Source organism: Melitaea cinxia, chromosome 21 (assembly GCF_905220565.1).
Source record: "Melitaea cinxia chromosome 21, ilMelCinx1.1, whole genome shotgun sequence".
Classification (NCBI taxonomy): Eukaryota; Metazoa; Arthropoda; class Insecta; order Lepidoptera; family Nymphalidae; genus Melitaea; species Melitaea cinxia.
The window spans coordinates 1284158-1356246 of NC_059414.1; the positions used below are offsets into that span (position 1 = coordinate 1284158).

The 72089-nt window shown below is 36.5% G+C and overlaps 3 protein-coding genes and 1 long non-coding RNA gene across 5 annotated transcripts; 1 reads left to right on the top strand and 3 right to left on the bottom strand.

Moving 5' to 3' along the window:
- Window positions 1–9586: 9586 nt before the first annotated feature.
- Window positions 9587–27729, bottom strand: LOC123664085 (protein krasavietz). Its single transcript, XM_045598700.1, has 12 exons — window positions 27595–27729; window positions 27180–27251; window positions 19041–19217; window positions 18254–18354; window positions 17471–17536; window positions 17121–17193; window positions 15600–15765; window positions 13640–13751; window positions 12919–13050; window positions 11809–11955; window positions 10873–11068; window positions 9587–9909 (listed from the first exon to the last, which is right to left on the bottom strand). Exons 2-12 carry the CDS (start codon window positions 27238–27240, stop codon window positions 9881–9883), a joined length of 1260 nt encoding a protein of 419 aa, XP_045454656.1. The 5' UTR covers window positions 27241–27251; window positions 27595–27729; the 3' UTR covers window positions 9587–9880.
- Window positions 27730–29614: 1885 nt separating this feature from the next.
- Window positions 29615–33563, top strand: LOC123664178 (probable 39S ribosomal protein L45, mitochondrial). 2 transcript variants are annotated; one of them, XM_045598774.1, is made up of 5 exons: window positions 29615–29668; window positions 30500–30580; window positions 30946–31186; window positions 31279–31667; window positions 33250–33563. In XM_045598774.1, exons 2-5 carry the CDS (start codon window positions 30530–30532, stop codon window positions 33529–33531), a joined length of 963 nt encoding a protein of 320 aa, XP_045454730.1. In that variant the 5' UTR covers window positions 29615–29668; window positions 30500–30529; the 3' UTR covers window positions 33532–33563. The 2 variants fall into 2 exon arrangements, with proteins under 2 accessions (XP_045454730.1, XP_045454731.1); XM_045598775.1 differs by lacking the exon at window positions 29615–29668 and having other exon boundaries at window positions 30500–30740.
- Window positions 33564–36058: 2495 nt separating this feature from the next.
- LOC123663829 lies at window positions 36059–39578 on the bottom strand. Its single transcript, XR_006744710.1, has 2 exons — window positions 39541–39578; window positions 36059–36449 (listed from the first exon to the last, which is right to left on the bottom strand). It is a non-coding gene; the product is annotated as an uncharacterized LOC123663829 (long non-coding RNA).
- A 5722-nt stretch (window positions 39579–45300) lies between these two features.
- On the bottom strand, window positions 45301–50586 carry LOC123664197 (regulator of G-protein signaling loco). The gene is made up of 5 exons (XM_045598794.1): window positions 50479–50586; window positions 49650–49781; window positions 48873–48998; window positions 45375–45950; window positions 45301–45309 (listed from the first exon to the last, which is right to left on the bottom strand). The coding sequence occupies exons 1-5, from the start codon at window positions 50584–50586 to the stop codon at window positions 45301–45303; spliced, it is 951 nt and encodes a 316-aa protein (XP_045454750.1).
- Window positions 50587–72089: the final 21503 nt, after the last annotated feature.

The following is a 72089-nucleotide window of genomic DNA, read 5'->3' on the forward strand; positions in this document are numbered from 1 at the left end:
TCAAATTTAAATGGGACCACATGATAAGCACCAGCTTTCGATTAAATAATCATCGAAATTGGTTTACTCATTTAAAAGGTACATAAAAGTGCAGTCGAATTGTAAAACTCCTTCTTTCTGATATCGGTTAATTATTCTTACAATGTGCGCTCATCTTAATTGTCGTTCTTGCCATATTTTATAATACAGTTATCGTTAGTAAATTTATCTTTATAAAGGATATTTTTTGAACACATTAATTTTGTCTTATTGAAATATAATGAGGTATACGAATAAATATAATAAATATAAATAAATATAAATATCACATATATTTAACCGACTTAAAACAGTGGAGGTTCTAAATTCTACTGTTTTTTTTTTTGTGTAGTACCTCATAACCTTTCACTGGGTGTACCGATTTTTATGATTCTTCCATTATTCGAAAGCTAGTGCTTATCATGTTGTCCTATTTAAACTCAATCGTCTCGATCTTGTCTCTCTTCACTCGATCGTGATCTAGCAAGTGATTTTTGAGTTATACTTAATAATACGTATTTTCTAGACTAATTTACTTCACAATTTCGTCTACCTACTTGTCAAAGTAAATTGAAGTTGGGTTTTTTTTTTGTTTGCGAGCAAACAATTATTATCTGTATTGTTCCTTAGGAAAGAGGTAAAGATTTTACATCACCTTGTGAAGTGTTATAAAAAAAGTTAACAAAACTGTCAAAATCCTTTTTTTTTAATTCCTTTTTTTTGTTATTAGTTCCGGGTATTATTCCGGAGTCTAAAGTATTGGGCGTAAGTATTGAGTTATACGAATTACACACTATTCAAATAAGCTTAAGCCCTTTTACATAACTGAATAAATACGTCAAAATCCTAGTCTAGCTTTTAAAATGAAATATTTTTACAATAGCAATTAGGTAAGTTCGACCCTATTTCGCTATTGTAATGTTCCTGTTTAGTCCTCAACTAACAATGGCGGCCATTTTTATTATATTTTATTGTTTGAAATATTTTTAAAATTCAATTCATAGTTTTTAAGTATGTTAAGTTGAAATAATGTTTGTGTTTATGCATTAAAACTAGTAATTATTATTATAACTGATTGTTATTTACACTAGAATTTTTTAATGTAGGTACACAATAATAAACCCAGATCTTAGTTTTTTTTTTTTTCTGCCGGCTGCACTAGAATTTAGGACGTATCGATGATATTACACGTAAACACGTGTTGGCTCGCGAAAATTTAAATATAAAATATTAATTTATTTATTTAAAATTAATTGTAATAAAAAGAAATGGGAAGGTGTTGTGCTGCGGAAAGTGCTACGGAGAGAAAAGCTAAATCTAAAAATTTCGAAATATTTCTAATTTACATTAGCGCTTACTATTAATTAAAAAAAAATCACTTAACATAAATAATAATCCAGTATTTTAGATCACAAGGAAATATTCTGAAAACACGTTCAACTTAAATAATTTAATTTTTAAATATTATACATGTTTTGTTTGTAACTTATACCATTTTAATAAATAATATGTTTGATAATAACTTATTGTTAATAAATTTTCTTCATAAAGTATATTTATCTTAATACTGAAATTAATAGGCATTTGACAATTTTTTAGAATATTTTAACTAGTTTATTTAAAAAAGAAAATTCAGTATTCATTTTTTTTTTTTTTTTGAATTATATGGTATAGTCTCTGCTAATTTTTATATTATTATTTATTAATACCACATGTTTTTAGCTTTGCAGATTATCCCTTGACCATCTCTATATTATTGTTGGGTTTACAGAACTTGAAAAGTTTCTAAGAATTTCCTAAAACTTTTATTTATTCCACGTTTCTCAAAATTTTTTTTCCAGAGCTATCAATAGCAACAAAACTTCCTGCGTAAGGATTAAAAAAAATTAGTACTTCTTGAAAAATGGCGCGCTCTTCTGGCAAAAATTCTGTCAAATTAAAATAATTGTATCACTTGTGCTCGCAAACGGAAAAAAACCGACTTCAATTACATCGACAAATAATACAACGTAGGAAGACGAAAATATAGTGAAGTAAATACGCGTTATCAAACATTACTCAAAGAGTTGTTATCAGATCTCGATAAAATTTAAATATGACCACACAATAAACATCAGCTTTCAATTAAATTAAAAATCATCAAAATCGTTACACCCAGTAAAAAGTTATGCGGTATAATACAACGTAGGTTGACGAAAAAATTGTCAAGTAAAAACGCATTATTAGATATAACTCGAAAAGTTGTTGTTAGATCTCAAATGATTTTAAGTGGGACCAAATGACACACACCACCTATCGATTAAAAAAAAGATTGTCGAAATCGGTCCACCCAGTCAAAAGTTCTGAAGATACATACATAAAAAAAATTCAGTCAAATTGAGAACCTCCTCCTTTTTTGGAAGTCGGTTCAAAAATTGAGACCATTCGTCAACGTTCGGACTCCATATATCTACACTTCGTATCCGAAACCTACCGTACCTACCTATCCGAAATAAAAAATCTTATAATACAGATAATAAAATCTAACAAATAACAGATTATATTAAACAGAATATTAAAAAATAATAAACGTCACGCGGATGTACAACCTCGTTCATAATAACAATCGAGTGTGATGCGAATAGAAAAATCGTTAAACCGTCGATATAATTTCGCACAAACCCGTACATGTAATTTGATGGTAGGGGAGTGTTTCCGGAGCATTCAGGCATTCAGTCAGGACCCGTTTAACGGCCCGCTTTGTATACCGGGCCCCTCGGCTGCGCTCCAAGGCCACGGGAGAGCCAAGGTCACGTCAGGTGTGACATCTTTGGACCATCATCGGTTATAATTATTAAAGATCTAAAAATCTTTTCATATTTTTATTTACGGTAAATTCTAAAACAATAATGAAAACCATAAAATGGACTTATCCCCTTTTTAAAAAATGTATTTATTTAGTGATTATCAAAATATTTTCGAACACTTATAAAAATGTAAATATTTTTTTTATAAAAAATGTAAACATATGACTGGTTCAATACATTCCATGACTCGAAACTCAATATGGAAGCTTTTATCTTCTAAAGGCTTGATGATAAGAAATAAGTATAGATACAAAAAGTAAGTTTGGTTTTGTATTTAGTCGATCAAAATCGAAATCAAAGTTTACTTTTTTCTATATTTAAATGTTAATAATTGTGTTTGCAGACAAACGAAAAAAAAACCGACTTCAATTACATCGACAAGTAAAACAACGTAGATCGACGAAAAAATAGTCAAGTAACTACGCGTTCTCAAAGATTATTCAAAAAGTGGTTATCAGATCTCGATAAAATTTATATGTGACCACATGATAAACATCAGCTTTTCATTAAATTAAAAATTATCAAAATCGAAACACCCAGTAAAAAGTTATTGCGGATTTTCGAGAGTTTCCCTCGATTTCTCTGGGATCCCATCATCAGATCCTGGTTTCCTTATCATGGTACTAAACTAGAGATATCCCCTTTCTAACAAAAAAAGAATTATCCAAATCGGTATATCCAGTAGAAAGTTATGCGGTATAATACAACGTAGGTCGACGAAAAAAGCGTCAAGTAAAAACGCATTATTAGATATAGCTCGAAAAGTAGTAGTTAGATCTAAAATAAATTTAAATGGGACCAATTGGCACACACCATCTTTCGATTAAAACAAAATTTGTCGAAATCGGTCTACCCGGTCAAAAGTTCTGATGTAACATACATAAAAAAAAAAAAAAAAAAAAAAAAAAAATACAGTCGAATTGAGAACCTCCTCCTTTTTTGGAAGTCAGTTAAAAAAAGTTACCACTGATTCGGAATGTAAATTCTGCAGAGAAGAGTAAATGGGAATGTAGAAATCTCCGCAGTTACATAATTAATGTAATTCTTTCTAAACAAATTATCTGTTACGTTATTTATTACCGTATAGCCTTGGTAGTGTAAAATCTTTTCTCTTTACCTCTTCTTAAGGAAGTTTCTTCCGATTCTCCTCTGCAGGATCTACATTCCGAATCGGCGGTAGCTTAAATTTTAGCTTATTAAAAGAAATATAATTTTATTTTGTAAATTTTTTACATAGTATAATCTCAATATTATAAAGGTTTTTTAAACGCGCTAATCTCAGGAACTACTGGTTCGAATTGGAAAATTGTTTTAGCGTTGGGTAGTATATTTACCAAGGAAAGCTATAGGCCATATTATATTTCACTACAAATTATCGCGGATGAAACCGCCGTTTAATTTCTTAGTTACATGTCACTTAGCTTTACGGCACCCGGCGAATGGCCTTAGGGTCGATGTCACCAGTTTGGATAAGTTTGGATTAAGTTTATCCTGCACATAAGCTACGAATAGAATTTAACAGCACGAGGTATAATAGGCCATCAGAACCTATATCTCCTCAATTAATTAACTACAACTTTTAGATTCCTATTTGAGAATAGAAATATGTCATAAATATTAGTGTAGTTCGATCGTAAAAAATAATAACATATCAAAATCTGTTGGATAGTGTTATCCGTTAAATAGCGTTATCCACAACCGGTGAAACAGGCCCTTAGGGAATGAAGACTGTTTAATGTTTAGTATGCTAACAAGTTGTTTTTTTTTTACCTCATACCGGGGTGAATGGAAACATGTAACATTATAGCCTTCTTATTGATAATTTCTTTTGTTATGCTAAATATTATATTCATAACACGCGCTTTGTCATTCGATTTATATTTGCAAGATTAGGGATATTATTGTGTTTAGCCTTGGGAAATATTTCAAACTAGACCTGGCGAGCTTCATACCGCCATGTCTTTTTTTGAGTATATCGATTTTTTTTTTTTTTCTTTTATAAATATTCAATTTACAGCAATCGTTCGGAAGATGTACGAAACACAGATAATTTATAAACTTAGAGCGTCACTCTAAGCATGTTGAAGTTTTAAGACCCAAATTCCTTTACATATAATATCTAATATTTAAAAGACAAAGATTAAATAATTAAATAATTAGACAAAAATTAAATATCTTAATCTAATGTCTAAAATTTATACATTAAAAATTAAGAACGTTTCTCAAATTTAAGAAAAAATCAACAGGTTTTCGTTATTGTTGAACGCAGTTATAATTAAGACGACTCGTTAAATCGTCATTGAACGCAAGCCGAGGGTACAAACGTACAGTAATTGTAATTGGTAAAGCCATGACTGCCCTCGATACGATTTACATGACAAAAGCCCTTAGACCTTGACCATGACATAAGATCCAGCGCCATTCAGGCTTAAACATCCACGTGGATGTACTTACCGACAATTCTTAATATTTTTTAATGTTAGTGAAATAAAATTCGAAGGAATTTTTATAACGAAACTTTTTATGGCGTGAATAGAAATTATTTGTCGACTCTTGACTAGATTTAAAAAAAAATGTTTATGAGAGAAAAACTTCAAAAAAGCTTGTACATTACAGAACTTCAGAAAAAAGTTATATGCATTAGCTTAGTTCATAAATTGAATTGTAAAAAACTTATAAAACTCACGGAAGCTGATATTGATGAGCCGGTGGATAAACGGCTGAATTTTAATCAAAGGTTGGAAGGTTAACGAAAAAGCGCCTTATTATGGGCTATTAGGATCAGTTTCATCTAGAGTTAACTAAGTTTATCTAATGGCTAAGACACATATAGATAGACTTCAACACTAAAAGGTAAAACAAGCCAGTTATTCGTCATCATTAAAAATTATCATTTGTAAAATGACGATGAAGACAAAGGTGCTTTTGAAGCCTATTTGAATAAAGTTGTTATTGAGTTTGATTTTGATTTGGACTAACCAATTACAACAGCTTCTGTATTTACAAGAATAAACGACGAATAAATATATTTAACAGTTAAAATGAAGTTTGATTATTTTATTGTGGGACGTCCTCCGACCCGTTGGACCGACAATCTACGTAAGATTGCCGGTGTAGGCTGGATGAGGATTGCGGAAAACCGGGATGTTTGGCGCGAACTTGGAGAGGTCTATGTCCAGCAGTAGACTGCAATAGGCTGAGCTGACTGACTGACTGACTTGATTATTTTGACAAGCGAATTTCACTTTATAAGTATTTTTATATACAACCTTTAAATTTAAAATTGTAGACTGTTAATGAATCAGGCCCTAATATTCTATTTTACCTCGGTAGATTTAACATAAGGATATTTCTATTCGTAACTTATCAGCAGGATAAACTTTATCCACAAGCGGTGACAAAGGCCTTAAAAAATTAAATTAATAGTTCAAACTATCTATATATTGCTCGATTAACACTAATATAACAGTTTATATTAATAAAAAATAAAATTCTCGCTTGGTTATAACGGTATTTTGCATATTTTCCATAGTTATAAATTTGTTATACATCAATAAAGTATCAAGATATATTGTTCCTTGCGACCTTTGACAAAGCGAAGTAGGTATTTAATTCCTTCGCGGTTTTTTAGTTTTATTATACTAAAAAGAAGCCGCGTAACAAAATCCAGTTTGCTCGTTTTTTATTTATTTATTATTATATTATTTTTACGCATATTAACGCTTTTAGTGCAATTGGTGTTGGCTTTTTCGCGGGTATATTTTGAAAAAGATGAGTTAAATAATATAAGGAAATGAGTCAAATTATAATAATTAAGTAAAATAATAAAAGTACGCGTCAGCGTCAATTGTTTGACACGCTATATTATTTTTCAAGGAATAGGTAAATTGCAAAAAATAAATGTTGCCTCTAGTTCACTTCGTAATTATTATATGTATTTATTGATGTTAAGTTTAGGCAATCTCTTCTTAATATTGAAGTAAAACGTCTTTACGCACGCTTGACCTAAGCAGTAAGCTGGTAAATACGTGACGAAAGCGTTACGAAAAGTGTGATCAGGTGAGGCGAATGGAAGTTGAGAGGGAGATATAAGTTAGTGAAGAGAGATAGAAAAAGAGACAATTACGTTTCATAAGTCCGCCGTTACCTTCTTCTAACTATACAATCAAATAAGGCTTATGAGTCTGTATAGTTTATTGTATTAATCTTGTTTTTCTTTCGCCTATACAAGCACGCGTTTTACAAATTCACCATATTTTATAAATTCATAACGCATGCTTCCCACGATAGCTACCGGAAAATAACGGGTAACCGGTTTCTATGTGTATGTTGAGTCGGTCACAAAATCAGCGCAATTATCGGAACTACGAGTCTCACGCAGGCGAAGACTCAATAAACAGAATTCTTTACTTAAAATTAATTTTTATTGCCAAAGATTTGAGATTAATCTTTAAAATAAATTATTACGCTTTCATATTATTCTCGCTGTACTTGTTTAATTTTACTTCGTTAGCGATAACCCATTGACTTTGAACCCCTTACTAAAAGAAAATGGAATAAGGTTCATAATAAAAAAATCTCCATTGTATATCATAGTTTGAGCATAAATCATACTAATCGTAAGATTAATAAAATTCGAATTCATAGATTGGGCGACACGTAGAGTTAGACGGGGGACGTTCGTTATTTAAAAATAAAATAAAATGTACGCCTTAAGGTTTTTTAAAGCAAGCGTGAGATTAAGCTCTTTTAACAGAAAGGGGACGACATCGACAGTTCAAATGCGAAAAGCTATAAAAGTGAGTAAATTAAAGAACATAAACATTAGAAAAATAAATTAATTTTAATTGCCCTATTAGGTATGGAAAATAAATTAAAGCTTTCTTTTAACGCCCGCGTTTACATTGAAGTTAGTGTAGATGTGATCCTTTGATATGCAAAATATAGTTTTGTAATTCTGTAAATATATTGCTTTTTTGCAACGGCAAGGTAGCAAGGGTAGGAAGAGATTAAGTACGTATTTATTGTTTTACTTGTATGTATTTTATTATTTTTTAGCTGATCTTACCAAATGATTATCCAATTTGGTGCAGTCGTTCAGAAATTATAAGCGTACATACATATCGTCGAATCATTTTTAATTAAGTAAATATATATTTTTCTACACAAAGTATAGTCACATTAATTACTTGATCCAAACGATTTATTATTTCAGGAAAGAAGTAATATTAGCAGTCAATCATCTAGACGCCCCTGAAACCTTGGAAGTAATAAATTGACACTAGGCGAAAAACGGATATCGAGGTAGAATTAAAATTTATTACTCTCTATAATAATAATAAATAAATAAATATCATATAACATACACACACGGTCGTCTGTTCCTATGGTAAGCAACATAATGCTTGTGTTACAGGTAACAGCCGACTGTTATAGCTATTTTTTTAAACGGTTTTATTTAGCTCACCCCGTTTGTTTTTTTATTTTTTCTTTATTTATTCTTGGGTCAAATTTAGTAATTCAAATTTCACCCTCTTCCTGTCAACCGATTAATCTGAAATTTTGTATACACTTTGGATTTTTTTTGGATAAGTATACATAGAAATAATACATATATAAATACAAATATTACACCCAGACTCAGGCGGGAATCGAACCCGCAACCCGCGGAACAGAAAGCAGGGCCACTACAAACTGCGCCAACGGGCTAGTCATCTATCTTATAAAAATAAATTGAGTGACTTATTAGCGAGGAGCATGAAGAAATATTTAGAAAAATTCGTTTTGCCTCCACACCCTCTAGTATCTTGTCTAGGAATTTAATCATCGACCGTACAACGATGATAATTCGATTAGTTGATTTGGTTCTTGCACACATCATAGATCAAGTAAAAAAAGGTTACTTTATCTATGGCACACATATGACCCTGTTTCACAACTTTATTATGGTAGAAACTAAAAATATTTATAGTAAAAATTGAAGAATTTTTCAGCCTTCAAATTCCATAAGCCTCTTGTTTCCTAACATAATTAAAATAAAACAGCTTATTTTGGTCAAGTGGCTCTCGCGTTATTTTGCCATAATCCGTACATCCAATATTGTTTGCTCACGAACGAAAAAACGGACTAAGTAGTTATCAGATCTCCATCAAATTTAAACGGGACCACATGACACGCATCAACTTTCGATAAAAAGAATCATCGATATCAATCCACCCGGTAAAGAGTTCTGAGGTAAACATACGTTAAAATAAAAACAAAATTACAAACAAATATTGGGAACCTCCACTTTTTATTGGAAGTCTGTAAAAAATGCTTAATGTTTTTTTTAAATCGAATCTTTTTACTATAATAAGTATTCAAAACAATGTTCAAATGATGTTTAATACAACTCTTTTGCATTAATATTAGTTTTAAATAATCGTAGTTTAAAGTGAAGCTATCACAGAATCGAAATTTAGATTCTGCAGAGAAGAAACGGCAAGTTTCTCTTTAAGTGTGTTTTATAAAATTGTAAAAATGCTAAGGGGTTATATTTTATCGTACTATCTCTAGGAACATAGTCACTATGTTAATATATTGAATTCATTGATATCACAGAATTTGCAGAGAACAGTAATTGCAGATTTTCAATATAAATTGAAAATTTTGATCTAAGTTTTTAGAATCATTATCAGTTTCAAAAAATTTTTGCTAACCAAATAGAATAAATAAAACAAGACTTCAGTGTTGCCACCATTTATTTGAATTTTACTAAAAAAATTGAATAAAAAATATTGTATTTCATCAACATGTTATTTTAGAAATGAATAATATACAGTTGTAGAAAACGTCCCGCACGTTTGCTATGTCCTAATGGATATTATGTCAGTTATTGGTATTATGATGGGGTTGGCAGCCGTGGCGCGCTCATATGATACTCAAGAGGTCGTAAAGGTCACGGTGTTCGTAATGGTCACGGCTCGGCTGGTGTGGGGGACGGTGCTATGTGTTCAGTCTCACTTGCTGCTCTTAAACTAATCTTCTTCCTCACCACTCTCAGATTCTGTGAAACAAAGGAATGATAGAAATAATGTGTATTGTACCCTAACACGTAATAGTATACCCTAATAGGGCACAACAGGATATATCATGGTACCACAGTTCATCTTAATATATATAAATCTCATGTCACAATGTTTGTCCTCAATGGACTCCTAAACTACTTAACCGATTTTAGTCAAATTTGCACACCGTGTGCAGTTTGATCCAACTTAAAAGATAGGCTATATTTTATTTTGATATATTGTTATTATTATATTTCAGAAAAAAATAAGGTGATACGAAGTTCGCCAGGTCAGCTAGTAATTCATAAGGACTTCAGCATGTACTGAGACTATTTCAGTTATCTACATTTGGTATTGAAACTAAATTGATGATAGATATAATGCCTACCGTGTGATTAAAATAATTTCGTAGTGATGCCCAGTTTGAATTTCCATTTCTTTTTAGTTAAGACATGCCTAGAGTTTAATTATTTAGTTTCACATCACTTATTTAATATTTTATACTGATTTCTATGTTTAAGTCTTATATAAATATATTACAGCCAGTGAATCGAAACACAGTATAGCACATGGTCCAAGGATGAGCTGTAAATTACTTTAGCACTACGTCGACACCATTGCTACCAGTGTAAGTATGCATTGGCTCTAATTGTGTGCACATGAGATAAAGTTGTAGAAATGTAATGTAAAAAAAAGTATAAATCTGGAACACGTCTGGGGAAGTGCCTCGACCATAAGATCACAGCTAAATAATAGTGCTTTCAAACAGTATCGTATTCTAGTGGTGAGTCAGGAGACCTCCTGGAGTTTGGGGGTAGGGTCGGCAGCGCGCTTGCGATGCTTCTGGTGTTGCAGGCATAAGCTACGGCAATCGGTTACCATCAAGTGAGTCGTGCGCTTGTTTGCTGACCTAGTTGTATAAAAAAAGACATGAATATACATCCGCGATAGGCAGTACATACCCTCCTCGGCGCTCTGCAGCCACTCAACAAACTTCTTCATCTGATCGAGGAACATCATCTTGCCCTTGCTGGAGTTGGAATCGCGGTACCACTTGAGGATCACCTCCTCCGAGATAACGTTGGTCTTGTACAGCATCAGCACTAACTTGCTAAACGCTTTCATGAAGCTCATGTTCTCATAGCAGTACTCTTGGACCTGGATATGTGATTGTGATATTTAATTATTTTTTGTGCAACGAACGAAAGAAAGATAAACTATATTTTTTAAAACAAGGCTAGTTTTTCAACAACTTTTAGAGATTATTGAGAATATGTAAAGAGTACATTGTTAGAATAATATCACTTATTTTATCAACTTTGCACTTCTCATAGTTTTGTTGGTTAAGAATAATACTGTTAAATAATACTGTTTTCAAGCAGTATTGTGTTTCTGTTGGTGAGTAAGGTGACCAGAGCTCCTGGGGGGATTGGGGATTGGGTCGGCAACGCGCTTGCGACGCTTCTGGTGTTGCAGGCGTCTATAAGCTACGGTAATCTCTTACCATCCAGGTGAGCCGTACGTTGAAAATATATTACAATTTAATTGAGAACCGCCTGTTTTGATGTCACGAAAATACAAGGATCAAGTCAATTGATATTTAAATTCGCATTTTTTCACGATCTTCAATGATAAATAGTAATGATGTCAATGTCGATCTTTTAAGATTATAAATATAATTTATATTTTTTCTAATGTTTATGCGAATTACACTCCCAATGACAAAACTTTTTCGGATTTTATCGCGGTTTATTAAGTTTTTTTAAATGCCCGACGTTTTGGATACTTTACAGCAACTATGATGGACACAGGTGACTTAGAGTGTAAAGTATCCGAAACGTCAAGCATCTCTAAAACACGAAAAAGTTGTTTCATTATAAATTATATTTGGTACTAACCTTAGCCAATAAAGCAAGCTCGGCCTTTGCCGATTGAGCGAACGCTGCCAAAAGGGGCGTATAATTTCTCAAATGCTTCGCCGCTTGCTCGGCTAACAATTCCTCTTTTTTATTCCATTCACCACGGGACATGACGCACTGCCATATCTGAAAACAATTCTCTATATCCATACTCTACATTATAAACTACACATATATATTTATTGTTTGGTCGGTTAAAGCTCAGATTGCCATGTCGACAGTGCGATGCAAGTAACTAAACGGACATAGGAGCGGCCGAAAGACTCAGCTGAACCAAGCCCGTGAAGTCAGATTTGCATCGCTCCGACTCGTCATCAAGTTTCATCATTGCTAATGCAATTCTTAACTTCTTTGTTAAGTACTTTTTGATTTGCTTACAACCTCATTTAATTTGATACATAAAAGCTCATATTAGTGTTTGTGATCAAACAAGGCGCGACTGACATTAATTTGTAAAACTTGGCAGGTATGAGAAAAGATTGTTATGTATATTTGTAACCAATAAGTAATAAACCCTAATACAGAATTTATTTTCCTAATTAAGTTTCACACATTTGAGTTTTGCGAGAGGAAAGTATTGTTGGGTCACCTATTTGTATTTGTGTATTTTGGTATACCTATTTGTGTATTTCTTTTTTCTATGAATACCATCAATTACATAACATACAGGATAAAACTATAGGTTGTTAGGTAAGTTATAAGTACCTATTATTAGTATTTCGTTGTTTTGGTTGTGGGTTCGATTCCGGTGCGGAGTGGATATTTGAGTTTATACAAATATTTATTTCCAGTCTGGTCGTTAGTCCTTGTAGGTTCTCCCCACCGTGCCTCGGAGAGTACATTAAGTCGTCGGTCGTTATCATGTCCACCTGATCGATCGATCGACCGATCGTTACTTATAGTAGAGAACATATCCGCCAACCCGCAGTGTAGCAGAGTAGTGGATTAAGCTGCAATCCTTCTCCTAAATGGAGAAAGATGCCTATGCCTAGCAGTGGGATATTACAGGCTGAAGCGAGCGAGTTATATTTTTTACCTCCAGGTGCATGTTTTTTTATGGTACGCTGTGTATGTATGTGGTGTACTCACGATGGCGACGACCTCGTGGTCGGGTATGGCGTGCCTCTGCGCCATGTCTCTGGTGTCGGCGATGAGGTCTCGGACAGGCCTTTCGTCCGCTAGCGCCTCCAACAGAGCCGATGTTAGCTCACGCCTCGCCTCCTACGAGAAATTTAATCACATATTGAATATGTACGATTTTATTTTTGTGTTACCCACACATTAGGAAATTCAAAAATGTTCACATATTGAATTATTACCACAAATATCTTCAACAATAGCGTGGTGATGTGGAATAAGCTACCAGAGGAAATCGTGATAGCCAAAAACATCAATTCGAGAACATTCAACAGTCTTTCGATACAGGCAATTATCATTCAACAGTCTGCCTAAAGGTGTAATAATAATAATAAAAAAGAAACAGACTAACCCAAAAAGAAATAACTAACATACAGAACAAATTAATTGCGTAAATGATTTGTGACAGAAGGAGATATCTCAGTATAATCCGATAAGATATACTCCAAGTAAAACTATACAGTAGTTAAGTTGTTTCACTATCCATATTTATAAATCCAGTTTCAATACTCTATCTCTGATTTTGCTTACTGGAGGTACGAGTTTTGATGTAAACTCCATTCAAATTGAGTCACAAACCTATCGATAGTAAAATCAAAAACAGAGATAGATAGATTATTAAAAACGGCAGTTAGTAGTCAGTTGACAACAGTGGGGGGGGGAGGGGCAGTACCTGTGAGGCCTGGGCGCGATGCAGTTTCAGTAGCTCTGCAAGACCGCGAGAGGCGAAAGACGAAGCCAGGACCTCTTCGCTGCGACGGTTCAGAGGCAGGAACTCCAGTAGTCTGCGGAACATTACATGTATTAACATTTACTGCTTCAGCCTGTAATATCTTGGGCATAAGCCTCTTTCCCCATAGAGGAGACGGATCCACCAGGCAGCTCCAATGCAGGTTGGGGGTATATTACTATGAGTAACATTCCCCCCCATCAGGTGTACAAGATAACAACCGAGACCAACAGCTTAACGAGCTCTTCGAGCAGTTAAGAGAACTACGACTAACAACCAGACCGAAAATAAATATTTGTATAAATACAAATATCCACTCTGTGGGAATCGAACCCGCGACAGTCGTTTAGGCGCCGCCGACGCGGCACACGTACCATTCCACCAGAGCGATCGTCAATTAACATTTATAATAAATACATTAATAAATAATTAACGCCTTACACTCAACGTCCCCCACTAGGATTCACTCCTATGTCGGGGGTCCGGAAACATACACAAGCACAAACGCCCAGACCACTACAAAAATCAGTATGACGATTACAAATGTAATAGCATAATATGATGAAACTTCATTTCTAAACGTATTTTTTGTCATATATACTCTGTGACGTGTAAGCGAGATGGTTTAACCTCTTTTTTTGGAGCATACTAACCAAATTTCTTTTTAGTATACTAGATACTTTTATATGGCGTCTTTAAAATACAATAATTAATGGAGTCCAACGCAGACTTTATTTAATACAGGTTAAAAAAAAAGGTGTTTTTATGTGATCACAATAATTATGGGGGTCTTAATTTATGAATGTCAGATTATTGGCAAGCCCTTAATTCTTTGTTAAGTCTATAATCTATAGCAATACAGAGGCTTGCTAACCAAAAAAAGAAAGTAATGAGATCACATACATACAAAAGGTTAAGATAATTCTTATCTAAAGATCTTTTGTATTGATTGCCTTTCTTACATTTCTTTTTTGTTATTATTATTATTTATTCATTTTTTCTTGCTTATTTTTTTTTTTATGTTAATTGTATTGTTTCTGGTTGCACAATAAAGTATATTTGTAATGTATTGTATTGATCTTTAACAAAATTTAAAAATGTTTATAAAATAAATTGTAGCAACATTCATGACAACGTCTCTATGGAAGAGACGAGCCAGTACGTGCCGCGTATTTTTCTACCCATTACATTAACAGTGCTACTTTTATCAAGAAAAATAGTTCTGCAATAATATCTGATGCAATGGGCGTTGGGAAAACTGAATACTAATATGTCTTAACTTAATGTATGTTTTTTTTTTTTGTCACTAGGTCGGCAAACAAGCGTACGGCTCACCTGATGGTAAGCGATTACCGTAGCTTATAGACTCCTGCAACACCAGAAGCATCGCAAGCGCGTTGCCGACCCAATCCCCAATCCCCCCAGGAGCTCTGGTCACCTTACTCACCAACAGGAACACAATACTACTTGAAAACAGTATTATTTTGCTGTGATCTTCTGTAGGGTCAAGGTACTATCCCAGTCGGGCTGCTCCATATTTTGAGCAGTTTATGAGTTAACAGATATAGGAATGAAAGTTTTTATTATAAAGATATGTTCAGATAGAAGCTGTATCTAACTTTTCCATATCTGTGCTCTCATCGTTTGTCATATTCATTCTACCACTAACTTAAAAACTAAAGTTCCACTATCTCTTGTATCTCTATCTCTAGTAAGTTCCAATTTTCTCAACTCTAATTTCCAAATGTCTACATACATTTCTTGTTTCCATTAGTGAGTGGATTAACCACCCCAAGTCACACTTCATGGACCCTCAACTTCCTCTTAACGTCCGACGTAATTGAATGGGCATGTATTAATACATCAAGACGCTAGAGGTGGTCAAATTGAGTAGCGCACTCACCGTCCCTCAAGCTGACCCTTCTTCAGAGCAGTAACAAGCGAGGTGACTCCACGCTCTTGCTTCACGGTGGCGAAGACCTCGAGAACGAAGTCCAGAGCCAGGTTGTCTTTTAAAAGATGCTCGTTCACCAGCACCAACAGCACCGATGGAGGCACACAGCCGTTTCCTGACAACAAATTATATATGAATACCTTGAAACACACAACATTTATTACAGCTGTTATAACAGCACAAAGCGGGTTCATCCTTTAGGGCTCAAGCCTCATTATATACTTATATTCTTAATACTAATGTTTTTGTTTGTCTTTTTGTGAATAGTAAGTTGTTGGTTTCTGTCATGAAACCCTCAGAGTTCATTCTAATAGTCTTAGTACTAACAATACATTAAGTTTATTTTGTCCTCTTGTTAAATCTGCTAGAGAATGTCATGGTACCATGTTCTTATTTCAGTGATCTATGTCACTAGGTCGGCAAACAAGAATACGGCTCACCTGATGGTAAGCGATTACCGTAGCTTATAGACACCTGCAACACCAGAAGCATCGCAAGCGCGTTGCCGACCCAATCCCCAATCCCTCCCAGGAGCTCTGGTCACCTTACTCATCAACAGGAACACAATACTGCTTGAAAACAGTATTATTTTGCTGTGATCTTCTGTAAGGTCGAGGTACTACTCCAGTTGGGCTGCTCCATATTTTGAGCAGGAAATTCCTGCTGTGCCCTACCAAATTAATAATGCCTACAGTGTGATTAACATAATTTCGTAGTGATTCCTAGTTTGAATTTCCATTTTTTTTTAGTTAAGACATGCCTCTTTTATTATTTAGTATAGCATCAATATTTAGAAACTTCATACAGATTTTTATGTGTGTATTACAGCCAGTGAATCGAAACACAGTATAGCACATGGTCCAAGGATGAGCTGTAAATTACTTTAGCACAACGTCGACACCATTGCTACCAGTGTAAGTACGCATTGGCTCTAATTGTGTGCATATGAGATAAAGTTGTTGACAAATAATAAAAAAGAAATGTATAGTGAAATGTTTACAAAGTTGTGAAATAAACTGAGGCAGGGCACAGGAGGAAATATCCTGCACAAAATCAGGAGCCCGTCTGGGAAAGTACCTTGACCAGTGTTGTGTGCTTGTGGTGAATAAGGTGACCAGAGCTTCTGGTGTTGCAGGCGTCAATAAGCTGCAGTAATCGCTTACCTTCAGGTGAGTCGTGCGCTTGTTTGCTGACCCAGTTGTATAAAAATAAAATAAATAATAAGTATAGTATTTGTATTCCTACTAGTCCTAATTGTGAAGAACTTTAAGGTTATTTATAAAGCCTAGCCAAAATGAGTGATTTGATTTATTAATTATATGTATAATTTACAATGTAAAATTATGTTTACTTATTAAAACAATAGCAATATATATCTTTATTAATCACCTGTTACCTAAAACAATCATTAATGTGCCTACTGTAGAAACAGATGGTGTGTGTAATTTGCACATCATATAAATGACTTACCGATCCATAAAGCTGTCATACGCGCCAATTTAATACGTTGTAGCGGTTCAAAGCCTTTCAGGTACACTAGGACCTAAAAAAGAAATGTACAGGTATAAAATTTATTATGTACTGTTTGTTTTCACAAAAATGAACCAAAAAAAAAATTAGATAACACGTAACTAAGGGCCAAGAATGCTTACATAATTGCTGTTTTTCAGAAGACTAAACTTAAAATTTCACAATAAAACATATATATAAACAACTTATAAACAATTTTTTACAATACAAGTGTATTTCACCAATTGCTTTCTTTTCTCGATTCAAATTACGGGGTTTGTAATATTATATTAGTACAGTGTTATTTTTACCTTTTTCATTTCCTCTTCAAACATCTTTTCTAGATATTTGTAGCGACGCATCAACTTCACGAATACCTGTTGAAAAGAACACTTTTTTAGAGACGGCTCCGTGCCTCCTTGCCAATTCTTTATCAACTATTTGTACACTTCCCTACCGCTTCTCATTTTATATGCCCTGTCCTATACCCTAAGGTTGTCTGGAAGAAATCGCTCTTAGCGATAAGACCGCCTTTGTACATCTTTCTTCGTATGTATCCCTTTTTGTAACATTTCTTTGTAGTGTACAATAAAGAGTATTTATTATTATTATTATTATTAAATGTAACTTATATATTTATTTTTTTATGGAATCAGCACTAAAACGAACGAGAATGTGATTATCCACATAATATTTCAGGACTCTAGCCATTTTTATCATCATTTTAGGTTTAAGTTTGAAGACATCTTTATCAAAAGCAAATTAATTACCAAATGCACTAGTCGCCACTACGATTTCCGAAGTTTTCCCTCGATTTCTCTGGGATGCCATAATCAGGTCCTGGTTTACTTATGGTGGTACATACTTTTGGGATATCTCCATTCCAACAACAATAAAGGAATCAGTAAAATCGGTTCATAAACAACGAAGTTATCAGACACAACATAAAAAAATATATGTAGGTACATATGATGGTCAAATTGAGAAACCTCCTCCTTTTTTGAAATCGGTTTAAAACTTACAACTAACAATGAAGTGTCACATGTTGCATCGCAACTTGTCATCGTATGACTTAAAAAATTTCAAATAATGACCTGTTCGAAGTTACGCATTGTATCCATATCTTCGCTGGCGTTGAAGATACAAGTGTTGGTCTTAGGGCTTTCCCCGTCCATCGATACAGAGCCACCGGGAACTGAAACATTTTACTACATTACAACATGAACTTAATACAACAAATTAATTTCTAGTTGTATGCCTATCAGAAATAACGAACGAGATATTTCAACATGAAATTTCAGGACTCTAGCCAAATTTCTCATCATATCAAATGTAGAATATCAATAATTCTATCAAAATTATTAGGCAGTCATATCACATTTAATTATTGCTACAATGAGCTTCTAAACAGCTACGTTCCACTGGCAATGTGCCAGAATGCTATGAAAATGTAATTTAACAAATTGTTAAAAAAGGGACCTAATACAATTGTGTTCATTTGCGACTTTAATACATCATAATTTAAGTGCCAAATTACTACTTGACCGCAATGTAGAAAAAAATAAATAAAACAAAAAAATTCAAGCTTATGCCAACTGAAGACATTTCTTCTAAATTTTAATATTAGTTATTAGTTACTTTAGCACTAGAAAATAACTCTTAAAAGTGCATCTCCCTTACTTTTTTAAATAATTCTTTCATTTATGGTTTAGGACTCACTTTTAAGTCAGTCGTGAGGGGACACTAGAGTTTAGTGGTAATTGGTAATGGTTATGGAGTTGTTTAATGCACGCCGTGGTAGCATCTTTGGGGTGTGGTGGTGGTGGTGGGGTCTCAGGGCAGTATTAGCGACTCAGTGTCGACATAGTAGCATTGACTCACGCAGCAGCCCCCCGGCGATGAGTACGTCGAATATGACCTCGCCATAGCGGCGGTAGTCGAGCTTGGAGCCGGCCGCGTCTAGGAACTTGTAGGCCGCGTCCAGGTCGCCGCCCGCGCGCTCCAGGCCCAGCACGAGCGCGTCGCGGAACCCGTTCGGATCGTACTTCTCTTTCTCATCTGGAACAAACACATACACTATAATCAATAACAGATTTCTTCCAAATCTCAAAAAACTCATAAGATCGATTCAGCCTGTAACATCACACTCCTTGGCATAGACCTCTTTCTCCGTGTAGAAGGATCGGAGCTTAATCGACCAAGCTGCTCCATTGTGGGTGAGCGGATATACTATGACTAAGGTGTCTATTATAACGACCGGGACCGAAAGCTAGTTCTCTCAGACACGATGAGGAGAACCACAAGGACATACATCCAAAGCAGAAAGAAATATTTGTACAAATACAATGGGACCCGCAAACCGTCGGCGTCGGTGTTTAAGCGCCTACATGGCACACGGACCACAAGGCCAAAGCAGTTGTTGTGCCAACCTTCTTTAATTAAGAGATATTTTAACGCCTATAAAGAAATTTAAAATAGGTTCTATTGATCGTGAGATTAATGTGTTCCTACTAACAAACAATTAGGACATTTAGTAATAAGATTTTTTACACAGTGACTGGCTCCACTGACATTATTCTCTAACGAGTTTGAGTTTTACCCATTTTCTGGAAAATTTTCTACATTTTTCAGTGTTTTTACAAATATGAAAATCTACACGTAAGAGAAAATTAATTCGATACTAAATTTCATGTAATTTTTTATGTATAAAGAGCTTTTTACTAGATAGACCGATTTCGATGATTCTTTTTTTTATCCGAAAACTGATCCTTGTCTTGTAGTTCCATTTAAATTAGAACGACATCTAATGAATAATCTTTTAAGTAATCTTTGATAACGCGTATTTACTCGACTATTTTTTTGTCGGTTTTGTTTTTGCTAAGTGTATCGAAATTTATTCAAATTAATTTTCTTTATGATTGACACAACAGGAAGAAGCTAATATTGAAAATATTATATAATACGTTACGTAAGGGACGAAAAGGTTAGCGTATGTATAACGCTTATGTCAGTTGTCCCGAGTGGGCGGTAACCCGCGGGCGATATTCCAGTCATGTTATAGGAATAAGAAATTGGGTTTTTCAATATACTTTAAAAATGTAATATGTACGTCACACTAATTAAATTGTATAAATCGGGCGTCTTTTTAACATAATTGGTGGTTAGTCATGTTATGAACAAACAAAATAACTATCTAGGTACTTCCATTTTTTATTTGTTAGAAGGCCGTGGGGCGAATTCGCATAAGTCGTGATTACGGGTCGTTGACGAAGCATGTAACGGCTTGTTCTATAATAATGTAAATTTATAAAAGAAAAGTCGTATTTTATTTACACAATATTTTTCGCCATTTCAACATTAACTAACAAGATATAAAAGTAAAAAACAGTTTACAAATGTCAAAAGAGAAACATTTAAAAATACTAATTACTCACACTTACGTTATTAGTTACAAATGAACGTTTTATTGACTAAGTTACGAAACGTTCATAATATTTAGATTTTAGCATGTTGCAACAATTAATACTACAGTACATGATCGTTTTACAACACGATCGTCGAGTTTTACGAACAGTACTATTTCATTACTAACTACCATATTATCATGTTATTTATTTTAAAAAAGGTCCCACTTGAATCGGACACAATTAAACGCCTAACGACATCGGACGCCATGTGTGATACACACAGGAACACGGCGGCGCCAACTGCTTAGCGATAGCACATTTATAGCATGAAATTAAACTAATAAAATTAATTATTTACGACGCGTTGGCACAGCGGTCGCAATACTCGCTATTGCACAAGTGGTTGCAAGTTCGATACCCACCCGTTAGTATGTTTTCGGACCTCCGACACGAGTAAATCCTTGCAAAGGCTGTTGAGAGTTAGGCGTCTAACTAGCACTACACTAACCCACCCGGTTTCGCTCTCTTTATTGAATACGATTATTTTTTTAAGTTTTATTTTAAACGAATAACGACTTGTTTAAATTAAACTCTCCCAGAGAGGTCCAAGGTCTAAATAAAAGTTAAATTAAGCCACAGCGTCGGTTGACGAGGACGATGTGGCGAAGTTTTAATTAAGTAGGGTAACCATCAATTTGCGAGCAGATTTTACTACTTTGTTAATGATTATATGTACACAAATTTTAATTAAAAAATAATATGTACACAACATAAAATCAAATCAAAATAACTTTATATTAGAGATGCCACGAATATTCGGCAATTATTCGGTATTCGGCTATTCGGCCTCTTTTTTCGCTATTCGGTATTCGGCCGAATATGGTTAACCATTTGGCCGAATACCGAATAGTAATTTTTTTATTTCCTACGAATTGTTTTTCCGCGACTTCGCGTAAATTATAGCCCATGTCCTTTCTAAGGCTCTAGAGTATCTGTGTACAAATTTTATTAAAATCAGTTCAGCAGTTTGGACGTGAAATCGTGATAAACAGATTTACTTCCTTATTTATGATAAAATACAGTAAGGATTACCAAATAAATTATGAAAAACCTCAAAATATTACTGACAAAGATTTTTATTTAACCAAAAAAGAACTAACAAATTAATATTTAAAATCTACCAGTCGTAAGAAACAAAAACAACAAACAAACTGCCAGTTTATTGTCTTCATTATAAATTTCATAAAAGTTCCAAATAGGCGATTTCTTATAATTGGATTCATTTAACTTTACTCGAATCAACGCTGATATTTCTTATGGTAATCAATAACATTAAATGTTATATTTTAGTAGGTATAGAGTACGTACGATGCACCAACGACCAACAAATAAAGCAGGTTGTAACACGACCGTGAAGTACGTATTACTTCAGCAATGCAAGTTTAAACTCGTACGGTGACGAGTTGTCTTGTCGCCCGCGAAAAGTACTAAGTGTGGCCGAATATTCGGCTGCCGAATGTTCGGCGCTTCGGCCAAGAGCCTCGCCGAACATTCGGTATTCGGTATTCGGCCAAATTACTATTCGTGGCATCTCTAATCTCTATTATTAAAACAGTAGTTTACGGAATGTTTGAAAAGTTTAATCATGTTTTAACAGCCGCAGACATTGACAGTGATAATTTTTTTTGATGAATTACTCACCTTACTGTCTTACATCATATACACACTTATGTAAAACTTGTTTTTATTTATACAGTAGATACTACAATTCAAAACTATATTATTATATCTGTGGTGTTAAGGTCAATAGGTAAAACTGAAAACACAAGTTGCAAGTTCTAAAATATATTAACGTAATGTCAACATTAATTTATTAATCATATTATATAAAGTAGAGATGCCACGAATAGTAATTTGGCCGAATACCGAATACCGAATGTTCGGCGAGGCTCTTGGCCGAAGCGCCGAACATTCGGCAGCCGAATATTCGGCCACACTTAGTACTTTTCGCGGGCGACAAGACAACTCGTCACCGTACGAGTTTAAACTTGCATTGCTGAAGTAATACGTACTTCACGGTCGTGTTACAACCTGCTTTATTTGTTGGTCGTTGGTGCATCGTACGTACTCTATACCTACTAAAATATAACATTTAATGTTATTGATTACCATAAGAAATATCAGCGTTGATTCGAGTAAAGTTAAATGAATCCAATTATAAGAAATCGCCTATTTGGAACTTTTATGAAATTTATAATGAAGACAATAAACTGGCAGTTTGTTTGTTGTTTTTGTTTCTTACGACTGGTAGATTTTAAATATTAATTTGTTAGTTCTTTTTTGGTTAAATAAAAATCTTTGTCAGTAATATTTTGAGTTTTTTCATAATTTATTTGGTAATCCTTACTGTATTTTATCATAAATAAGGAAGTAAATCTGTTTATCACGATTTCACGTCCAAACTGCTGAACTGATTTTAATAAAATATGTACACAGATACTCTAGAGCCTTAGAAAGGACATGGGCTATAATTTACGCGAAGTCGCGGAAAAACAATTCGTAGGAAATAAAAAAATTACTATTCGGTATTCGGCCAAATGGTTAACCATATTCGGCCGAATACCGAATAGCGAAAAAAGAGGCCGAATAGCCGAATACCGAATAATTGCCGAATATTCGTGGCATCTCTAATAGAGATGGATATATTGCCTATAAACATATATTTGCATTAGAGATGCCACGAATAGTAATTTTGCCGAATACCGAATACCGAATGTTCGGCGAGGCTCTTGGCCGAAGCGCCGAACATTCGGCAGCCGAATATTCGGCCACACTTAGTACTTTTCGCGGGCGACAAGACATAACTCGTCACCGTACGAGTTTAAACTTGCATCGCTGAAGTACCTAATACGTTTGGTAGGCGCGGGCGGTTTTGTTTCATATTTTCATGTGTGTACTAAAATATAACATTTAACGTGATTGATTACCATAACAAATATCATCGTTTGTTCGAAAAAAGCAAAATGAATCAATTTAATCAGAAATCGCCTATTTGGAACTATTATAAAATTTATAGTGAAGACAATAAACTGGCAGTTTGTTTGTTGTGTTTGTTTCTTACCACTGGTAGATTTTAAATATTAATTTGTTAGTTTTTTTTTGGTTAAATAAATATCTTTGTGAGTAATATTTTGAGTTTTTTCATAATTTATTAGGTAATCCTTTCTGTATTTTATCATAAATAAGGAAGTAAATCTGTTTATCATGATTTCACGCCCAAACTGCTGAACCGATTTAAATGAAATTTGGTACACAGATACTCTAGAGCCTTAGAAAGGACATGGGCTATAATTTACGCGAAGTCGCGGAAAAACAGTTAGTAAGTAATAAAAAAATTGCTATTCGGTATTCGGCCAAATGGTTAACCATATTCGGCCGAATACCGAATAGCGAAAAAAAGAGGCCGAATAGCCGAATACCGAATAATTGCCGAATATTCGTGGCATCTCTAATTTGCATACTAATAACTACCTGATATAGTCTGAATTCTGATTTTCTTTTTCATCCTAACGTCGAATTCCATTCCTTTAGAATTGTTAAAACATATCCGTCCTCTTTTTTTTTATCGGAATTAAATCGGAAATCTTGACATTTCCTTTTGCAGATATTACAATAAGAAATGAAAGTGTAGCCATCTTTTAACCTGGTTGCTATGTCCTTAGTTTTTATACCACCGTGTTATCAAAGCCGAGGTGTTTATAAGGAAGCGTCAATGAAACTAGTCAATGTCATTGCTAAGCCTCAACCCAGTAAAATAATGATTATTTTGAAATACGATATTCTTTTACTGTATCTGTTATGGTTAAACTTCATTACGTTTAAAACATTTTGTATTTGTAGTTTAGGAAAAGGCTTAATTTTATAAATTGCAATTTGAAGATATTATTTAACATCATACTTAGGAATAAAAAAGAAATTGTTTTACACCCGATAAGAGATTACAGCATTACACATTAAAACAACCAGCAACAAAAACCTACACACTTATGGTCATTCAGAATCATACCAAATCATAAAAATTACTGTTTCTAATTTTAATACAAAAAAGTGTTAATACTCTGTTAAAATATGTACAAATTAAGTTTTCGAGCAAAAACAAAACATTTATTGACAAAATTAATAGCAAAGTGAGAACACTTGTAGGAGGAAAACAAACAATTTACAACAACACTAGTCTAATAAGATTGGCGGTATTGAATTGTAGGAAAATACCACAACCGCAGAATACATAACAATATTAAATATAACAATGTTACGCTAATAAGACTGAAGTGCAAACTGTGAAAAACCTATTATGTACATAAAAAGTTATATAAATAACAGATAAATGGATTTTATTTTGTAACTAAAAGTGACGCATATCTTCCTTGTCTTTATGTCAAAAAATAATTTTATTAATGTTCAATTAAGAGCATAGTAATAGGTTTATGTTGTCAAAAACAGAATCTTAATCAGCATCATAAAACAAATTTATATGGGTTGTCTGGAAGAAATGGCTAATTAGCCATAAGTCCGCCCATTGTACTTCACTGTCTGTAACTATCTTTATGCTTTGTTTGTAATATATTTGTGGTGTACAATAAAGTATAAAATAAATAATAAATTTAATTTATTCTCCTTCTAAAAGACTAAGAAAAAAATACATTATGAAATATTCAATGTCAAATATTTTAAAAGCAATAATTATTCGAATTGGTCCATCACCATACAATGTATTTTTTTGTTACTAAAATTTTTTAAAATGATGCAAAAAATTAGCAACGTCCATAATATAAAAACATAGAATGTGTTATTTCATGAACATCTGTTACATTCTGTATTTTGCACCTGTTTGTAACACATTCTGTAACATATAAGGCTTCTTTAAATAAAAACAACAACCTGTAGTAATACTATGAAGAAAAACAATAGCTAGGACTATTTTTATAATAATTTTAACTTTACCATAAAATTTCTACATATTTTTCACTTTTTCTTTCAACAATATACCAACTATCATTTAGATAAATTTTCCTAATTTAAATTTAATAGAGAAAATTCTAGATTTTGATAGCATTGTCTCACTTGCCTCGCCTAAAAACCTTGAAAAAGGTTTATAAAAATTAAATTACAAAATAATTGTAGATCTTCAAAAACTCTTAGTCTGCATTATCATCACACTTCTACCTCTCAAGGTCGACTTACGGTAGATATTGTTATCTTTAACTCATTTCATAAAAAGTATTTTTTGAGGATATTATCTTCTAATACAGATTTAACACTTATTCACAAAATTTTATTTGTCAAAAATGAGTATTTAGCGAAGCGATGAATATTAGTATTAATCAATATGTGTAAATAATTATCATTTACACATATTACTATCAATTAATAAAATATCACTAAAATTATCTTTTCTCAATTTTTTTTTTACAATTAGGTCAGCAAACAAGCATATGGGTTACCTGATAGTAGTGATTACCGCAGCTTACAGACACTGGCAGCACAAACCATTGCAAGCTAGTTGCTGACATTACCCTTAATCCCCCAGGAGCTCTGATCACCTTACTCACCACAAGAACACAGCACTGCTTGAAACCAGGATTATTTAGCTGTGATGTTCTGTGATGTCAAATTACTTCCCCAGTTGGGCTGCTCCATATTTAAGAGCAGAAATTTCTTGCTGTGCCCTACTTCGTAATGAAAGCTTTTTATGCTGCCAAAAGTTAATTAAAAATTAATTTTAAATAAAATTTGTTTGCTAATTACAATGTTATGATATTTTTCTTATTATTTCATAAAGTTGAATTATATTTTAATACTATATGGTTCTTGAGTATTAGAAGTCTTCAAACTGCTATTATGAAATGTTTTTCATTTAGTACTAATGCAAAAATTATACACGATATAATCCTTTACAATGTTTGTATATTTTAAGTTTTTTTTTTTCTTGGTATTAGTTTTTTAGTAACAACTTAATAATTTTATTTTTATTTGTTTAATTTAGTACTGAAGCAAAGTCTACAAGTTGTAATCCTATGTTTATTCGCATTTTTCGGTTGATTTTTTAATATTATTATATAAAAGAGTAACTATTTTATTTATATTAAATAGATAAAAATACTAATTAAAATATTTTAAGCTTTAAAGTTATAGGTCATTGAACTGTCACGACAGATTACTATTAATATCAATTAATAATAAACAATTATTTCAAATTAACATTCTTGAGAGAATGTGAATGTCATTAAAAACTTTCTTAAACAACAATGCAATAACAACGATCGAACGTGACCTACTTCATATGAATAATTGCCAGCTATGGAGATTTCTGTTACACTAAGCACATTTCCTTGCCAAATATCTGCGACCAAGGTTGGTAAAATCTAGAATGTTTTTTTCACATTGAACGAAACATGACTAATAATTGTATGCGAAGACAATAATTATTCGATGTTAAAAAATGCTAAGATCATCGTAGATGACTAATTCGTAAGCACTTGGCAAGCCGTTTTTCAGGAAGGATCGTTACAAAAAAAATCCGTTTCAAGGAAGGGTTTTTACGTTAACTCACCTCTTTTTCTGGTCTTGATCCGTTGACCCGATAACACTGGTTTTTCTATTTTCTGACTCATACAATATATTGCTGAAACAAATACACGTGGCAGTTAGGATAATGTTAGGGGTCCGTTATATGCGCGACAAGGGTCATCGGCCGCGCCGCCTGAACATCACGTTATACATCAATAGTAGATTTTAAACCCTTATTATATGACGCCTACTCACTGAAGAGGCGATTTAACCACCCCAAAGAACAGCGACGGTGCCTCCTTTTATTGCAACTTGATAAAACCTTTGCGAACTGTCTATGACTCAGCAAGGACTAATATATATGAATATCGCGTGATTCTAGCTAAATCAGCGCAAAAAGAACAAAGATCGACTTATAACGTATACAAGATACTTATGTGATATGCATTGATACTCACATAGTTACAGGTTATGTAGGAGCCTTTTACTCCTTTTGCGAGTTCTCTCGGACTGCGCCTGTTCAGAAAAGAAAGAAACGCTGCTACGGTCTCTATTCCTTTGAGAGCTAGAGACAACGTGTATGGAGGCACCGGATATCCGGTTATGTAGGTCACAAATATCGATTTAAATCTTCTGCCTTAAATTTTCTTCAATTTATTTATCCTCGTTTGATAAGATGGTAAAGCAAATGGAATATTTATACTATATTAACGAAAAATGAAACTGTTAAACAGTAAAATTTGGTAAATAATAACAAGGATAGTACTCTGAAATAATGACTCGCAAAAAAGTATATGACACGCTATTCCCAATAAAATATACCTTGAATTTGATAATAGTATTTTACAAGTACGACACGATAATTTGATAAAATTTATGACGCTTTAATGAAAAATCTTAATTTGAAAGGAAAACATATGACTAAAAATGGCAGTGAAATTGATTTCCATAGACAAGTTTGTATATATTTTTTGCTTATTCTTAATAGGCAACGGCATAAATTTTTAACCATGTTTATGATTTTTACTAATAATCATAACTTTAGAAATATACATTAATATATGGACTTATTCGGCGTAACTCACAAGAGCATTTAAAATTTGCAAATTTTAAGAAACAAGTATATAAATATTCTCTGTACTGCTCATAGCCTCATAATGGCCTCATACTTAATCACGGTCTTATACACATGCACATTATACAGGTTGTACAAGTACAGTAGTGGAACTGTGAAAGGTTGAAAGGTGAAAGGTACGTCAGCGCAATGGTTTACGGCCGCCAGAGGCATGACGATCAATGAGTGTGCTGTACAACGAAGAAAGAATAAAATTCTGTCACTTTTTTTATTACACGTAACGCATTTATGTTTTAAAATATAACCAATTACAATAAAGCGTTACTCAATATAACCAATTGTTATAAAATATTGTTAATTAACTGCTGTTATTAAAATTTATATATACAGAATGACTGGTGAATTACTATCAATATTTAAGAACGTGATATTTGACGATTATATATGACAAAATAATAATATATAAAACATAAATATTAATAAATTTCTATGTAAAGTTAACCAACAGTTATTTCCTTAATTACGCGTCGTCTGAACGCCCTAGTTGCGCTGATGACACAAAACAGGTGTATGGGTAAGTTATCGCGCGGTCGTTTACCTACATACGTCCAAACGTCACCACGTGTTAACAGGGTAGCAGGCTACTTTTGGTAGATCAGTATAATCCAGGCCTCCTTTATTCAATAATCTTGGCTTAGGACAGGTAAAAATACCAAGATAAGAATAGGTTGACCCCCTTCCCCTTGATTAATATTTATTATGTAAGAATCTAAAGGAAAAAAATAAATACACTTTTGGTTTGTTTTAATGTTTATTTTTATTTGTACTTACAAAGGTAGGTAAAGTAATAAACTTTGGTTTAATTATTTATATATATATATCCAACTAGCTGCCCGGACAGATCCTCTGTCAAATACACATATCGCAGTCCACTGCTGGATATAGACCTCAACAAGTTCGCGCCAAAAATGGCATGAACTCATGTGTTTTGCCCATAGTCACCACGCTGGGCAAATAAATAAATTCGCTGGATTGGTCAAGCCATTCTCGAGTTATGCGCTTAGCAACATTCATTTTTATTCATATACATTATAATGAAGCGTCATTCAACCGGCGTGCGCAGTACGCACCGCACCACGTGACTGCAAACATCGATAGTAGTGACCTACAGCGGCGTTGACGCGAACAAAAAGTTATGACAATATGACATCGTACTAATCTTTCAACATTGCAATTTTTTTGTATTGGAATAACAATAGTTTATTTTTATTAATTTTTATTATTTTTATTTTTACATTGAAATTGGGTTTAGTTTCATGACCTGTATATAAGACCGTGTATTTAATTGACACTGACAGACAAAGAGTTGGACAAAGAGTACCTATATAACCGTGGCTCCACACATGGCTATTTGTGTTTGCGTATTTGCCATATTTGACAAATAACTTCCATGTGTGGAGAGTGTATTTGTCAAATTTATTGCCGTATTTACCTATTTGGCAAATATGGCCAATAACAAATACGGCTTACCGAACTTCTGTCGGTTTTGCAAGGCACATCAAAGGCCAATATCAAAAAATATGTTTAATTTTTTGATATTTGGCTCCATGTGTAGACGGTCGTATTGTCTATTTGCCCGTACGTCAAATATTTTGTCAAAAACAACAAATACTGAACAGCAAACACAAATAGCCATGTGTGAACCACCTTAACCGTGGCTCCACACATGGCTATTTGTGTTTGCGTATTTGCCATATTTGACAAATAGTTTCCTTGTGTGGAGAGTGTATTTGCCAAATTTATTGCCGTATTTACCTATTTGGCAAATATGGCCAATAACAAATACGGCTTACCGAACTTCTGTCGGTTTTGCAAGGCACATCAAAGGCCAATATCAAAAAATATGTTTAATTTTTTGATATTTAGCTCCATGTGTAGACGGTAGTATCGTCTATTTGCTCGTACGTCAAATATTTTGTCAAAAACAACAAATACTGAACAGCAAACACAAATAGCCATATTTGACAAATAACTTCCATATGTGGAGAGTGTATTTGCCAAATTTATTGCCGTATTTACCTATTTGGCAAATATGGCCAATAACAAATACGGCTTACCGAACTTCTGTCGGTTTTGCAAGGCACATCAAAGGCCAATATCAAAAAATATGTTTAATTTTTTGATATTTGGCTCCATGTGTAGACGGTCGTATCGTCTATTTGCCCGTACGTCAAATATTTTGTCAAAAACAACAAATACTGAACAGCAAACACAAATAGCCATGTGTAGAGCCACCTTTAAGAATTATAAGATCAAAGATGACACTTGACAGAAAAAGAATATTCTGTTTAGGTTATAGGTTATATTGGGTACAGTTTTTCTATAATTTATTAATTATAATATATACATAAATATCAAATAAATATTAATGTAATGCTTAAACGTCTAAGTTCTAATTAATGTAAAGCAATTTAATTTTTAATAAAACCTACAAGAATATTTGTAATGGCCAATTCCATATTATCGAAAGTAAGTTTTATATTTAATTTCTATTTTGCAAAATTGTTAAGAAGTCGTTCTAACTTAAATTATATCAGGTACATTTAAATTTTTATATTTCAACCGATATAAAAGTGTCTATTTAACCAAAGAAAAAAAAATTGATCATATTTTTGTTAGTTAATCCTATTTTACAAGGTTCGGAATTATAGTTACTTACCTATTTATGTTTTAGATAAATCCAATATGGAAACTAGCGCCATCGACATTGATTCCGCTCCGCACGACTACCAGCAAACATTTTAACCCAAAATACAAGAAACATCGTAAAATGAAGTATATGAGACTAGACCTGCCAGATATGAATGAGGATGACAGCAAAATAAGTCCAGAAAAACAGAGGCAAAAAATGAAGGAACGAGGTGTGATGCCCCCGCGACCGTGGATGGAACGTCCATTTTATATATCTGCAACAGGTTTGAATTTTTTTATTTATTTGAACATGTTGCTGTTTTAATTCTACTAACGGCGACTACAAATAATATGTTAAAAAAATATATTTTGCCAGGTGGAGTCTTTGAAGGATACGTTCCACCGGAAGGAGATGGCAAAGCTTCAATTGTGTCAACCACTCGAGCCAAACAAACCGTAGAATTACTGGAGAAAAAATCAAAGTCCATGATGGCAATTCGTAAGATTAAATCTTTTGATGAGGACTATGACACCAAAGAATTTGTTCAGGAAGCTCAACGCATCTATATTAATGCTCACGAGAGTTTAGCTAACAATGATAAATATGCCTTAAGGAAATATGTCACTGAAAAGGCTTATCCGGAGTTTAGGCATAATAGTCATTTAAAGACAATCAGATGGAAGTTCTTGGACTCCTTGGAGCCACCGCGTGTAGTGCATGCGAGATGCACTGATATTATTAGCAAAGACAATATCTTTGCTCAGGTATGGTTTTCCCCTAATTAAATTATAACTTGGCCATTTGGTAGCCTAAAAAAATAAATACAGTTTTTTTTTTAAGAGCCATTTCACAATTTTACGCTCTGCAAGTTTAGGTAAATTTGGTCGCATCGCGCGAATCGTACGAGCCGCGCGATCTTTGTGCTAGTACGTATAGTGTGACAACCAAAAGACCATCGTGATCATTTTCTGATGTATAATAAAAATTATAACTATGGTATAAAATGTTTTTTACATAATTAATTTGTTAAAAATTTCAAGTATGTTATATAACAACAGTTAATAAATTTAAAATAAAATTTAAAAAATCAATTTTATGAAACAATTTTTTTAAATTGATTTAGTTTTTTCAGTTTACGAATGAATCTAATATTTACGATATGAATAAAAAAGCATTTAATGACATCGACACCGACAAACATATTAATTAACAAATAACAAGACAAACAGATTGAAATGCCTATTTGTATTGATAGTGTGAGAAAAGAAAATTAAATTATACATTTGTTTACAGAAATTATCATTATATTATTTTACAGTCATTTTCGTAATATGTTTATTTTATTTATATTTTATTATGAAAGTATCAAATGCGTTTTATCCGCTATAACAACAGGCGCTTGGCGCGTGTGAGCGAAAGAGACGGCTGCGCAGAATTTGGCGTGGACCTTACCTCTAAGAGCGCTAGCGCTCGACTGATTTACCGGGCTTGATGCGTGGCAATATATACTATCTTTTTATTATTTAATATAAAATGTATTAAAAATAATTACATCTTTTAATTATTTTTTTTGTATTCCTTAATGATGTAAGTTTACTTTGATGAAGATAGTTCGTTAAAATTTCTTAGTTTTCTAAGAGAAATATCGCTTTTAAAATTGTACTTATTTGGAAAATATTCGTAACTTTAAATTTTTTTTATCGTTTAATAGAGATACAAATGGAATAAAAATCTATGATAGTGGACAACAAAATTATATTCCACATATTATGATATTTTTTTAAAATGGTTTCAACGTAGAGGTTATTGAAAAGTAGGACTTCAAAGTATGCATTGCGACCGTTTACCCAGGGAGGAGGCTGATGAAAAGGTTAATAATTTTATACACATAATATAAATCAAAATTCTGATCTGACTATGGACTACAACAAAGGTTGCTCTATTATATTTCAAGAATATAAATTACATTATTGCATCCAACACTGAGATTAACGACGTCATAATATTACAATTTCGCGGATTGTTACCGATTTTTGTGAAATGGCTCTTAAATAGTTTTCCAAGGTTTTGGCGTTCTACAATTGTTTGAGAATATTTGCAATATAATGTCTTAATTAATAATTTAAATTTAAATGAATCTGACTCATTTTTAAAGTTTGTAGAGTACTTCAATGTTTCTCTCAATGTTCTTACAGTGATTAAAAATAAAAGGTACACGTTTACAAAACAAAGCTCTTAAAGGAATAATTCCCCAATCAACAAAACCAACAGCTCGGAATTAATAGTTTTCTGCGTTTATCTATATCAATTATTCTAATATCTAGCCTTAATTCTCTCACATTTCAGGTGACAGTACGCTTCCATACTCGTCAACAACTTGCCGTGTACGACAGATTCGGTCGCTTGATCCACGGCAGTGAGATCATCGCTAAGGATGTTTTAGAGTACATAGTCTTCGAGAAACATCTATCTAATTTATATGGTGTTTGGCGTATTCACGACAAGATAATACCGGACTGGGCCCCTCCTAAAGACCCCTCAAAGCTGACCAAGGTCCGCCCTCCTCCGGAGCCAGTCGTAGTACAAGTAGAAGAGGAGGCGGTACAACCAGCAATAGCGGATAAATGATTTGTATATGAATAAATAGTATAGTGATGTTAGCTGTGTTTTATTTTGTTAAACACTTTTGATGAAGAGATTCCTTAATTTGTAACAGAAAGAATGAACTTATCGTAATAAATTAATAACAGTTATGTTGATATTAGTCTACAATAATGTGTTCTATATTCCACATAATTATGTTGAATAGAATGTTAATGTTAAACTATTTCCCATCCATGGATATGGTTTTCGAGTTTTGCACTTAACAACGCATTTAGTCATTTATTTTTACGGCTAGAATAACTAAAGATCTATAACTAATGAGTACAGTTATTATAGTTTCCCTTTAAAAAAAATTATATGCCAACTAAGCGCGACAAATTGATTAACTTCACTTCTTTTTTTATTTATTTTTACTGAGTGTCGGCTATAGTTATTTTATTAAAACTTCATTGTAGCGCATTTTTCAATAATTTATATGTATTCGCTTTATATTCGGGTTGCGAAAATTTGACCATATTTCTCAACATCAACATTTGGGTTGCCTACCAATTAGACAGCGTCGAAATATACATGCTCTTTCTTTATTGTTCAATATCCTTTATCACCCTCACACACCCCCTTATCTTAAGGTATTAATTTTTTAAAATATGACACTAAATGCTACTTGCGTTCCCGTAGCAATAACTTGCTTGTATTGCCCCTTTGTCGCTCAAGTGCGTATAGTAATTCCTTCATCTCTAAAGTGATCCTACTTTGGAATTCCCTGCCCATTAATATAAGTCAAGCAGTCTATAAATATTTTTAAAAATCGTTTGTACAAATACTACTTCTATTACATTATCTTAGATATGTGATCTATTGTTTTGTATGTATTTATGTATGTGTATGTGTATGTATGTATGTGTATGTATTTGTATGAATTGTTTGATACTTTGTTTAGTATTTTAAGCTGTCTTTAGTATGTATAATAAGTTGCATTTTTGTTTGCGCACCCTTCCTGACATATTTTTACTATACTACTTTCATTAAAGGTTGCCTGGAAGACATCGCTATAGGCGATAAGTCCGCCTTTACATACTTATTTGTATTTTTGTTTTTGTTATCTTTCTTTTTGTGTGCAATAGTTTTAATACATAAATTAATAAATAGTTTTCTAATCTTTTGAAAAGTATAAGCTAAGATTGTACCAATTGATATAATCATGAATGTGTAACTTAAAAGTATTCTTTGTCATCTAATTTTTCAAATAACAAAAATTATGGCGAATATTTAGTGATTAAAAAAAAAAATTTTAAAATCATAAATGTTTATTCTACATAATCTGTAACTATGAGCTTCAATGTTGTCACACTTTATATTACAATAAATTAATTTCAATTTACGTAACAACTAACAATACGAAAATCATATACAATCAATAGATGCCTTTAACTTACGAGCTAAGCACTGTTTACTAAAAGTTAGGTATAAAAAGCTCTGGAGAATATACAAAGCTATATTAAGATGAATGAATAGACATAGAATGTTGCAATATTATTAAAGAGCCGTATTTACAATCTATTTACATATATGTATTTGTACAAAATTTATTTTACAGAGATTATCAAAAGTAGGGTCCACTTTTTATCATAATGTGATTCAAATATCGAATTAGTAATGAGTTTTTAGTAAATCACTACAAAAAGAATTATAAGTTTAAAATCTTTTTGGTGTATGAAATTAAATTCTTTTTTTAAAATAGCATTTATTTCAAAATTATTATTCAGCCAGTGATAAAGAAAATATACAATTAATACAACAATGTACTCAAACTTATGTATTTTGTGACATGTATGACTGAAAGATGATTTTACTTCCCAAGCATTTGTCTAATTAGGTACTATGTGTCAGTATCGAGAAAATTAACTGATTTAATTTTTTTTTTAATTCAAAATAACATTTTACGTATATTACAAGTATTTACTTTTTTATATAGATTTGTTATTTATATAAAAATACTTTCAGAATTAATTTACAGTTTTATACAAGAATACATTTTATAAAACATAAGTACTACAAATATAACTTCTTAATACCCTCTTATAACTTCGTAACAATCATAATCACTTATTTAAAATAATACTTTAGAAAATGTCTTCAATATTAATTTGACTTAAAATATTTCTAATTTTACAAAATAAATTTTCTTTTCATATTTACATACAGCTCCAGTACAGATAAATGAGACTTCAATCAAACATTATTATTTACATAATTGAGATTTTTATATACATAGGTATAACGAATATTTTGAAATGTTTTAAAATTCCGTTATTTTTTCGCCCCGCGTTTTCTCGTGGGTTGATGTTCCAACAGTACTAATCCACATGGTTTTATGTAAAGTAGTTAGGAATATAAATGTCGATGTATCAGTTAGATTTGTCTGGTTCTCTTCGGACACTATTCAAGTTTTATGTAGGATGTAGACAGGGCCGGATTTAGAGGTCTTGAGGCCTTGCAAAAGGAATGGAGGCACCCCGCTCAAATTGTTTTCTAAATAAAATGAACAATCTTTTTCACACGAGTTTCTTTATTAAAAGATGTTTCTTTTTTATATTTAAAAACAATATTATTGTTCGTAGTTGTACTCGTCGAAAGTTGAAAGTTTTTGTTTTCTGAAGTTTGTTATGGTAGTCCTTCTTTTGTCGAGGCCCCGGGGCATTGGCATCGGATGCCCCTCCCTAAATCCGACCCTGCATATAGAGTACATTCCTCTTGGCTACGAGGCCAGCTCCTAAGCTGTCCGTTTCCCACGGTGTGTGTATCCCACGCCCACAGCTGGGCGGTCGCTGGGGCTCAGACGACTGTGGGCGCGGTGCGTTGCGCCGGTTTGGGGGGTAATGGGGGTGGAGTGCGCGGCTGGAGCCTCTGGCGTTGAGTCTCACGGAGGTTCTCTAGGAAATCTGTGAAAAGAAAATGTTATTGATAAAAACGCGTGTGGTAAAACTCAACTAGCTTAACTTTCGAAGCGAATTTAGTGAAAAATTATGTACGCAGTGTGTATAAGTATCATTACAGCCTATACGTCCACTGCTGGATATAGGCCTCCACCAGTTTACGTCAAAAATAACGTGAACTCATGTGTTTTGCCCATAGTCACCACGCTGGGCAGGCGGGTTGGTGACCGCAGTACTGGCTTTGTCGCACCAAAGACGCTGCTGCCCGTCTTCGACCTGTGTATTTCAAAGCCAGCAGTTGGATGGTTATCCCGCCATCGGTCGCCTTCTTAAGTTCCAAGATGGTTGTGGAACCTTGTTATCCCTTAGTCGCCTCTTACGACACCCACGGGAAGAGAGGGGGTGGCTAATTTCTTTAGGGGGTGGCTAAATTCTTATTCTTTGCTGTGTGGCTACGGCACTAAAGTGTATAAGTATATTAAACTATAAAATATTGCGCTAGAGGCTTTAAGGGTAAAGGCACCCTGCGCAACTAGCTAGGCGTGCTGGACAACCTTAAAAAATTGATATGCTTAATGTTCTAGATACGCTGCATGTGTTTGACATACTGAACATTATCAGCGCACTAGATGTACCCGATAAGCATGCCATAAGCGTGCTCGACACACTAGGCGTGCTCAATACACTAAATGCGTTATACGTTTTTAGTATGCTAAGCATGCTATGTGTGTCTGACACGTTGATCGTGCTCGACCCGGTCGATGTGTCCGATACATTTGATACTCTTGACACACTAGGCGTGTCACAATATTTCAATTTTATTGTGGTATATAGGAAATATCCTGCTCATATTTTGGAGCAGCCCGACCGGAGAAGTACTTTGACTAGTATCGTATTCCTGTGGTGAGTAAGGTGGAAATCTCCTGAGAGGGGGGGAGGGTTGGGGGCAGGTTTAGTAACGCGCTAGTGATACTTCTGGGGTTGAAGACGTGTATAAGCTATCAGGTGAGCCCTAAGCTTGTTTGTCGACCTAGCGGTATAGAATTTACAGTTAAAAATGAGTTATTAGACATCTTTGCAGATAACTTAGCTACATTTAAAACGAAACTTAAAAAGAAAGTAATTCGATTCATCAATGATATGTATATAAATACTTAGGCATATAGCTCATTGTACGTTTTTCACATGTAATTCTGGTGGTTCTTAATGAGTAGATAAACAAGAAACGCAACAAGGCACGCGGTCGCCGTCCGACACGCTGGCCACGCTCGGCCGCCGTCCGACACGTCATATATCTCTATTTTTTTTTTTTTATGTCACTAGGTCGGCAAACAAGCGTACGGCTCACCTGATGGTAAGCGATTACCGTAGCTTATAGACGCCTGCAACACCAGAAGCATCGCAAGCGCGTTGCCGACCCAATCCCCCCAGGAGCGCTGGTCACCTTACTCACCAACAGGAACACAATACTGCTTGAGAACAGTATTATTTAGCTGTGATCTTCTGTAAGGTACTACCCCAGCCGGGCTGCAACAATATACGAACAAGAGCCGCTCACCGGGCGGGTGGTGGTGCAGCGGCGGGCCCGCCCGCAGCGCGGCCGCCGTCCGACACGTCATATATCTATATGTAAACAAGAGCCGCTCACCGGGCGGGTGGTGGTGCAGCGGCGGGCCCGCCCGCAGCGCGGCCGCCGTCCGACACGTCATATATCTATATGTAAACAAGAGCCGCTCACCGGGCGGGTGGTGGTGCAGCGGCGGGCCCGCCCGCAGCGCGGCGCGCACGCGGCCGCCGTCCGACACGTCATATATCTATATGTAAACAAGAGCCGCTCACCGGGCGGGTGGTGGTGCAGCGGCGGGCCCGCCCGCAGCGCGGCGCGCACGCGGCCGCCGTCCGACACGTCATATATCTATATGTAAACAAGAGCCGCTCACCGGGCGGGTGGTGGTGCAGCGGCGGGCCCGCCCGCAGCGCGGCGCGCACGCGGCCGCCGTCCGACACGTCATATATCTATATGTAAACAAGAGCCGCTCACCGGGCGGGTGGTGGTGCAGCGGCGGGCCCGCCCGCAGCGCGGCGCGCACGCGGCCGCCGTCCGACACGTCATATATCTATATGTAAACAAGAGCCGCTCACCGGGCGGGTGGTGGTGCAGCGGCGGGCCCGCCCGCAGCGCGGCCGCCGTCCGACACGTCATATATCTATATGTAAACAAGAGCCGCTCACCGGGCGGGTGGTGGTGCAGCGGCGGGCCCGCCCGCAGCGCGGCCGCCGTCCGACACGTCATATATCTATATGTAAACAAGAGCCGCTCACCGGGCGGGTGGTGGTGCAGCGGCGGGCCCGCCCGCAGCGCGGCGCGCACGCGGCCGCCGTCCGACACGTCATATATCTATATGTAAACAAGAGCCGCTCACCGGGCGGGTGGTGGTGCAGCGGCGGGCCCGCCCGCAGCGCGGCGCGCACGCGGCCGCCGTCCGACACGTCATATATCTATATGTAAACAAGAGCCGCTCACCGGGCGGGTGGTGGTGCAGCGGCGGGCCCGCCCGCAGCGCGGCCGCCGTCCGACACGTCATATATCTATATGTAAACAAGAGCCGCTCACCGGGCGGGTGGTGGTGCAGCGGCGGGCCCGCCCGCAGCGCGGCCGCCGTCCGACACGTCATATATCTATATGTAAACAAGAGCCGCTCACCGGGCGGGTGGTGGTGCAGCGGCGGGCCCGCCCGCAGCGCGGCGCGCACGCGGCCGCCGTCCGACACGTCATATATCTATATGTAAACAAGAGCCGCTCACCGGGCGGGTGGTGGTGCAGCGGCGGGCCCGCCCGCAGCGCGGCGCGCACGCGGCCGCCGTCCGACACGTCATATATCTATATGTAAACAAGAGCCGCTCACCGGGCGGGTGGTGGTGCAGCGGCGGGCCCGCCCGCAGCGCGGCCGCCGTCCGACACGTCATATATCTATATGTAAACAAGAGCCGCTCACCGGGCGGGTGGTGGTGCAGCGGCGGGCCCGCCCGCAGCGCGGCGCGCACGCGGCCGCCGTCCGACACGTCATATATCTATATGTAAACAAGAGCCGCTCACCGGGCGGGTGGTGGTGCAGCGGCGGGCCCGCCCGCAGCGCGGCGCGCACGCGGCCGCCGTCCGACACGTCATATATCTATATGTAAACAAGAGCCGCTCACCGGGCGGGTGGTGGTGCAGCGGCGGGCCCGCCCGCAGCGCGGCCGCCGTCCGACACGTCATATATCTATATGTAAACAAGAGCCGCTCACCGGGCGGGTGGTGGTGCAGCGGCGGGCCCGCCCGCAGCGCGGCGCGCACGCGGCCGCCGTCCGACACGTCATATATCTATATGTAAACAAGAGCCGCTCACCGGGCGGGTGGTGGTGCAGCGGCGGGCCCGCCCGCAGCGCGGCGCGCACGCGGCCGCCGTCCGACACGTCATATATCTATATGTAAACAAGAGCCGCTCACCGGGCGGGTGGTGGTGCAGCGGCGGGCCCGCCCGCAGCGCGGCCGCCGTCCGACACGTCATATATCTATATGTAAACAAGAGCCGCTCACCGGGCGGGTGGTGGTGCAGCGGCGGGCCCGCCCGCAGCGCGGCCGCCGTCCGACACGTCATATATCTATATGTAAACAAGAGCCGCTCACCGGGCGGGTGGTGGTGCAGCGGCGGGCCCGCCCGCAGCGCGGCGCGCACGCGGCCGCCGTCCGACACGTCATATATCTATATGTAAACAAGAGCCGCTCACCGGGCGGGTGGTGGTGCAGCGGCGGGCCCGCCCGCAGCGCGGCCGCCGTCCGACACGTCATATATCTATATGTAAACAAGAGCCGCTCACCGGGCGGGTGGTGGTGCAGCGGCGGGCCCGCCCGCAGCGCGGCGCGCACGCGGCCGCCGTCCGACACGTCATATATCTATATGTAAACAAGAGCCGCTCACCGGGCGGGTGGTGGTGCAGCGGCGGGCCCGCCCGCAGCGCGGCCGCCGTCCGACACGTCATATATCTATATGTAAACAAGAGCCGCTCACCGGGCGGGTGGTGGTGCAGCGGCGGGCCCGCCCGCAGCGCGGCGCGCACGCGGCCGCCGTCCGACACGTCATATATCTATATGTAAACAAGAGCCGCTCACCGGGCGGGTGGTGGTGCAGCGGCGGGCCCGCCCGCAGCGCGGCGCGCACGCGGCCGCCGTCCGACACGTCATATATCTATATGTAAACAAGAGCCGCTCACCGGGCGGGTGGTGGTGCAGCGGCGGGCCCGCCCGCAGCGCGGCCGCCGTCCGACACGTCATATATCTATATGTAAACAAGAGCCGCTCACCGGGCGGGTGGTGGTGCAGCGGCGGGCCCGCCCGCAGCGCGGCCGCCGTCCGACACGTCATATATCTATATGTAAACAAGAGCCGCTCACCGGGCGGGTGGTGGTGCAGCGGCGGGCCCGCCCGCAGCGCGGCGCGCACGCGGCCGCCGTCCGACACGTCATATATCTATATGTAAACAAGAGCCGCTCACCGGGCGGGTGGTGGTGCAGCGGCGGGCCCGCCCGCAGCGCGGCCGCCGTCCGACACGTCATATATCTATATGTAAACAAGAGCCGCTCACCGGGCGGGTGGTGGTGCAGCGGCGGGCCCGCCCGCAGCGCGGCGCGCACGCGGCCGCCGTCCGACACGTCATATATCTATATGTAAACAAGAGCCGCTCACCGGGCGGGTGGTGGTGCAGCGGCGGGCCCGCCCGCAGCGCGGCCGCCGTCCGACACGTCATATATCTATATGTAAACAAGAGCCGCTCACCGGGCGGGTGGTGGTGCAGCGGCGGGCCCGCCCGCAGCGCGGCGCGCACGCGGCCGCCGTCCGACACGTCATATATCTATATGTAAACAAGAGCCGCTCACCGGGCGGGTGGTGGTGCAGCGGCGGGCCCGCCCGCAGCGCGGCCGCCGTCCGACACGTCATATATCTATATGTAAACAAGAGCCGCTCACCGGGCGGGTGGTGGTGCAGCGGCGGGCCCGCCCGCAGCGCGGCGCGCACGCGGCCGCCGTCCGACACGTCATATATCTATATGTAAACAAGAGCCGCTCACCGGGCGGGTGGTGGTGCAGCGGCGGGCCCGCCCGCAGCGCGGCCGCCGTCCGACACGTCATATATCTATATGTAAACAAGAGCCGCTCACCGGGCGGGTGGTGGTGCAGCGGCGGGCCCGCCCGCAGCGCGGCGCGCACGCGGCCGCCGTCCGACACGTCATATATCTATATGTAAACAAGAGCCGCTCACCGGGCGGGTGGTGGTGCAGCGGCGGGCCCGCCCGCAGCGCGGCGCGCACGCGGCCGCCGTCCGACACGTCATATATCTATATGTAAACAAGAGCCGCTCACCGGGCGGGTGGTGGTGCAGCGGCGGGCCCGCCCGCAGCGCGGCCGCCGTCCGACACGTCATATATCTATATGTAAACAAGAGCCGCTCACCGGGCGGGTGGTGGTGCAGCGGCGGGCCCGCCCGCAGCGCGGCGCGCACGCGGCCGCCGTCCGACACGTCATATATCTATATGTAAACAAGAGCCGCTCACCGGGCGGGTGGTGGTGCAGCGGCGGGCCCGCCCGCAGCGCGGCGCGCACGCGGCCGCCGTCCGACACGTCATATATCTATATGTAAACAAGAGCCGCTCACCGGGCGGGTGGTGGTGCAGCGGCGGGCCCGCCCGCAGCGCGGCGCGCACGCGGCCGCCGTCCGACACGTCATATATCTATATGTAAACAAGAGCCGCTCACCGGGCGGGTGGTGGTGCAGCGGCGGGCCCGCCCGCAGCGCGGCCGCCGTCCGACACGTCATATATCTATATGTAAACAAGAGCCGCTCACCGGGCGGGTGGTGGTGCAGCGGCGGGCCCGCCCGCAGCGCGGCCGCCGTCCGACACGTCATATATCTATATGTAAACAAGAGCCGCTCACCGGGCGGGTGGTGGTGCAGCGGCGGGCCCGCCCGCAGCGCGGCCGCCGTCCGACACGTCATATATCTATATGTAAACAAGAGCCGCTCACCGGGCGGGTGGTGGTGCAGCGGCGGGCCCGCCCGCAGCGCGGCGCGCACGCGGCCGCCGTCCGACACGTCATATATCTATATGTAAACAAGAGCCGCTCACCGGGCGGGTGGTGGTGCAGCGGCGGGCCCGCCCGCAGCGCGGCGCGCACGCGGCCGCCGTCCGACACGTCATATATCTATATGTAAACAAGAGCCGCTCACCGGGCGGGTGGTGGTGCAGCGGCGGGCCCGCCCGCAGCGCGGCGCGCACGCGGCCGCCGTCCGACACGTCATATATCTATATGTAAACAAGAGCCGCTCACCGGGCGGGTGGTGGTGCAGCGGCGGGCCCGCCCGCAGCGCGGCGCGCACGCGGCCGCCGTCCGACACGTCATATATCTATATGTAAACAAGAGCCGCTCACCGGGCGGGTGGTGGTGCAGCGGCGGGCCCGCCCGCAGCGCGGCCGCCGTCCGACACGTCATATATCTATATGTAAACAAGAGCCGCTCACCGGGCGGGTGGTGGTGCAGCGGCGGGCCCGCCCGCAGCGCGGCGCGCACGCGGCCGCCGTCCGACACGTCATATATCTATATGTAAACAAGAGCCGCTCACCGGGCGGGTGGTGGTGCAGCGGCGGGCCCGCCCGCAGCGCGGCGCGCACGCGGCCGCCGTCCGACACGTCATATATCTATATGTAAACAAGAGCCGCTCACCGGGCGGGTGGTGGTGCAGCGGCGGGCCCGCCCGCAGCGCGGCGCGCACGCGGCCGCCGTCCGACACGTCATATATCTATATGTAAACAAGAGCCGCTCACCGGGCGGGTGGTGGTGCAGCGGCGGGCCCGCCCGCAGCGCGGCGCGCACGCGGCCGCCGTCCGACACGTCATATATCTATATGTAAACAAGAGCCGCTCACCGGGCGGGTGGTGGTGCAGCGGCGGGCCCGCCCGCAGCGCGGCCGCCGTCCGACACGTCATATATCTATATGTAAACAAGAGCCGCTCACCGGGCGGGTGGTGGTGCAGCGGCGGGCCCGCCCGCAGCGCGGCGCGCACGCGGCCGCCGTCCGACACGTCATATATCTATATGTAAACAAGAGCCGCTCACCGGGCGGGTGGTGGTGCAGCGGCGGGCCCGCCCGCAGCGCGGCCGCCGTCCGACACGTCATATATCTATATGTAAACAAGAGCCGCTCACCGGGCGGGTGGTGGTGCAGCGGCGGGCCCGCCCGCAGCGCGGCGCGCACGCGGCCGCCGTCCGACACGCTGGACGCGCTCGACACGCTGCTGCGGCCGCCGCTCTGGAACAACGTCGAACATCAATTAATACGGGTGGCGAAAATTTTCTACCCCTTTTTACGCACTACAAATTTCGTACATTTATACTTTATACAGAGGAGTGCAGTATATATATATTTATATATTAAACTAGCTGACCCGGCGAACTTCGTATCGCCTAACAGTCGATTCTAATTTTATTAATTTTTTTTTTAGACTTTTTCTCTCCGTAAGAACCATCCTCGTACTTCAAGGAACATTTTAAAAAAAGAATTAGCGAAATCGGTCCAACCGTTCTCGAGTTTTGAGCTTAGCAACACATTCAGCGACTCATTTTTATATTATAGATTATGCATAAAAATTACATTAAATCAATAAAAACTGAACATTTCACACGTTACCATGTATTTGACACACTCATATATACTCTTTGTCTAACGTTCAAACTTATAATTTAAATTAATTATGGTCGAATTTCGAGAACTGGGCAAAAACTAGTTTAATTAAATAAACAAACGTTTACCGACGTTACCGGCTATACACAATCGATTTTTGGGGGGCTATGCTTTAGATTAAGTAAAACCGAATTATGGGGTTTTTGGGTGTGGAGGGCGGAGGGTGTAGGGGAAACTATACAAGGTAACACACTTCGAAACCCCATGGTTGTGGGGATATCCAAGGTTAAAATTTTGAAATTAGAGGAAGAATTTAAAGCTATTATAATACCTTTGAGCTCCGCGTCTGACTTCAACTTAGCTCCGGCGCTATGGGGAGTGCCACCCATGCGCCGTTTCACAACTTTATAAGTTATTTTCGAACAGGAGTACGTAAAAACGATCTCGATTCCAAGATCAACAAACGATACAACTTGCGGTAACCATGCTTAATTCCGTAGCTTTCAGATGTTATATTCACATTTCGCACTTGATTTTAACATTTCACACGTTAATTTAACGTTTTCACACGGTTTTCTAACAAACGATACAACTAATGTTTAACAACTGAGAAATAGATGTTTTAATAAAAAATGACAAGCCACTTATCGTTTCGCTCCAAAGCAATGTAAGCATAAATTCATTGTTTTTGTTTAAATAACTGTAAAGGCAACGGTCTAAGACCATACAGCCTTGTTTCATGTTACCTATGTTTTTTACTTAAATATATTTTATTTTTATTTATTTACTGTTATATACGAAAAATACTCAATATTTTAGTTCATTTTATTTGACAATAAATAAATAAATAAAAAAATATAATGAAGTGAAAAACATGACATGAATAAAAAAAATACCATAATCTATCTGACTTCAGAAAGGGGCCGTTTATAGGCATAATTCCGTTACAAAAAAAACCCTAACCTATCTAATTAAAAAATGTCACCGTTTATAGACATAGTTTTATTACTTAAAAAAAATAACCCTAACCTATCTAATTTAAAAATTACACTATATATATATATATATATATATATATATATATATATATATATATATATATTCATCTATCTAGTAATAGACAATTTCTTACCACCAATTCTACCAATTCTATCACAAAAAAGAGAACGTTATTAGGACTGATATTACGTCTATAATAACAGAAGTGTCCTTACCTGTGTATCCTCACAGTCGTCCTGCAGCCTCAGCGCCACATCACTTAGAGAATCGACTTCATCATCAGCCACCTCCAAGGCCATCTCCGACGACGTCTCCACTATCCTGATCCTGGCTCCGTCCAGATCCTGAACTAATGTATCTGGATGTAATTGCATCCCAGGGGATAAAGTCGTGGAGGGGTGTTGAGGTGCTCCTGCTAATACAGCCGCGTGGTTTCCAGACCCTGGCAAGTATCTCTGGAGTACTGGACGTAGGATGTGTCGGAGACGTCTGGCTGGGCGACAACGTACAAGAACCGCTCGGTTCCCTATCAGAACCCTCAGGACCACTCGTCTCTCAACCCTGGCCTCTCTGCCTCCGAGGGCGGAGGAGGGTGCCTCACAGTCTACAGGTGTGGCCCGTACTAAGACATCATAGCTACTGCAAGGTAGGTTTCTTCTTTGTAGAAGGCGATCCACTAGACGTTTCACTGTGACCGCGTCATCCACCCCCACTACAGATGTGGCTCCATCTGGTAACACCACGCGACATAACGAGCAGGAACCGTTGCCTGTTTGACTCGATTTTACAACCTGAGGACAAGAAGAAAAGTTAATTAATAAAAAAAATACAACTACCCACCATACGGACTGTTAATATTAATTAGTATTTATTACAATCAGATAAATTAAAACATGAATATTCTTTAAAAAAAAGGTAATTGAAGTTGTGACGAAAGAAAAACCCACCAAAAATAATCACTATACGCTTTGTTGATTAGTAGTAACTATAAAATATTCTAATTTTTTAATTAAAAAAAAAGTTAAAATTAATAACAGTTAGTTAAAACGCGTTTTTTATAATTTTAAAATAAGAAATATACGGTGTTGTATTCTTATAAACGGATGGATTCTTATAATGGATATATTCACTCGTTTTCTGGTTTTTTATTGTTACTCAAATACTTCATGTGACGTAGCGTTACATGTACATATATTTTTTTTAAGTTAACAAATCACACACAAAAATTGCTCCCATTCATTTTTATTACATTATTAAAAACAATAAATAGTTATATAATTATTTATTGAACTGATATTAGTATTTTATATTTTTCATACAAATTACATTTATAATTATTATGAAAACGCATACACCTACCACAAATACTTAAGATAAAGTAATAACTTCAATTTACTCAAAGCTCTAAAAATAAAAATTGTTGTATACGTCTATTTATAAATAATTATTATATTTTAATCACGACAGTATGCATCATCATCACTTGTTCGAGGAAATAAAACGATATCTGAATCGCGAGCAAATATTAAATTAGCAATACGTCTGCTTTACAACTCTTAAAATAGACCACAGTGTATTAATTGTACGGAGATATTATTAAGTTGATAACCGATATAATTCCTACATTAAACAATTAAAATTATAGCCTATAACTAGATGAGCACAGTTAAAGAACTATTATTTTGTAATGTTTGAGTATAAATTACTCATTCTAATATGTCACTCATTGTCAATCCTTTCAAATTAATTATATTAGATTTAAATAAATATTACTTGCTAAACAATATTAAGTTTTGTTTTTAATGTAATATTTTATTATTATTTTTGTGAGGGTAAGATAATAATGACATTTCATTAGGGACAAATATGACTTCATGCAATCTCAATTTATCTTGTAATATTACTACTTTTTAAGCTCAGTTCTAAGGCTAAAATTTCTTTATTGTAATTCCAGAACTATTCTCATTCTGTAATATTAGGAGATTATCTCTAATCCATTAAATAGACGACGGATATTTTATTATCATTTGTATTATGACTAACAAAAACACCAATAAAAAATCAAAAATAATAAAAGCAAACTGTCAAACAAAATAGACCTGCATGCATACACGCATATTTACGCACACAACTATACGCATATCCATGTAAAACAGCCTCTTGATAATTTATTTTCGTACAATAAATACACCAATTATCTTTAGCGCCGCGTTAACAAACATTTGTTTAAGTTATCGAGATTTTCCATTATAATGCAAACTTGATAACATTTCACAAACACATTTCACAAGACTAACAACGAACGGAGCGATTCTAGACAATTTACAGTCACGATGACTTCACTATAATTATTATTATATTTACATAGATTCTACAATTGAATTGAAATTAAAACATTTATTTCGCCATAAGGTTATACACACACTTACAGAAAATCAAAAATAATATCATTTACAAAAAAAACTCAACAATAATAAAAGAAAGCAAAGAAAATATCATATTTACATTCTTAAATAGATTTCACAATTGATTTGAATTGAAATGAAATGAAAACATTTATTTCGCCATAAGGTGATAACGAAAATCAAAAATAATATCATTTACAAAAAAAAATATAACAACAATAATAAATGAAAGCTAACGTAGCTAAATATCGAGCAATAAAATAAAAATTCACATCTTAACATTAGGTACATTACAAACTTAGGTAATGTACCCAGTGTTATAAGCAACCTTAACTTAGACAAAATAGTCAAAATACTAAGTAAATAGTAATTGTTCTATTATGTACTGTATTGTTAGTTTTAATTCGTCTTAATACACAAGCGATTAACTGTTAAGCTTGTTTAAACTTTATTAATAATGTTTGTCAAAGATTAATCGAATTTTTGTCGTTTTTTTTTTTGTTTTAATATGTAATGTGTTTATTGTAGTTTATAAATTAATCATGATAGCGAGTTATTTACTTCATGGAGTGCGTTTGTTTCGTTTACCATAATCTTATCTCTGGTTGATTTTCTTTTTTCAATATTAATTCTGTTCTTTGCAATTTATTATATTAAAAATACATTTTGTATATATTTTTTCAATATTTTTAAAGTAAGTTTTAGTAAATCTCTTGAGCTGCTGCTGTGACATTATATACTGGCTCCGTAGGCGTCTATAGGCTACAGTAATCGCTTACCACCACGTGAGTCGTGCGCTGTTTGTCGACCTAGTTGTATATACAAAAAAAAAAAACAAGTGTGTTTTAGACCACACGACTGAAGAAAAACTTTCTATCTTCACTAACTTATATTTCCCTCGCAACTTCCGCTCACTTCGCTCGATTACACTTTCCGTAACGCTCTCACTCATCAGCTTACTCCCCAAGGCAAGATTAAAGAAGTTTTACTTCAAAAAAAAAAAGTTTGTTTTTTATTTTTTTATGTCACTAGGTCGGCAAATAAGCGTACGGCTCACCTGATGGTAAGCGACTACCGTAGCTTATAGACATCTGCAACACCAGAAGCATCGCAAGCGCGTTGCCGACCCAATCCCCAATCCCCCCAGGAGCTCTGGTCACCTTACTCACCAACAGGAACACAATACTGCTTGAAAACAGTATTATTTAGCTGTGGTCTTCTGTAAGGTCGAGGTACTACCCCAGTCGGACTGCTCCATATTTTGAGCAGGGAAGTCCTGCTGTGGAAAAGTAAGTACAGAGTACTCACGTCGGTGAGGCCGGTGTCCTCTTGAGTGGAGGCGGCGCTACGATCGCGGGAAGCGGCGCGCGCCTTCCATGGCAATAGAGAGCCGCTACGACGGCGTTCCGACGCGTTCGACGCCGACTTCTTCAGCTGAAAGATTGCGTTATCTACGTATTACTACGCTTCAGCTTGTAACTTGTAACATTCCATAACTGGGCCTCTATAGGCCTCTTTTAGATTAGGGAATGCAGGAAAAGGATCGGAGCTGTTCGACTGCGGGTTGGCGGGTAGCTCACTTCCCCTACTATGAGTAACGATACTATGAGTAATTTGGGTATCTTTAAATCAAGAGTGAATGGGCATCTTCTAAGCGCGCACCACCTTAGGCTGCATCTTCACTTGCCATCAGGTGAGATCGCAGTCAAGCGCTAGTCTATATATTTAAAAAAAAACGAAGTGTACTGTGTGGCTGCGGTACTAAAGAATATAGCCACCCCCTCTCTTCCCATGGGTGTCGTAAGAGGCGACTGACGGATAACACAGTTCCGCCACCACCTTGGAACTTAAAAAGCCGACCGGTGGCCGGATAACCATCCAACTGCTGGCTTTGAAACACACAGGCCGAAGACCGGCAGCAGCGTCTTCGGTGCGACAAAGCCAGCCCTGCGGTCACCGACCCGCCTGCCCAGCGTGGTGACTATGGGCAACACACATGAGTTCACGCATTTTTGGCGCGAACTCGTAGAGGCCTATGTCCAGCAGTGAAGTGTATGAGCAGTGATGATGAGATATGTGGCGCACCTTGGCGTCGGGCGGCGCGTAGGGCGGCGGCAGGCCGCGCAGGTCGGCGCGCGCGCACTCCGCGTGCACGCCGGAGCGCAGGAAGCGCGGGTAGCTGTCGAACTTCATCACGTTGAAGATCTGCTTCTGCGCCTACGGCAACCGCGCTCTCGTTATACTACTAGTCGGCAAACATAGCTCACCAGCTGGTCAGCCATTACCGGAGCTTATAAACGTCTGCGACACCATAAGCATCGCAAAAGCGTTGCCAACTTATACCATTCCCCCCCCCCCCCCGGAGCTGGTGAGTCATTACCGGAGCTTATATACGTCTGCGACACCATTAACATCGCAAACTTATACCATCCCCCTCCCCCCAGGAGCTCTGGTCACCTTACTCACCAACAGGAACACAATACTGCTTGAAAGCATTATTATTTAACTGTGATCTTCTGTAAGGTCGAGGTACTACCCCAGTCGGGCTGCTTCATATTTTGAGCAGGAAATTTCCTGCTGTGCCCTAACTCAATTGCAGATTATATAGGTTATATAGCGTCGTAAGTGCTGATCTCAAACAAGTGTAGCCGTATTTATACAGATGGCCGTCTGGGGAAGTACCTGAACCTTACAAAAAATCGAAGATAATTTTGCCTCCAAATAGTGTTGTATTCCTGTGGTGAAGTGGACAGCGCTTTTGGACAGTTATATTAACGTTCAAAAATAAATTGAAAACACAATTACATAAACTTATCAATAAATTTTATTCAGACATTTTAAATAAATGAAAATAAGTCAAAAGAATACTACTGGAGTCCATTAAGTTTGAATGCCTATAAATACCTGAGCGAACAGATCTTGTGGGGGCGGTGTTTGGTGTAATCTCAACGCAGCCGCCCTTCTCGCCGCTGCATCCACGTTGACGGGCTCCGAGGCGCCCTCCGCGAGATGCCTCTGCCATATCTCTTCAGCGAGAGCGTTTCTTTTCTCATCTTCCTCACAGCATCTGTACTGTTCACAGGACCACCAGAATCTGTAACAATATTATAGACGTTTTCAGAAAATTTAAGAGTAATTTAAGCAAGAGATCGATGCGACTATGGAAAAAATAAGAAGCTTAAATATTTTAAATAAATCATCACTACAAGCAAAATAAGTAAATATACTAAAATTAGAAAGCTTAAAACATAATTAGTTACTTTAATTTAATACTATGAATTGTGGAATTACTGGACCGATTTAAAAAAAAATTTTAGACAATCATGTTACTAAAAAAAAAGATATGCTAAATATAGCACCTCGATACCACCTTCAATAGAATTTAAAAACACAGAAGAATTGTTGTACACCTATGCTGACGCTAGACCATTTCCTTTGCCTTAAAGTTGCCTGGAAGAGATCGCTTTTTAGCGATAAGGCCGCCCTTTGTACCTAATGAATATATTTTCAATATTTTTTCTTTCTTTGATATGTATCATTTCTGTTTTTGGTGTACAATAAAGTATATTATTATTATTATTAAGAATCTAAGATCACGCCTCGTTCCCAATAAACGCTACAAGCCAAATACTGTAATGAATATGTGAAACATTTAAGCACCTAAACAAATTCCATATGAATCCGAGAGATTATGATCCTTATCATTGGATTAGGGACGACCTTCTACGAGGTCTTCGCAATCCACAACATTATGCAACGCAACAGCTTACGACGAAATCGTAAAGGACTTTATGACTGAGATTAACAAATTTTACGGAAGAATTCAAATTCATTTTGTCGATTTCAAAGTTTAAGTCTAACGCAGTGAACGTTATCGTAGTACCATTTATTAGTTCACAAGTTCTGAAATTGAGTATTAAAGACAAAATAATACAATTGGAGCTTAATGTTTGTATGGAAGATCGGAATGAGTTTAGTAGTCCCCTTGGCTTAAAAATATTTATGCGAGCTATTAGACATTGTTAATGTGCTCAACTATAACCAATGAGGAAGTTGTTATTCCTTTTGCATCTGTGATTGATAAAGTGCTGATAATGTGCAAAATATAAACAGATTAACTTCAAGTGTAATTTTTATAACAGTAACCAATACGCGAAAGGTATCCCAGCTGATGTTAAGTGTCCAACGATGTCAGTGAACTCTTGCATTACTAGTGATATCGTAATGGTTACTAAAAACTACCGTCTAAAAATATGGGGAAAGTGGTAAGAAGCTCGGGTAGAGAAACGGATATTTCACAATTTTCTTTTAGTACATCATAAACAGCTTTTGACTTTCGCAAAGCATACAAAGTTTGGATAGGATATCGTTTCTAAATTCTCAAACTAAACTCGAAAATTTTTCAACTGCAATGCCACAACAAATAGTTCATTTCAAATCTCAACATTTTCTCAAACATTTTCAAATCTTCTGTCTTTCAAAATAAAATTGTAAATACCAGTGAGTATCTTAAAACTAAATCATAAATTAATACTAATGACATAGACAACATTATAGGTTCTTGTTGTGTATAATCAACGTATCAATCTTTCCTTACCTAATATTTTCGGCGGCGAACTCCTTGGAGAGGAAGTGCGCGAAGGCCGCAGCGCCAGCTGGATCAGCTAACAGTTGTTCCAAGCCCAGCGACCACCGCGCGACGCCACCGCAACTCGCGTTATTGTTGCCCGGCGACGCTGAGCCCTCGCTCATTTGCTGCTGACAATACAACACCAATGTTGAACCAAAGTTGCATGCTTAGTGGAATATCGACGATTCAGCCTGTCATATACCACAGCTGGGCATGTCCCTGTAGGAAAAGGATCGAAGCTTAATCTATAAACCTTCAATGCGAGTTGAGTGATATAATTCCTAATGCTGCTCCACAGCGATTTAGGGGATTCCTATGAATAATGACCGCTATCAGGTGTATACGATAACAACCGGGACCGACTGCTTAGCGTGCTTTGTGTGAAAGTAGAGTGGAATATCAATTAGAAGGAAATCGAGGATACTTGTTTTTAAGAGCTTGAGCCCTCTAATATTCAACGCAAAAGGAACTATTGAGACCTATTTGTATTAAATATGATTTGTCATTATAGTAAAGATACCAATCATACCAACGTAAAGTAATGCTAAAATTTATAATAAAATTTTAAGATCTTTCTTCGATATCGCAGTTATTGTGGACCATCAGGTAAATAGTATAAGTGCAGGCTGTGACCGTATACTTACTTATACTACCCGGGGCAATGATGCGGCATATAACTTAAATTGCCTCGTAATTCTGTTGCTATAATCCAAGATTAAAGAGATTAGGAAACGTTTTTCAGACAATATTTAATTTTCATGTTATTTGCCAACATCAAAACTCAATGTGAAACAATGGCTTAACGAGTCTAATTAATCTATGTATGTTACTTATCTATTAATCATATCTATACGATACTTTCAGGCTCGTAAAATTTAGAAAGTGAAGTCTGAAAGAAAGAGAAAGTGTCTTGCAACTTGAGACTTTGGGCACAAATATATCTTTTGGGACATAATTAATTACTCAATTAAAAACGTTTATATAGGGTGCTCGATTCCTAACTACGTTCCTTCAAATGGGGGGTTCTGTAGGGGTTAGGGATTACGTTCCACGTAATGAAAAAATTCCTAGCCCTTTTTTAAATTTGCCTTTGTCATAATATACGAGATATTGTAAATATACGTTTCATTGTATTCTAAATAACAAACGTTTAAATTCAGTCATGTTTATACAGAAAACAATTGTCTTCTAAGAATACTGTTTGTAAATATTTCAGAATCATTCCTATTACATTGTTGTATATTTGTTTCAAATATAGCATTATCTATTTAAGTCATATCTATAAATAATGCACAAGCACAAACACGTCCGGACCATGGCAAACATCTATATGGACAATACAAATATTTGTCATGTACGGGGATCGAACACGCGACCGCTAACGCAACAGCCAGTGCCGTGAGCGCTGACGCCGTAACTGCTAGTAATGGTAGGTACCTTGGTATAAATCCCGCGGTGGTCGTGATGTCGGTAAGAGCTCCCGGAGCCGCTGCCCGTCGTCCAGCGTCGGAAAGGGGACGACTGTTCGCTCTGTTGACAAAGATATTTTTATCGTGAGTGTGACTTTGTTTAGATTTATTGTATCTATGAGAATAAAGAATTACAGAATACACTGAACACAAGTAATATTATAGGATCACAATAACATAGATATGTAGTAATGCTCTTTTGTTATTTTCATTTTTGGTTTAAAGAACGTAGACGTATGTTGCACTATTGACAGAAATATTTTAAGAACATTCATCTTTTCATATTTGGTGATACATAGTTTAAACATTTTGATTCCACAAAAATATATTTTCATCACGAAAGCGATTTAAAACGGAATATTTACCATTTTTTTATTTTATTTTGCGTAACTCGATATTCCGTAATTATCTACGAATGACTTGTTCGAGAGACTGGTAAATGTCCCGTTTTAAATATTTTAGTAATGTGAATAACCATGTTAATTTAATATCTTATATAAAATATATTTGATACAAAGAAAATATATTTTAATTATGTATTTATTTATTGTATTATTTATTGAATACAAAAAATATAATTAAATATTTACGAATTAAATGTGTGTATCGTACACATATTGGCAACACATACAGCATATAAAAAAAACTAATTATAAAAGCGATCTCGGACAAAAACACCGACGTACATTTCCGAGAACACTCACATACAGACAGACAACTATATGTACAATAAATATCAGATTTCGCGTAACGTGGGAAAGGTCTGGAGGTCGCTAGGGTCGCGACGGGAAGACACAGACCTTGAGTGATAAGGAAATATTTACGTATTACTTTTAATACTCACACTAACATTATCCAATAAACCTCTAAATCCGTTTCGTTTGTATTATAAACTAGCTGCCCGGACAGACTTCGTTCTGTCAAAAGTTAATAGTAATTTTTTTTTTTTTTGTATTAAAACCTTCAGTGGGCCTTAATTGGGCATTCTCGAGTTATGCGCTTAGCAACATTAATTTTTATTGATATAAGATGATATACGAGTATATAAAGAAAAAGGCTTTCTGTACAAAAACGATTAATAGAAAATGTACAGTACTTGTACAGTTGCTTGTACAAAAGCTATATTTTAATAGCCTTTTTTAATAGGCTATAGTAAAATTATAATATAAAAGTGAGTGACTGTTAGAACGTAATTGAGACGCATTCTCTTGTTTAATATATTAAAAGGGGACAATAATGCCGATCTAAAATTAATCAAAACTTAGCACGCGTTAATAAAACGTTATTGATCGTCTATTCAATTACAATTTTTATGTAGATCACGTAAATATAAAGTTAGTAGCTGTGCCATGAGGCTTCGCTCGTATTGATTTTTTAAATAAAGAGTATTCTATGCTACTTCTAATACCTCCAAGAATATGTGTACAAAGTTTCATGATAATCGGTTAAGTAGTTTTCGCGTGAAAGAGTAACAAACAAACTTACATTTACGTTTTTTTTTTAATTTATTTAAACTTAATCATATTAAATTGGGATTTGTAATATAAACGAGTAGATAGCGTCGACACCTAACAGAAATTTCTTCATGACACTCAAACAGACACGCTCCACATTCGCAATCCGACTGACACATTAGTATGCGAAATCTCCTGACACAATTAAGATGTATCGCCTTAGAAAGTCGACCTAAATCTTCAGATCTTTATTTATCGAATTTACATAAACATTTTATATAGGCTATGTAATCATTCAGGTTAAAGAACTTTATTTCTTATAAGAATAATACAATTCACTTTCATAAGAAACAATTAAAGTTTAAACATAACACATAAATAGTAGGCAGCTACGTACAATCAAAAAATGTAAAAAATATTGGATCATTCCAAATAAAAATTATAAGCATAATTTAATTTATCAAAATGTGAAGAGATATTTCTAATTTTCTGACAACATGTACATATATACAAAACAAAATGTCTATGCTTCTTTTAGTACACGTTACTCGGAGAGTATACTATATTTAGGTTGCGCGTAACGAAGTTATCGCTTGTCGACCGTTTACTGTCAGTCGCACAACTTTAAGTGGAGAAATAGTCAAGCAACGTGACAGCAACAGATGCTGAAATATCGTTCATTGAGACTATTCCAAATACATATAAATCTAAAAAACGTAAAAAATTGCATAAAATCTAACTTCACTATACTCTTTTTTAACGCCTTGCGTAACTATTTTAGTTATTTAATAACATTATTTATTCAAGGAAGGATGCCGGATGCTACTGCCGTTATTATTACAACGACATTTTGTTGCTTAAAATGTAAGGCTTTTAAGGCTTCTCTGTGAAGCCTGGTACATTTCTTGAAGTACTTTCTACAACCGTTCCTAACGTTTTTTTTTAAAAGTATAACTGTAATTTTTAAGTTCTTTTAATATAGATTTAGATAGATAAGCGACCTCATTTGTAAACATACATTATAATTATTTTTATTGTATGAGCATCGACTACATTTAAATATAAAGGAAGTTATAAACAGTGCAACATTACGCAAAAAAAATAAACAAAAATTCAGATTCGTTTTTCGCGTTATCACAAAAGCGATCTCAGACAGCCTTGGAGCGGAGGAAGTGATCTCGTGACGAGAAAGGTGTCACAAATCGTATAATTATTTACTATTATATATTGACCGGTAGAGGATAACGCTGTTTTTACGCATGACGCTATCCAATCCATAAAGTTCTGTCATATATTTTAACCGAATTTAAGAAAAAGTTACTTCTCAATTCGAGTGTAATTTTTACCATGGAATAATAACAAAATAGAGATATTTCTATTCGCAACTCAGAAACTTAAAAATGTTATTTATTAACTAAGGAGAAACAAGTCGTAATTGCCTATTTCACCTCCTGTTTTTAAAATCTATTGTAATCATTATTTGATAATATAAGTATAAATACTTATATTATCAAATAATTATTTATTTGGAAATACAAACGAAATTACAACGAATGAAATAAATTTCTTGAAGGAAAATAATATTCAAATTATGTTGATATGGTTATGTTTTTCGCGTCTATACGTTAAATTTTATCTCAAAATGAATACCATAAATACACAAACGTCCCGAGTGAAAACTGATAGACTGATAGTGTTTCGGTAAATACCTGAATAGGTTACACAATACCTAAGTATAATGCCTAGGTATTGTGTCGTATTCACGACTTCGAAGATTTTTATCTCGAAACAGGAAAAATGTTTTAGCACTTTTTTAGTTCATTTTGTTTAAAATTTAACCATGATAAATTGAGTAGAGAAACTTCTGGATACATTTTGTTTTGAACCAATTAAATAATAAACTTTAAAAAAACAAAGTTAGGGTGAATACATGAGAATCTAAAGTTAGATCTACTAGTGGCGAAATAATGCCAAAATTCTTTACGCACGCTTGACTTGGGGAGTAGGCTGGTGAATGCGTGACGAGAGCGTTACGAATAGTGTGATCGGGCGAGGCGAACGGAAGTTGAGAGGGAGATATAAGTAAGTGAAGATAGAGAGAGAGAGAGTTACATTTCGTAAGTTTTACTAAACACATTCGTATTGTAGCTCTTTTCATATGCTTTATATATTAAAATATGCAAAAGGCGGCCTTATCGCTAAAGTGTGATCTCTTTTACGCAAACTTAGGGCAGAGAAAACGAGTATATAGAGAATTTTAATATATACACATACGGTACATACAGACATATTTATGCGTATATAGTTAACGTTATTCGACCAAAAAGTTATTATTCAGTTCATTTATATCTTATCCTTCTACTGATATCATTATATATAGAACAAGGTCCCACGTACTTTGCAAATATTTTTTTACACATACATAAAATTATCCTTTACAAATCCTACTAATATTATAAATGGGCGAGTTGGTGAGGATGTATGTTTGTATATATGTTGGTTCTCTTTCACGCAAAAACGACTGGACCGATTATAATGAAACTTTATCGTCGATAGCTGGAGATCTCAAAATAGCACATAGACTATTTTTTTATCCCACGTTTCCTCGGGATCAGAAATTAAAAACGGGTGAAACCGCGTGGCGCAGCTAGTATAGTACAAAATCTACGTCCTCATTGATTTATATCATATATTAAAGTGTAAATTGAAGATCCATGAGTTGAAAAGTATTTGGTATTAATTAACAAAGGAATATTTTACATAGATTTTCATCGCAAAATACTTTTAATTGTCAACTGTTTGTTATTATTGTTACTTTAATAAAATAAGCGTTTAATTTTAATAATTTTTATTTTGAATTTTGGCAGTAAATAAATTATTGTATGTTGTTATGAATGTAACGTACTAGCCACCGCATTGTACCTACTGCAAAAGCGCTATGGAACTTAACTAAAGTCATAATTGTAATCAATCAATCGATAATTTAATGGAATGAGTATAGCAATCATTTTTTTCAAATAATTGGTAGCTGACTGCCACATGTCACCAGCTAGATGTCAAGAAATCTTACATTATACTACGAGTATAGTAGTTATAATAGTAGTTATAATAAATATTACGTATGTATTCCAGAATTTCAGACGCCGCGTTGGCGCAACGGTCACAGCCATGGATTGTACCTGTTGCGCTGGCGGTTGCGGGTTCGATCCCCGCACATGACAAACATTTGTATTGGCCATACAGGTGTTTGCCGTGGTCTGGGTGTTTGTGAACAAGGACTTGTGGGTCTCCCCACCGTGCCTCGGAGAGCACGTTAATCCGTCGGTCCCGGTTGTTATCATGTACACCTGATAGCGATTGTTACTCATAGTAGGGAATATATCCGCCAACCCGTGGATTAAGCTCTGATCCTTCTCCTACATGGGGATAGAGGCCTATGCCCAGTAGTGGGATATTACAGGCTGATATTCCAGAATAACTAGGATAATAATCGGTCATATCTACTTTCAAATAAAAAAGATTATCAACATATAATATTGAATAACTATTCAAAGTAGAATAAATTAAAAAGTCATGTACCTCGGGTTTAGCATCAGTTATGTACCAGACGACCATTTTATTTGACATCAACAAACAAACTTGGCAAAATCTCAAAACACTATTAAGCAAAATCGAATTACCACCCAATCTATAATGATTATTAACACTTTTTTAACGTTAGCCACTATCGCCGCGTACCGAGCTACTGAATGATTTGAAGCGGTCACAATTGCAAATACAATGTATATTATTAAGCATATTACGGACGAAGCGTGCCAAACACCCGTACACTTGAACGCGCCTACAATACTCGTTACAATACAGTCACGAATTTTACAATACACAATCATCGATACGCATATTTCGTGAGTGTTTGTTTCTTCGAAACGACCCTTTCAACTAAAAGAACGCGTCATATATAAAGAACAAAACTTTTATGATGAATAATGACGATGATGATGATAGTACTGTGGTCAAACGGTTGTTGTAATAGCGGTCGCGGGTTACCCAAGTGTAATATACAATTTTTTTACTTACTTTTAAACATACTGTATACTGACTGTAATTATTAATGCTAAATTCATATGTTATTGTAAACATTTAATCCAATAGAACTTTCGAATATTTTTTTAACATAGGAATTTGTCATATTAACGGTAATAATCTGGATGCTTTGGATTGGTAATCTAACAATAAAGTGTACGACAAATTTGTTCTTAATTTGACATGTTTTTTCTCTACCTCCATTCGTGTACGCCACATACGCGTGTTCAATCTAGATACGCGTATAAAGAACGCCCAGTCCGTACACGGCTAAACGACAATCACACACCGAACAGTCCCGCTTCCGTCGAGCACAATACGAGCGCGGGGAGCGACGGGAAAAGTTGATGATTCAATATGTCATCGCTGGCACATTGTACGTTCAGAGAAAGATTAATTGAGAGATTAATTACGATATATTTATACATATTAACCTGTTGAATATTAGCAACACCCCTATCTATTAATACGTACCTATCGTAAAATTAAGTTGTTTTGTTTGTTTGCGAAAAAAAAAACAAATAGGTATTAGAAATAGTGGTCGCCCAGTGGTCGAAATTCGACCATAATTCATTTAAATTATAAGTTTGAACTTTATTAAGATTCTGTTGTCAAAGACTATACTTGTATAATATTTAAAAAAAAGAATATGCGTGTGTGTCAAATACATAGTAGTGTGTGTAATGTTTTTATGCATAATTTTTAAAAAATATTAGAATTCTGCACTCATTCTCTATACATATAAACTATAAGTGTACGAAATGTCATACTCCTCCGTCTGCGCAATTTTCGTAAAAAGGGGTACAAAGTTATTGTATATTTCTTACGATCAAGTAAATAAAAAAAACAAACTAAAAATTATCTACATCAACCTTGACCCCATTCAGGTCGACCTCAGGATAGATCAGACTCCCAGTAGTACGAGTAGAATAAGCCGGATTTACTAGAACAATTCAGATACCTCGCCTCGAGAGACCTCGCCTTTAGACTTTATCAATATAACATTAAAATTCGTTCAGCTAGGAAAATAGCTATTGTCAAAATCTCAGTTAAAAATATTCATTATAGTGTTTCTAATTTAAGTACAAAATTTATATCATTAAATAACATATATAACCTTATTATCCTAACCTACCTTATTATCCTAAGATTACGATTTGTCTATACCTGAAATACATATATAGAAACAAAATTACATCCTTTCGATCTCGACTAACCTCGATAAGATCAAGTGTCTGAAACGATAAACATTCGTCAAATGACAGCTTATTACTATACTAGAACATGGTCAAGGGCGAGCGTTATTTACGATCTCCGAACGACCGACCTCCTTTAAATCTCGATGTCCTGGTTGAAGATGGGTGGATGGCGCGATAATCGCGCGACCAATGTTAAACAAATATTATCTATAAATATTTTTATGTGGACATAAAAATTTATTGACTAAATAATATTTGTTAGTTTATGTTTGATGTTTAGATTTCACTGACTAGAAGGTAGATAATAATTACACTAGAAGCTTCTTTATCCACCTCAGAAAAAAAAAAATGATTGAAATATTATATTTTTTAGATTTACTAGGAGGAAAAGAAAGTAGCTTATCTTAGGACATAAAACGGTACGTACAATTTGTATGCTTATATAGGATTCATTTGAATACATAAAAAAAAATTAAATGAGTGCAAAATTGCCACAGATAAGATCATAAAAATGTTATTTATTTAATATCTAGGCCTCTGTTTTTATAAGTGGTAGCTTTAACGTCGCTCATGGTCGCTCTGGCTACCGTCCAGCTGGCCACTCACCACTATGGTAAGGACACGCATTGTTCTACGTATGGCGACACCTCACAATACCAATTGACGCAATTCGGATGTTCGCCTTTGATTACAATTGTCCTACACAACTGTTCTAATGTTGGAGACTGATAATTTAATTGTTATTGAATGGGACTAAAATGAAACAAGTAATATAAAAAACTAAGTAGCTCCTATAGAAATTGACCTGTAACTATGCTCATATCTATGACTTCAGCTATCACAGTCCACTGCTGGACATAGGCGAACCCAAGTTAAAATTTCTCTCACAACATATAAAACTATAATTAATAAGGGAATTAATGTTAGAAACTATATTAACATCGCGTATTATTTACGACAAATTTAAAAATGGATATAATGGACAGGATATACGAGTAGTGGTTGTAATACATACTCACTCTAGCTGTATTACATACTATGTGTATGAGAGCTAATAGTAAGAATATATAAAAAGGGTGAATTCTTTGGAAACCTCTCGAAACTTGTCATTGTTTACATTACAGCCTATACAGTCCACTGCTGGACATAGGCCTCCACAAGTTTACGCCAAAAATAACGTGAACTCATGTGTTTTGCCCATAGTCACCACGCTGGGCAGGCGGGTTGGTGACCGCAGTACTGGCTTTGTCGCACCGAAGACGCTGCTGCCCGTCTTCGGCCTGTGTATTTCAAAGCCAGCAGTTTGATGGTTATCCCGCCATCGGTCGGCTTCTTAAGTTCCGAGGTGGTTGTGGAACCTTGTTATCCCTTAGTCGCCTCTTACGACACCCACGGGAAGAGAGGGGGTGGCTAAATTCTTTAGTGCCGTAGCCACACAGCACGGTTGTCATTGTTTACAAAAATAATATTTTTACTAAACTTCATATTTTCGTCCGAATTTATTTAACCTTTATAAAAAGTTTTTCAAACGGTATTTTAAAAATTCCGTTATAAATTTTCTCACAAAAGTAAATAATGTTTATTTTAATGTCTTAATAATTATACAAAAAAGTATATATCTAGCTGATTCGAAGGACGTCGGACGACGGACGGTAGTTTTAAAAATGGTAACTTTTTCTCAAATTTTGAATATTCCTAATTTGTTATTCAAAAGGAAATTTCAGACAAGTCAATTTATACGATGTGTTTTCTTAAATCTTTACAATTTAATGTAGAATTATATCGTTTTTTCATTTTATAAGAACCTTTAACAGCATAACAAATAACTTCAAAAACATAAGACGAATCGATCGCTATCAATTCCCGAATTTCGCGCATAGCAACATACTTAGCGATTAAATTTTATTTATATAGGAAATTACACTATTTACAAAATATACTTCAAATATACATAAGCTTAGTAACTCATTTATAAAAATGAATCACAGTTAGGTCGAAATGAGGATGTTTATATTTGAACATTTATCAGAACACAGAGATGAAGGCAATGCGTTCCGGATGACGCCAGGATGCTGGAAGGTTAATTACAGGACATGTTTCTTCGTGTTTATTTGAGACTAACCTTCTCTCGCTGCTGCACTTATACACTATATTATATATATATTTTTATATACTGTTCTATTGTTTTTAGTTACTTAAGTTTGCTAATTGTATAATGTTTATATATTTATTGTTAAACATGTGGTGTTAACCTGTAAGTAGTTATTACATTTAATTTCGTAATATTTTTAATAATTTTTGAGTTGTATTCATGTAGCTGTCATGGAGCTGTAGGTAAATCTATCGAATAAAAAAAATAACATATACCTATATGCAATTATTAATTATGCAATAGAAAATCGAAAATGTCTTCAAAATTAATATACGTGTTATTTCTAGTAATTCGCTTCAACACAATTGATATGAAGTAATCTGTACAAAAAGACAGTTTCAACTTCTTAACTTACTATCTTTTACTTAATGTTGATCATCACTTTACTAAATCTTCGTTCGCGAATAAATAATCCGTCGGAAATAATACATTTTACTAAGATAAAAAGCACTAGAGTCTAAAATATTAAGGTTGCTTTTTATAGAATCTAGACTATCCTATCTCTGTGCCGAGTTTTGATTCCGTTCAGCTTTTTAGTCACGATTTAGTAAAAAAGATTTATTCAAACTTTCGCATTTACATTAATAAAATAAAAATAAAATCATTTAATACATATAAATGTTTTCAATATATATATTGTATAAATAAAAACCTAATTGTATTTTTTAATTAATGAAATTAACTTGAGAAAGTTACAATGAAAGAAAAACAGATAAAAATGAACGAAAATGCACAATTGATATGAGAAAATAATATGTATTTATTACGTTTTAAATTGATTAGTGTTTAGAAAATTCTACATTCTGGATGTGTTAGGTAATAAATAAGGTAAATAAAGATAAGTATTTTTATTACATACACGTTAGGTGACGTCCGTAGAATGGTATATTATCGTTCGGCTAAATTGTATGCAACTACGCGAATGATGTCATCTTGTGAACATAAATATATATACGGCATTTTTCGTAAACCGACTGAAGCCCGGTTTCTATATTCACGAAACGACTTGTTTTGTATACGATTCGTTAATTTTCGAACAAGACATTTTCGAAATCTATGAGATAAATAATTTGTTACTGATAAATTGGCTAAGCTGATTATGCAGTAACACTTGCGCTTGCCATTTCGACCCCGCTCATGACAAAGTCAAGACAAATATTTATTTATTCACGTAGGCCTTAAAAGTACTTTTAAACCGCGCTACTTATAAAGAGTATAGGTGAGGAGGATACAAAACAATAAATATATAACAAGTCAATATCTATACTAATATTACAAAGCTTAATAACTCTGTTTATTTACTGGTCCGAATTAAAAAAAAAATGTGTTAGATAGTCCATTTACCTAGGAAGGCTATAGGGTATTTTTTTCTTTAATTTAATACGTGTGAAACCGCGGGGCACAGCTAGTATAATATACACATCCATTCTATGCTCGCGCTGTGATGTAACCGCACTCTGGTATTTAGTTGTTTCTTTTGCAATTAAAGTTTCTCAATTTAACGAAACCTATTTATTAACGATAATTATTAGTTATTACTGATTGATTTATAGATACAACTTGATTTATTACAATAATCATCGTTTCACTTGTATCTAATGATAATTATTGTTTTTTTTTTTTATAAAACGAAATATCGTCTGTAAATATCTTGATAAAACTGGGAAATACCCTCGAAGTTTTATCGTTAAACGAATTAGAACTATCGTCTGAGATTACTTTAGATTTCATAATAATATAGACAAAAAATATTTTTTACATGTATATTATTAATATACCTAAATAATCAAACACATTTTCTATTATATACATTTAAGAATCCTTGAAAAATATACATGACAACACGCGCGATGTCACTCGAGGTAATGTCTACAGCGCGTACTGACGCGTATCATAGTGAGTTTTTACTAACTACTGGGGTCCTAAGATCGCGTAATTAAAAGAAAGTAACATTTTAATTCAAACATTTGAAAAACTCCACTGTTTGAAAAACCATCATAACAGAATTATAACAAAGTCATGTGTCCTATATGAAAAGCGCTTTAATACATAAATGTGTATTATATTTCCTTATCTGAGTGTCTCATTACAGCCTACCGCGTAATTGTTTTCCTGATTCAAATCGTATCGAAGAAATACGTGTAGTTTTTAAAAACAGGAAAACACAATATTTACAAAGTTCAAAATACAAGTTATCATTAACACAATAATTTTGTAATTAGGTATATAATCTTATATACTGAATATTTAGGAGGAATATATCGAACTCAGGTAGGGTACAGCTGCTCAAATTATGAAGCAGCCCGACAGGGGAAGTTCCTCGACCTTACAGAAGATCACGGGTAATCTATACTGTTTTCAAGCAGTGTTGTGTTCCTGTTGGTGACTAAGGTGATCTGACTTCTGGGGGGAATCGGGGATAGGGTCGGTGGTGTGCAGACGTCTATAGGCTACGGTAATCGCTTACCATCAGATGAGCCGTGCGCTTGTTTGTCGACATAGTTATATATATTAAAAAAATTAAAAGATATCGTTCCACCGTCATTGTTGATAAGACAATGAATGTCACTTAAGGTCATTACTCTCTCGTACTGTAAGCATGCCTTAAAACCTCTTAAAATTCTACTAAAATGTACTAAAAAGGCGCTAACTGGTAGTACAGGTTCCCCATATGGTACATAAGATGCAGACAAGCGAAAAGCATTAAATTCAACCATATATACATAGCATTTCTAAGTTACATAATAAATCAAGTTCAGTTGTAAACCTACCTCGTGCCTATACTAATGTTTCTAATTGACTAATTTTAAAGTTTTGACTGGCCCGTTGGCGCAGTTTATAGTGGCCCTGCTTTCTGAGCCGCGGGTAGCGGGTTCAATTCTCGCCTGAGTCTGGGTGTAATATAATATTTGTATTTATATATGTATTATTTCTATGTATATTTATAAAATAAATAAATATATATATATATATATATATATATATATATATATATATATATATATATATATATATATATATATATAATTATAACAGTCGGCTGTTACCTGTAACACAAGCATTAAGTTGCTTACCATAGGAACAGACGACCGTGTGTGTATGTTATAAGAAAAAAAAAGTGTATTACTTATTTTTGAAGATTTATTTATTTTTAATTTATATACTGACAAATAAGACCGATAAAAAAAAACTTATCAGTCGCATGTAACGCTGTCATTTAGTGACATAGGCCATATTTTAAAGAGACAGTTGAAATTGTTTGTACCACGATGGCAAAGCCACGAACAAAAATACATAATAGTAAGTGTATAATGAGTTTGATGATAATTTAAAGACACAGGTACTTACGATCCGATGTAATTTAGTGATTAACTTCTCCACTATGAGAGTAGGCATTGTTTCAAGTACTAGGAACTAAGCGAAGGATAAACACATTCACAGACGGATAAACAGCACTCTAACTATCGACGCGACGTTTATCTATCAATAAAAAAAAACATCATTTACTATATTGAAACTAAATAAATTTAATTTTAACGATTTGATGCAAAAAAAAAATATTATTTTAAATATTTAAAAAACTTTTAATTTTTTAAAGGCAAAATTTATCATCGAAAAATTATATAATATAAAAATAATATTGTTGCTTCTAATATAAAACCAGACAGCGGTAGCCATTTTATGGCTGAACCGAATTTGATGATAAGACATTAAAATCGGAAAAGTGCGAGTCGGGGCACACACACATTGGGTTCCGAGGTAACATTTAATACACCGAGCGTAAAACTTAAAAAGCTTTGTAATAACTTTTCTTTATACGATCACTGTTTAATTAGAGCACCAAGAAATAGTACATTAACTGAATTATTTCTAAGTATTTTTGAAGGTAATCCCGCTAATACTAAGAGATTGCTAAAGCTGTAAATTAAATTATAATTACTTACGAAACACTTTTTCATTAGAAGCTCTATACAAGTCTTATCAAAAAGGTTTGCGTTAGTTATATTATATTACGACATAAGTGAATGATTAGACGAATTCCTATACAGGATTGATAACGACTTCATTGAAAAAAGCTTGTGTAAAATTATTATTTTTTTCGCTACAATTTATTATAGTACTAGCTCCCGGCTTCGCACGGTTGTAAAAACTCTCAGTGTGCCTCTACTATATTATGCATGTATTATACATATAAACCTTCCTCTGGAATCACTCTATTTACTAAAGAAATTCGCATCAAAATCCGTTGCGTAGTTTTAAAGATTTAAGCGAACAGACAGAGGGAAGCGACTTTGTTTTATACTATGTAGTGATTATAAAAGGTCACATATTTACCGTAAAGTATGACAAACGATACTTACAAAATAATAAGCCGATTTATAAATCGTGTTTTTAATGCGGTAAAAACATGTAACAAATAGGTACCCTACTATTTAGCACAGTAGTGGTAAAAATAAAATATAAAAAATATAAATATAGGAAAACCAAAATAATTTAAACGCGGTAATATTGTGGTTTTATTTCGACGAATAATAATAAAACATTTAAAATTCACATATAAAAAAATAACGTCAAAATCGTGACACCAAAAATGTATTAACTAAACCATAAAAATAACTACCGCTGGCTGGTTATATTTAAAACAAAAAAGTTATATAAACTATTTACATTTTAACACTGCGTCGCAATTTAAAAAAAAAAGTAAATAACTGTTATAGGCACTTCTTTGTTAGGCAGATTGAAGCGTCTGCTTCCGAAAGTAGTCAAGTATGAACTAAAGGTAGGTGTTACTGTAGGCGTTGTTTAATTGTTTCGCTTATCAGTTGTTATCAGATTAGTTAGCACGTAACCAGCGCGTGTTGCGATGCTAGAGTTGAACCCACACAGACGGTCTTTTGAAAGAGCTTCGAACGCTAAGGAGCTAATACAACAGCTTTAAGATATGATTTTGTATAATAATTTTAGAATTGTAGATCGGATATAGAGTTATCTAAACTGAGATAGGACACAGCAGGAAATTTCCTGCTCAAAATATAGCAGCAGCTTGACTGGGGTAGTACCTCGACCTTACAGAACACCTCAGCTAAATAATATGGTTTTCAAGCAGTATTGTGTTCTTGTTGGTGAGTAAGGTGACCAGAGCTCTTGGGTGGGGATTGGGGATAGGGTCGGCAATGCGCTTCGATGCTTCTGGTGTTGCAGGCTATGCATAAGCAAGGCATATAAGCTACGGCAATCGCTATACCATCAGGTGGGCCGTACGCTTGTTGGCCGACCTAGTTAGGTATATAAAAAAATCAGTTTAAAACAACTCGAAAACAGTTTCCTTGGGCGTGCACGTAAAGTCCTCGGTATTAATTAATTATCATTAATACTCGATAGCGATCGTACTTTGGTACTTTATTTACTAATCTGTAAATGATTTAAACGATATAAGACAAAATTGATGACAAGATGGCAAAATTCGGACAATATCAATCTGGCAACAAATGGAAACGTTCAAAATTGACGTGAGCGAAACTAAATAACTATAGGTACCAATATATTTTGTTCTCTGTGGAATTAAATTATAACAATACTCTTTATTGCACGTCACTAAATTAAAAAATATTATAAATTAAAAAAAAATAACGTAAAAAAGGCGTTCTTATACACGAACGATCTCTTCCAGACAAGCTTTGCCTTCACTACAGCGTATAAAAAGCGGATTAGGAAATGAACGAAATGATTGACGTTATTGTAATGAACGTATTATATACATAAATTATATAATGCGTAATAGAATACGTATGAATTAAATATAAAATGTTAAATTGAAAAAAATTTAAATCAAAAGCCTGTTTAATCAATATGAAAAGAGTCTCACACTCGAAAGGAGTTTCCTTCAAACAAGTGCAACATAAGAAGCATTCTTGAAACGATACATACAAATATACCTATACTCTATTTTATCACTACTATATGTATAATATAATAATAGGACGCCGCGTTGGCGCAGCGGTCACAGCCATGGATTGTACCCGTTGTGCTGGCGGTTGCGGGTTCGATCTCCGCACATGACAAACATTTGTATTGGCCATACAGGTGTTTGCCCTGGTCTGGGTGTTTGTGCAGTCCTTGTGGGTCTCCCCACCGTGCCTTGGAGAGCACGTTAAGCCGTCGGTCCCGGTTGTTATCATATACACCTGATAGCGATCGTTACTCATAGTAGGAAATATATCCGCCAACCCGCATTGGAGCAGCGTGGTGGATTAAGCTCTGATCCTTCTCCTACATGGGGAAAGAGGCCTATGCCCAACAGTGGGATATTACAGGCTGAAGCGCTATATGTATAATAGATGCATAATATAGTAGAGGAATACTGGTAGTTTTTTGCAACCGTGCGAAGCCGGGGCGGGTCGCTAAACAATAATATAGAGTACTTTGTTCGTATTATAAATATTATCAATATAATTCGAAATATGTGAAAGAACTCGACAAGGGCGAGTTAGCTGATAGCATAACAATGTACCAATAATCCACCGACTGATGTCAATAAACAAATCTTATCTTATGTAATTTATTGATTAGACAGTCGATTATTTATTTAATTTCAATTCAAAGTATTTGTCTAGACTTAACGTAAATGATCTTTAGACAATACTGCATTGTTCAGTCTTTCATAAAACTATGGCAGTTTTGTGACAAATTTAACAAGCATGTTTCAGATTTTCGACTGAGAACTTGTTTTAAACACACCTATAAACTTCTCGTCAGATATGCCGTCAAATGTTTTTTTTTTTGCTAGAAAAGTTGACGAGAAGCGCGTCAAACAATGCCATGAATACATACGATGTTAGCAGTGGAAAAATATCAAAAGTTTGATCAAACGTGTACAGTTTGATAAACTGTTTTATTGTTGACAGATGACATTGAGTTTTTTTCAGTATTTCTATCCATCCATTCATGCAATTGAAACCAGTTCTGTAGATACTATTTTTAGAGCGTTCGAATAAAAAGAAAAAAGCCGATCCCTTTTCATCACATATATAAAAATGAATATTTGTCTGTATGTTCTGTATAGAATCGTAAATTATGCATTTGATCATGTCGTGATCTTCAGCGAAGAGAGCCCACAAGTTTCCAAGTTGGTACGACCGAAAAAAACGCGCGCAGGGTACAGCTAGTTTCACATATATTTCTGCCGACATAAATCTCAAATTATTCGACGATTGTGATCTCTACTACACTGACGGCTCTATTTATATCTTCTTTGTAACACGGTATTGATTACAAAATATGGTTATAACGTTAATGATTACAAAATATGGCTTTTTTAAGTGTGACATTATCAAATAATACTATCTTTAAATCAGCCTATCGCAGTCCACTACAGGATAAAGGCCTCCCCAAGTTCGCGCAAACATCCCAGTTTTCCGCGATCCCCATCCAGCCAAAACCACCATACCTTGTTTTATTTTGATACTTTTACAATAGACTACATTTCAGTGCCACCTTAAGCTAATCCTATCTAGATAAATAAGATTTAGAAAAATGAAAAGGTTTATTGCCTCTTTTCACAATGGGTGGCAAGTATACTGTGGAAAATTCCAGTATCAAATCTATTCAAATTCATTCGTCTCACAATAATTACTCTTCCAGATAAGACTCGTGTGTATTTAGTTGACAAGACTTGTACACCTTCAACAGTTTGACACCTTTTTCAGTTAAGCGAGATCGTCGTTTTCATTAGAAGTTTAAACTTGCTAAGGACATATAAGCTTTTATATAGATATGTGCAGACCTCCAGTCCCTTTTCCGATATATTTTTGTATTTACCTGCCCCTAGCAGTACATTACCCGTTTTTTTTTTTAATATCTTTATGAACAGATTAAAAAAGGTATATTTTACAACTTTAAAAACGTCACGACAAGAAAGTAAGTACTTTTAAATTGATATCAATCGAAACGTGAGTTTAAAAAAAAAAGAAGAAACAAGGACAATAGGTCAGATAACTCGAGAGACGAAAATAGACTAACGGAATTAGCATCGTTTGTACAAAGATAAGCGTTTACCTTCTTATTTTAGAACTGTATATTTATTTAAACGCATATCAATTGTTATATTTACATTACACTTCATTTATTTTTAAAACTGTACGTATAATATCTCAACATCATATGACAGATGACAAAGTTGTATGGGTTTAGGAACGTTGGTCTGAAGGACGTATGACTAAATTTGTAGTAGTTGGATTATGTACTTAAAAATTTAAATGTGCTTTTAAAGCCTTTTCTACTAAGTGAAGAAACTGTGCATTTGATATGAAAGTCTATATATATAAAAGTCATCACACGTCACACACGCACGACTAGAAGAAAAGAAAATATTGTCATTCGTAACGAATTTGTCACTAAGCCAACATTCAAAGTTTGGTTACCATCAAAGTGGAGACGTAAGAGATGTGCTGCGAAGCTGGCAGGCTTTTCCACTAAAGCGGAAGCGAGATGTGTAACAAAGAGACGTAAGGTGTACGTAGCGGAGATGTGATCTGTGAAGAGCTGGTAATCGGTCAAGTCTTGTTTACGAAAGGAAGATGTCATGTCGTTACAAAATTTATATGTTAATTAACTTAGGAAGAGAATTAAAGGTTGAAGAAACACAATTAATTGTTCAATATTTAAACCATCGGCACACACCTCCGCTCTGCCGCGCCGGTTGCTCGCTCGCGGCACACTATTCTATTTAAAAATGAGACAACTCCTTTCCTCTCCGCTTTATTCATTTCTACCGAAGCTAGGCGGAGAGAAGATGTCTTGTCTCCTCTTCTCTCCGCTCTGGTGGAAACCTGGCTTAATCAAAAGGTTACTCTAGAGCAAAATACTCTTTATCAGGCTCTCCACACATTGATGAATTGATACTTAATATTAACTTTATTTATATTATTTATTAATTGATATGAATATTAAATAAATTAATAATATTAGATTTGGTACTAAGTTTTCATTTAATTTTAAATATTCAAGACACCATCGATCAAAGGAAACGTCTATACCTAAAGACTCGTCTATCTATCTATAACGTTCCGGTTGATCTGTGAAATGGGTTGACTGATTTTGACGGGAGTTTCGCTGGCAGATAACTGCTGTAATAAGGAGTAACATAGGTTACTTTTATTTTAGAGATTTATTTTTTTTATCTCTGCGAACTGAAAAATTACTTTTTTTGTTAAATTCCACGTGGACGAAGTCTCGGGCACAGCTAGTATATAAGGACTAAGTGTCTAAAAATCATAACTTAGAAGAGAAATTACTGTTCTCTATCCATTAGTTTTCCGTGAAGTCCGCAATATAATCCTCTATAATTTAATTTATATAGAAGCATTTCTATGAAAGTCATAAGTCATAACTTTCCCACGCGGTAATTGGTATATTAAACACTCTGTGAATGTAATTAAAATATCATTAATTTCATCGTCGTTAAAGATTTTTATAGCCGCTTATATTTCTATACAATATTAAATTATTTTATTTTTATTTTTAAACTTTATTACATACA

Excerpts from the sequence above, each read along its gene's own strand:
- LOC123664085 (XM_045598700.1), bottom strand. The coding sequence starts at position 27,240 with ATGAGTCAGAAAATAGAAAAACCAGTGTTATCGGGTCAACGGATCAAG. Across the intron at positions 17,194-17,470 it reads TTGAAGAGGAAATGAAAAAG|GTCCTAGTGTACCTGAAAGG; the intron begins GTAAAAATAACA and ends TTTCTTTTTTAG. Across the intron at positions 9,910-10,872 it reads GCTGCAGAGCGCCGAGGAGG|AATCTGAGAGTGGTGAGGAA; the intron begins GTATGTACTGCC and ends TTTGTTTCACAG.
- LOC123664178 (XM_045598774.1), top strand. The coding sequence starts at position 30,530 with ATGACACTTGACAGAAAAAGAATATTCTGTTTAGGTTATAGGTTATAT. Across the intron at positions 30,581-30,945 it reads TAGGTTATAGGTTATATTGG|ATAAATCCAATATGGAAACT; the intron begins GTACAGTTTTTC and ends TTTATGTTTTAG. Across the intron at positions 31,187-31,278 it reads ATTTTATATATCTGCAACAG|GTGGAGTCTTTGAAGGATAC; the intron begins GTTTGAATTTTT and ends ATATTTTGCCAG.
- LOC123664197 (XM_045598794.1), bottom strand. The coding sequence starts at position 50,586 with ATGGCAGAGGCATCTCGCGGAGGGCGCCTCGGAGCCCGTCAACGTGGA. Across the intron at positions 48,999-49,649 it reads ACGCGCCGCCCGACGCCAAG|CTGAAGAAGTCGGCGTCGAA; the intron begins GTGCGCCACATA and ends GCAATCTTTCAG. Across the intron at positions 45,951-48,872 it reads AGGACACCGGCCTCACCGAC|GTTGTAAAATCGAGTCAAAC; the intron begins GTGAGTACTCTG and ends TCTTGTCCTCAG.